We start from the raw sequence: 67,669 nt of genomic DNA on the forward strand, positions 1-67,669 counted from the left end.
AACAATATCCTAGGCACTGTGGGGAGACGCTGTCTGGTAGAGCAAGGAATGAGGGCCAGGGTGAAATGAGTGCTCAAGGAAGACTGGCAGCAATACCTGAGAGGTGGAGGCGGGGAGCCATTCCACCATCAAGGAGGGTGATCAGGAATTGGTTGCAGTAAATGCAAATGGTAGGTGAAGAGGGTCAGGGTTGAGACAGGAATGATGTCACAGAATACTAAGGGGGAAGAGAGAAATGATCAGAGGGCTAACGTCTGATTTTCAGAAATGTGAAGGAATGCTAGAGACCTCCAGGAGGCCCCAAATTCAAGTGTGAGGTAAAACAAAGGCTGAGACAAGAACACTGTCACAGCAGACATCAGCTCAGTGCTTGTGGTGGGACAGTAGGTGCCAGGTCTCATGAGGGCCTGGTTACTGATGAAGCTGAAATCATTTGCTAAGAGACAAGGAAAAAAGAGGTGTTGGGACTGGGACCCAAATGAGCCTGAAAAAGGATGTAAACCTGAGATGAGTCTAAAGGAGATTAAGAGTTGCCAGGTGGCAGGGCTCAGGAGGAATGCAGGCCCCACAAATTTCTGGTGGCAGTAGGCATGTCACCCACCATGGAGGACCTTAGAAATACAAATTATTGCCTCCTTGAGACACCAGCATAGTTACTAACACATTTTGGCAAATGCACCCAGGGAAGTCAGTGGCTTGTTGGCCCATTGGTGGTTGCTGAGGTCAAAGAAGACATTTGTGGCTTTGTATTGACTTGGCAGCTGGGGATGGGTCATTGGCTCCATGCCCATCTTGTTCACCATCCCTCCATCCATTCATTCATTTACCAACAGTCATCACTGAGTGTATGCTCATCACTAGGCTGTGAGCTGGGGGCTGAGGAGGCAAGCCCAAGGTCAACTTGACTTCCTTAAAGGAGAGCGCCACTTGCAGGGCATTCACCCAGCCAGCACTGCCACTGTGCCTCCCAGAAATACTGTGTGGCTCAGTTTTGGTCAGTGTCTGAAAACTTTTTATTTTGGTAAGTTTTGCTGTCCCTTTTATTTTGCAGTTTTGGTTCCCTTTTGTTTGTTCCCAGGTTTTGGGCTGCAATGATAGCCCACCATGGGGTCAAAAGAAATCAGAGACTGGGATCAGAGGTTAGGGCTAATTGGATCCTATCTGCTGAATGAACTTCCCCGGCCTAGGGCAGCTACCGGTCCTCAGGATGCTGTAGCCAGAGCGCAGGTGAGCAGGGCTGGAGCAGTGCATAGGAAGTGGTAGCAAAAGGAGAGAGGGGCTGGGGGTGGGGGCTGAAGGAAGGAGGTACAGGTCCTGGCAACTGGGCCCCTCCTTCCTACCCACTCTCCCCATATGCTTTTTATCACCAGCTCTGGCCACAGGCCCACTGTCTTGGGATCATGTGTGACCACAGCTGCATTTGGGCCCTCAGACTTTGCCCCACTGGGCCAGGAACTGCCCAGCACCAGTTGGAAAGTATTGACCAGGTGCTGATGGGTCAGCCCCGAGGTACAGACAATGAGGTCCTGGGAACTCCCTGAGTTTGAAGGAAGGAAAGTTGGGGGTGTAAAGTCCTTCAACTATGAAAGAAATGCTCCACAGAGGTGGGAGAATCTGCCAGGAAGAGGGCAGGGAACCTTCCCACCCTTCCCATAGTGACTCTGGTCCAGAGATTCCCTCCAGACTTCTGGTTGCCTCTGCTGCTATGGGCCTCAGGGGGGCAATGCTCCCACTGACAGTCTGGGTCTGGACACCAGGGTGGGCTGCAGGGCCCTCTTTTAGATTGGTCAGCACTGAAGTTCCTAAAGGGGCTGGATGTGGATATTGCTTTGCCAGTTACCCTGGGCTTCCAAAGAGCAGGCTGCTCCCTGCTCTTCCAGGTCTTTGGCTTGCATGTCTCAGACACAGCACGGCCCTCCCTGGGCCTTCCAGTGAATTGTCTAGGGAAGAGAGCAGAGCCTGTCCCTCCACCAGCTGGGTGGCCCCAGACAGTCTCTGCAGCTTCTCAGATCCACGATCTCCTCTCTGGCTAGTCCATCTGGCCCCTTGGTCTCCAGTCTCTTAAAGAGTCTCCCAACTGTGCTTTCAGTGTGACAAACCCCCCGGCTCTCTCCTCCTCTCCACCTCATTCCTGTTCAGCTCCCTTTGGTTCCCTTTCCTCCAGTCTCTCTCTCTCTGCCTGCAAGCCGGCCCTTGCGTCCCTAGTTACTCAGCTGTGTAAAGAGCCGCCAGAGCTGATGGATGGGTACTCCCTCCTTATTCTCCCGCTGGCCTCCCTCATCCAGCCCCTCCCCTCACCTCTCCCACTACCTCCTATTGTATGTTATTTTATCACCAGGGAATGGCATCCCTAGGAAAGGACTTATAGATAAGCAAAGTGGAGAAGGTGGGTTGGGAATGATGAGGAGGGGTGGAGCATCCCCCCCCCAGATAAGGATTCCTCCCAAGGGAGGGAGTGCCAGTGAATAAGGAGGCCAGTTTCCTGGTCCTCCTGTCCTTCCCTGTCCCTGACAGTGATGCCTGAAGGGCAGAGAGGCAGAATAGCAAGGAAAAAGGATTGGGGACTTTCAGCAGCCAGAACAAAGTTTGAATCTCAGGTTTGACCCTGTTTAGCTACATGATCATGGACAGTAAGCCTCAATTTCTCCATCTGTAAGGTGTAAATACTACCTACTCACAGCACCCTGCACAAAGTGTAAACTCAGTAAATGTTGGTTCTTGCCCCTGCAGTTAGCATGCTGGGTCACCCTATTCCCTTGAAATTTCCCCCCTCATCTTGGATTCCAACCCAAAGCTAACCTTTATACTGGGCACATTTCCAGCCACAGTATCAGGGAATCTTTATCTTACCATTACGAAAGGGGAAATGCAGAGAGGTTAACTGTGTCAAGAATCAGCAGAGGCAACGCCAGAACAAAAAAACTTGGTCCCAAAGCCCCAGGGGCTGGGCATGCCAGTGAAGAGGTGGCTGGGAAGCTGAAAATTCACCTGGGAATGAGCTTCAATAGCCTAGGGTGGCTCAGGAGCCCGGGATCTACTCCTGCCCACCACTGGCTGTGTGAGCCTAGGAAGTCCTTTCCTTCTCTGAGCCTCATCTTGCAGGGTATGCGGCAGCCCATGAATGGTATGCCTGGGTCTCTTTCTGCCCTGCATATTCTGTTTCCTCACCCCCTGCACTGGGCACTTAGGACAGCCCCAGAGTAAAGCTCTTCACAGGGTGATCATCTTGCCCTCTTCTTTCCCGCCCTCCTTTCCTCTTCTCCATTTCCTCACTCTTCCCCACCCCACCCCCATCCTGTCACTTGGGGCCCATAATCAATGAGACATAAAATGAGAAAGTGTCAGGAACTAGCAAAGCGTGGTGAGCAGCTGGGGCAACCTCCGATAGCCTGCCTGAGTGGGTGGACCCCAGCTTTTGCCCCAGCCCAGCCTCTACACCCTGCCCAGCCATTGGGCCAGCTGCCAGGGGCCCAGCCTGGGGCCTATTTTCAATGAGTCGAAAAGCTTCATTTAAAAAAACATCATGAAATCCGTGTGTATTGACATGGAAAGATGTGTCAGGATTTAGATGCTTCTCACCCCCATTTATGTTATCACATAAACACATCAGTATGCACAAAAATGTGGATGGACGGACCCCTGCTGACTAGCAGATACCTCTGGGAGTAAGATAAAACACTCACCTACTTCAGATACTGCCTTTGTTGGACCTTTAAAACAAGCATATATTACTTTTATAATAAAAGTATTTCCATTATGGGGTAAAATCTTCACAGAAATATGTATGGGCTAATGAAAATGCCCAGTCTAAAAGCACAGAGACTGGTTTTGTGTGTGTGGCGCTAGGATAGAATCCAGGGCTGCTCCAGTACTAAATCATATCCCCAGCCCTTTTTATTTTGAGACAAAAGTCTGGCTAAGTTGCCCAGCTGGCCTCAAACTTGGGGTCTTCCTACCTTAGTTTCCCAAGTAGTTAGGATTACAGGTACACCCTACTGAGTTGCTTTTTTTTTTTTTTTTTTTTTTTAAGAGATGATCAATATTTTCTTAATGTGGCTGGTCTGTAAGACTAAATCTTCAGAAATTTGTAATTTTTAAAAGTACTTTTTAGTTGTAGATGGACACAATATCTTTATTTATTTATTTTTATGTGGTGCTAAGGATCGAACCCAGTGCCTCACACATGCGAGGCAAGCGTTCTACCACTGATATAGTCCCAGGCCAGAAATTTGTAATTTTTAAGACAAAGGAGACTAAATACAAAAGAGGCCCTTGATGTGAAGGCTGGTTTATGACAACCAAGCCCACAGTAAACTGGAAAAGAATATTTCTTGGCAAAATTTACCAATATAGAAAAGCTTGTGCATAGGAAGAAAAGAGGAAGGAGAAAAGGTTGGAGGAAAGGGACAAGAGGGAGGGGACAATTTTTGTCCAATGAAGACCTAAATGTTCTTTTTCAGGCTCATGTGTTTCCCAGGTTGTTCTCAGAAAGAACAGGAACTCTTTGCTCTGTTATGGAAAGCTTACTGAAGACAGCAACCCCAGATACCCCATGTCTCTTCCATGGACAGGGAGATCTTAGTGCCTGAAACGTAGGAAGAATGTCCTCCTCCAAAGTCACTGATGATGTGGCTGTGTCAGAGGCAACAGGAGCTGTCACTTCTCCCCACCCGTGCATTCTGGCCATGGTTGCTCCTGTCACCCTCTTGCTGTCCCAGAGATGTGCATCCACACATAGCCCACACCTGGGCTCAGGATTGCCACCCTCCGCATAAGTACTTTACACAGCATAAGGACCAAGTCCACTGAACTCTGTGGTCCAACTCCCCTCCCGCAAAGAGGCTGGTGTATCTCTGCCTCTTTCTGAATGAGGGTGGAGGGCTAGGAAGGGACATGAGGGCCATGGGAGGTCACTCCAGCTGCGGAGTCTGTCAGTTGATTCCCACGCTGAGGAGTCACACGGGGCTGGAATATGCAGTCAGACACAAGTTTATTGGTGGAGCTGCAGCAAGAGTCCTCCCTCTCCCTGGGAGAGCCAGCCGGGGGCACAGCACCAACAGAGGGATGGACAGACAGACTCCCAGACAGACACATGGGTGGAGCAGACTCATAGAGACCATAGCACAGCCACACAGGCAGAGACACTGAGGCCACAGCACCAAGGAACACACACAGACAAAACCACAGGGCTAAGACATATGGAGAAAGTGCAGGCTTTGGGACCCCTGCATAGACAGAGCGAGGGCCACATGGGGAGGGGGCCCCTGCTGACCTCCCCAGGCATAGGCACACCAAGAGCACAGAGAGGCAGATGACCCAGCCACACAGCCAGACAGGCTGCCACACAGACACATGGATTGCACAGAAAGGACATGCGCGGCTCTCCAGGCTGTGGGGAGCAGGGACTGTGGGGGCTTCTTACATCCCCCTGCCTCTGACCTGTTTCCAGCTGTTCAGCCTGACTCCCACCCAACACTCCCCCCCACACACTTTGGTCTTGCTCACTGGGGCTGGAGCTGGGGCGTTTGGCAGGTGGAAGAGGAAGAGAGGAAAAGGTATGGGCCCAGCTCCATTCCTTCTCCGTGACCAGAGAGGCAGGTGCTGAGAGTCCAGGACTGAGCCTGGGCCTGGCAGTGGGGTGAGGGTGGGGCTGTGGCTCAGGCTTGGGGTGGCTCCTGGCAGCGTGGACACCGGGCCATCTCAGATCTGTACCGCTCGACCTGCAGGGTACAGCTGGAGATTCCAAACCGGGAGTAGAGCCGGGATGATGCTTCTTTCAGGACAGCCTCAGGGTCAGCTGTGGAGTCTGTGGGAGAGAGATAAGAGGCAGCCTCAGTCCCCAGGGAGTCAGGACCAGGCAGGCTGTGATAAGGACAGAGTGAAGGGGGCCTGAGGGCTGCACAGCCTTAAAGCTAGGCATGAATGGCGCACTTGCTTTTCTTTCTGTATTGTATGAATAGCATAAAATCATCAAAGAAAATATCAGAAAGACTCACCCTAATAGACCACGGTTAACACACTAAACTGTTCCTACTATTCTATTTTCTTCTACCTTTGAGTATTAACATACAGCTAGATGTTTCATCAACCACACCACCCGGCTTTCCAGGACAATTCAGATGTTAAACATTCTGTCTCATTGTCCTGCTAGAGTTACCATCAAGTATCCCACAAGTTATGATATTTTTGGCATCTAAATTGCATGCCTCTGATTGCTTCTTGCATCTGGAAGAAACTCAAAAATTCTTTGTCAGCTCATGAGTCACTGTATATATTTTTAATAGTTGAATCATAATGTAGATATAATTTTATATTCAGCTTTTTTCTCAGCATTATACCATAAACATTTTTCCAAGTTGCCATACAGACTTCATAATTGTCATTTTAATAGTGATGTGATATCCCACTGGGAGGCATAAGTTAACTGTGCCCCATCACTAGACCTATAGATACTAGTGGTTTTTTAAAGGATTGTTGGTTTCTTATACTACCTCAGAAAGGGTGAAACCTCCCCCAGAACACAGTATCAAGGCCTCCTTCTTTCTAGTGTGTGTGTGACAGAGAGAAAGAAAGATCAAGAATGAAACAATCCCCAGTAATTCAGCCTACTGTCACATGTTGAGGGCCAGAGGATGGTTCCAGGAAGGTAATGGTTGGGGCCAGTGTAGACTCACCAATGGCCAGGTGTGCAGAGGCAACATGGTAAGTAAGTGTCAAGGCCCACAGGTGCAGCTCATGGGTTGCTCGGACTCCTGGCACCGACAGCAGTGTATCTCTTACAGGTTCAAACCCCACACCGCTGGGGGCACCTGCAACCAGCACCATAATGTCTTACTGCTAGGGCTGCTCCTGCCCAAGGGCAGTCCCCCCAGACTCCACCTCCCTGATCCTATATCCACCGGCCCTGTGGACCTCCATGATCTGCCCTGTGTCCCAATCCTTCTTTCACTAATAGGTCTCATGACTCAGCCTTTGTACATTCCTTCAGAGAAAAGAGGGGAGGCCCAGTGCTGGGGTTTTGTCAGAGAGGCCTCTAGGGTGGGAAGCAGTAGCTTTGGATTCACCTTCCATGAGGATGTGAAGAACATCTCGGAGGGTGGGGGCGGTGGATCCAAGGGCACAGATGGAGAAGAAGAAAGTGCTGATGGGGTCAGCCGCCTTGTATTGAGGCTATGGAGAAAGAGATCCTTAAGCCCAGGAAACAGGGACCTCTAGAGGAAGGTCTTGGGGGAATCAGACCAATAAGAGGTGAGAGGGAAGCCCTGCAGAGGGGGAACAGGAATGTGACCCAGGGCAAGAAGAGGCTGGGAGCTGGGAGCCTGAAGGAGGCTGTCAGAGGCTGAGGGTTTCTGAAGGAGGGGCTGGGACTTGGAGTGAGAAGGAGGGCTGGGGTAGGCCTCTACAGGTGGTACCTTGAAGTAGATGAGGACAGAGGCAGCCAGTACCCCGAAGCTCTGCACGAGGTCCCCCAACACATGCACGAAGGCCGCCCGGACGCTAGTGTTCCCCATGGACAGGGGGTCACCAGGCCCTTCTTCCAGCGGTGCATACTCTGCCCCCCTAGACCTGTGGCTGTGGGAAGGCCCAGCCTGGTGCAGCACAAAGGCCATTCTGAGGGGAAAGCAGAGCAGCTCAGACAGGCAGCCTCTCTGACCTCCTCTGCCCCGCTTCCATGCCACCTCCTCCCACCGCCCCAGGAGCCCAATCTACCTGTGTTCCCAGCCCCAGGAAGAAACCAGCATTGCCTAAGAGAGATAAATAATGCAGCCTGGGGGAAAGAATACTGGACTTGGTGCCAGAGACATAGATTCAAATCCTGGCCTTACTAGTTAATTAGCTGTATGACCTGGACAAGTCACCTAGACCCCCCCACCAGGATCTTTTACACTCATGGAAAACAAGGAATAATACTACCAACTTCAAAGGGTGACTTGAGGTTTAATTGAGATTATACTGATGAAAGACCCCCAAAGGAGCCAGTACACAGCAGGCCCTTTACAAATGTCTGTTCACTCTGAATTATAGGTCTCTGCTCTGGCCCCTTTTCTAGCTGACCCAAAGCAGACAGTGGAGAACCGTGTGTGGAAGAGCCAGCTCTCTCATCCTGGAAGAAGAGCCCTCGCCCTGAGTCCCACATAGTGTCTGCTCCACACTGGAACGTACATCATATTGGCACAGACTGCAATGCTGGCGGTCAGCAGCATGGGCTCTGCCTCGATGTGGTAGTCACTGTGCAGCAGGCGGAGGAAGGCCAGGTACAGGAGGACACCAGTGACCATCCAGAGGGAGACCACAGAGGCCAAAGCCCCCAGAGTCTCTGCAGGGGGAGACAAGCTGTCAGAGACATGCTCAGGACCCTGAGAGGTGCTTTCTGCAACATTTAGGGGCATTGGGTCATGCAGGGCCTTACCTGAGCGGTGCCAGCCAAAGGTCATGGTGCGGGATGCTGGCCGGGCAGAGAGCCAAAGGGAGAAGAGGCTGCCCATCATGCTACCCACATCTGCCAGCAAGTGGACGGCATCAGTCATAATGGCCAGGCTGTGTGCCAAATACCCACCTGCAAGGGCAAAATTATGTGAAGTCTAGTTCCCTTTAGGAAGTATCACATAGTTTGTGCTCACAGACACAGAAAATAAATAGAGGAGAACACACAAAAGTGAAAACTGGGGGGCTGGGGTTGTGGCTTAGTCGTAGAGCACTCGTCTAGCACATCCAGGGCACTGGGTTGGATCCTCAGCACCACATAAAAATAAAATAAAGGCATTGTGTCCAACTACAACTAAAACAAAATAAAAGAAAACTGGGTTTTTTTGGGTGTGATTAAGGGCAGGTTTTTATTTATTCTTTTCATGCATCCATGTTTTCAGGTTTTTCTACAATGATATTCTATTTTAATAAAAAGACACAGCTTTTTTAAATACCAGCCAACACAGAGAGGTCAGCCCTGGCCTGCCAGCACTGCCGTCATTCACCCTGAACCCCCCTTGAAGTTTTGTCTTTAATACCACCCCTCTTCCTGCCTCCTGAGTCCTGGGCACACCCCTCCCACCCCTCCACTTCCGCCTCTCCACTCAGGAATCCCTGGACTGGCACAGGTTGGAGAGCTGCTCCCCACTTACCAACCACCTCCCCAGTCATGAAGACAACACACACAGCACAGGCGGCGTACAGCTGCTTCCGCGCCCGCGTTCTCTCAGGCGTGAGGCCCGGCGGTGGCATGGAGTCCCTGTGGCAGTGGTGGAAGGGCATCTCCACAGGCTTGGGCTCCTCAGGGAGGGGCTCTGAGGGCTCTGTGAAGAGACTAAGAAGGCAACACCATTCCACCTGGAGTCTGGCCCCTGTCAGGCTGACCTGCTCATTCCCAGGTCCTCATCCCCCATGCTGGTCTCAGCAAATGCTGACCATCTCCCGTGCTTTCCCTAGGCCGGGCCATGCCCTAAGCCTTGTGGACAGACGGAGGCCATTACATAGTTTAGACCCTGACCTCCCTTTTCCTTCCATATACATAGCCACAGAATTTCACAGCTGGAAGGCATCTTACAGATGAATGGTCCCATCTAACAATTTAATAAAGAAATGAGAGGCGTGAGGCTCAGAGCAGGAAAGGACTGATGGGGGCCCCACAGTTGGCTGGTGGTAGAGTTGACAATAGAACCCAACCAAATTAATTTGCTATGATAGGCACCACCAGGAAGACACAATGAGTGGGACATCCTTCCTGGTCTCTGGGAGGTCTTGATGAGCAAGATGAATGTGCACTTAGACACTATGATACAGCCCAGGGCAGCTATTGGCAGCACAGCACCTCCCAGGTGAGCTCTAGTGAGGAAGTCAGGGAAACAACTGACAGAGGCAACATGAAGAGGCTCTTGAAGAATGGGAAGGACTTTGATAGAGATGAGTGAATGTGCCAGGCAAAGGCAACATGAAGGGACACTGATGTGATAATGTGGAGCAGGACTCAGCACATGAACATGGCTCTCCCAGCCCTCTTCCTGGTGCTTCCACTCCCAGAGCCTGCCCTCCCTATCTAGATACTCAGCAAAAGTGCTGTCCTTTCAGAGAGGAGTAGAATATTGGGACCCAAAACATCTGAGATTCCCAGCTCAGAAAACTGATGGCTCCAGAGCTGAGGCTGTCATAGGAAGAAGAGCTGCAGCCTGCTACGGCTGGAGATGCTGGTATGGGAGCACTGGTTTGGAGTCTGCCACAGGTTAACTGGACTTCAGTCTGACCATAAGCACCTAGAGGCCCTCTTAGCTACATGGCACCATGGCCTATCTTGACAAGTGAATGGGGATGGAGGCCTCCCTGGAGGGTGCCAGAGGCTGAGCTTGGGCTATTTTAGGCCTATTCTGACCCAATTCTCACCCCATCACTATCCAAACTGAACCCCAGCAAGGACAGAACCATCCACAGAATAAAGAACCTAAACAAATGAACAAAACATCCATGACAATTTAAAATAGTTGTGGAGGTGTGATAAGAATACCCATCAGGGAAAATGATGGCTCCAAACAGAAACTCATCACAGAGGTGCAGTGGAAAGGGTGCCTGGGGCCTGCTGGCTGAAGAAAGCTCCACAAGTAGGTGAACCAAGGTTTGAGGGAAGCTGAGGGCATCTGGTGCTTGTGGGGAAAATCCAAATGCTGGTAGGAAAATTTATCTCCTGGATATCAAAAGCCCCTTCCAATACATAGAACCTGGGTATACATGTTTCTGGGTGTTTTCAGAGGGAGTGGAGAGATGAGAGTGGCTTTGAAGTCCATCCTTACTCTTTTTATGAGGTGTGCCAGGCAGTGCATACATATAGAAGTCCAGTCTGGTGGGAGAGACAGATATGTAACAAATAGCTTCTAGGCAGGGAGAGGCTATTGAGGTGAGGTTATGAACAAAGGGCTTTGGGGCACTGTTGGGAGTGACCACCTCTAATGGGGGTGAAGAGAACTTCACAGGGGAAGACATGAGCCCTAGGTGGAGAAGGGTTCTCCTGACCCGTAAAACAACCATGACAAGGTTTGCAGCTTGCAGTTTAAGAGTGAGCCGAAAGGGGAAAGGAAGTGATGGCTTCAAAGGAACATAAAGGGAGATGTGCTGATTTACTGAACAAATATCTTCCTGCAGAGATGACTTTGCAGATGGGATGGAGAGAGAAGAGGTGGAGGGGTTGAGCACAGACCAGGCCTGAGGCTCTGGGTGCAGTGTGAGAACATGGGCAGGTAGATAGGAAGAGCCTCTTTCTGAAAACCCTGCAGGATTTGGTGACTAATGGTCATATGAGAATGGAGATGGGCTGGGAGTCAGAGTCACAGAGACTGGGTGGCTTTAGGGGCAGTGGGCAGGGCGCCTTCCCTGGCCTCATAAGGCACAGCACAACCAATCATCAAGGTAGTTATCCATCAACAGGCTGCTCCCTTTTGTTCTGCATGAATTGGGAATGAAACAGACCTCCTAGTCGGGATGCCAGGGGTATGTATGGGCCCGGATAGCTACATTCTGTTGAGTGGGTAAAGGCTGTTCCCTCTCCTGGCCCTCAAAGCCCTCAACAAACAAATTAAATCTAGTGGGGAAGGCAGGGTGATGTGAGCAAGGGAGCAGGAGCTGATGCAAAGTCAAAAGGATACCTGAGAGATGCAAGGGTCACAGCTGGAGCCCCTACAGCGGCCCACCTCTCCAGTCCCCTGCAGGAAGTCTTCCCTCTCTTCTGCTCACCCATTCCCTCAGTCACCCAGGTTTAAGGTCCCCTCCCAAGGAAAGTGCTAGAAACACACAAAAGCACCTCATCAAAGACAAAGGGAGCGGGGCGGGAGAGAAACAGATAGATTAGGAGAGACAGAGAGAAAGATTAGGAAGAGAAAAACCTGGAGACCATGCCAAATTCTGGAGACAAACAGACGGTCAGCCACCAGACAAAATGGCCAGCAGAAGTGACCATGAAAGGCCTAGCGCTGCCGCCGAGGGGTAAGGCGGATGGAGCCGGCGGGCGCCCGGCGCGGGAGGCTGGCAGGGTGCGGAGGCGGTTCTCCAGCCGCCCCCGGCCCGCTGTCCCGGCCGCTCCGCGCGCCTCATTTCACACCTCGCCGCCCCCGGCCCCGTCTGTGCCGAGCCGGGAATACCCCCAGCCGCCCTTACCGCACCTGCTCCTTCCTAGCCGCCCCCTCTCTTCCCCGCCGGCCGCTAGCTCCCCAGGAGCCGGGAAGACCCGCCGCCGAGCCGGGCTCATCTTCGGGCCCGGGTGCCCACAACTGGCTGCGGCTGGAGGGGGCGCCCCTAGCCCGGGCGTGCAGAGAGATGGGCTGGGGCCTAGACATGGAGCTCCGAACCCTGGGTGGTGAGGTGTTCCCGCCGCCAGGCCCCGGGGCAATGCGGACATCGGGGCACCTGGCGCGGACTCTGGCCCGACGGAGCGACAGACGCTCCCAGGAAAGTCAGACGCGGCGGGGGCGGCAGGGGGGCCGGAGACGAGGAATGCCGACTGGGGACCCGCTTCGCGGGAGCGGGAGAAAATGGGATGGCCGGGAGGAGACACAGCGGGCTGCAGGCCGGAGGGGATCGGGCTGCTCGGGAGGGCTGGCTGGGGCCAGGGGCTCTGTGCGCCCGAAGGGAACGAAGCCCCGCGCCGCGAAGCCGAGGGAGCCGCTGTACGCTTGGGTGGCCGGCCGAGCCCGCACCGAAGGAGACAACGAAATGGACAGAATGGCAGGAGGATGGAGCCCCCGGGCCGAGGGCCAGACCTGGTTTATCCTACCTCTTCAAACGCAGGCCGCCGCCGGCGCCGCCACGGTCCCGGGTGCTCACGAGGCGAGTGGTCTCTGAGCCTCCAGTGGCAGAAGAAGGCTCCATGTCCAGCTGCTCCGACCGTCTAGGCCCCACCGAAGGAGGGAGAGGCGGGGCCGGCCTCGCGCTGTGTCCGAGCAGCCCGCGGACCCCCGGTCTCCCCGCAGGGCCGCGGGGCCACCAGAGTGGAGGGAACTGCGGAGACTATAGTGCGCGGAGTCCGAACTGCAGATCCCGCGGCAGCTGGAGCCCCGCCCCGCGTGGGGCTATCTCCTAAAGCCCCGCCTCTAGGCTCCCCGTCCCCTCTCCCACGCCTAAACCCCGCCCCCTAAGCCCCGCCCTCATACCCAAAGCCCTATTTTCCCGCGCCAGAGCCAGGTGGGGACACGGGGAGCGCCCTGCCACCCCAGTTCTAGAGAACGTTCTATCTGCACAGCCCCACCCCTTAAGTGGACCGGTTCGGCCCCTGCCCCAACTCCCACCCAGCCGTTCCAAGACAAGCTCCTCAGGCTTAGGGACCTCCCAAGGACCAACTTTAGCCCAAGGAAACCCACCCTTGCAGGCCTGCTTGGAGTGTCGCCCTGCCACCCAGTAACCTTGTGGCTCCAGTTTCCGTGCGTAGACAGAAACAAGGGCCAAATCTATCTCCAGAGAACCAAGAAGAATGTGGGGTGAGCAAAGACACATTCCAGAGAACCTCAAGAACACTGGCAAGAAAACCCACTGTGGAATCTCTGGGGTAGGAATTCACAGCAAAATCTCAGTTGAGCACTGTTCCGCTAATAGTTTACTTTTACACAGGACCTTGAGTGACAAAAAGCTTCCTGCTGTCCATTATTATCCCTACTTTTTAGATGAGTAAATTGGGTCCCCCAAAAATGTCCAAGACCATGCAGTACATAAATAAAGGTCCCTGAATGAAACCTCATCCTCTTTCTCTCCCAGATGGGGCTAGGGCGTCCCACTGGGACTGAAGAGTGTGAGTCACAGTGCTTTCACTGAGAGGCTGAGACAGCAGGAGTAGTACCACCTTTCTGGGGTCACAAGCCACTGGTTACGGAGGCAGGTTGCAGTCAGCTTGTGATTCCTTATCTCCATAAGTGGAGCACCTTCTGGGGCATTATCTCATTTGGGGAACATTAAAACCTAGTATTAGGAGTGACTTACGGCAAAGTCCGATGGCTAGAGTTGAAGCTTCAAATGCTCAATGCTTTCTGCCCCTCGCACTTGCCGCCCCTGTAGAATGAAAACGGGGTGGGAATTGGATTGTGCACTCTAAGCTGCGACAGTCTGTGAAGAGGAGGGTCCGTGGGAGGAGGGGAGAGAGTAAGCAGGGATGGGGAAGCATTGAGTGTGGAAATGGTTAGTGAAGGAGGGCGGGCAAGGAACTCATCAACCGCATCTTTCAGAACATACTGGGCGTCCTGAACTATGAGTCCTGAGAATAGACACCTACCCTCGACATTATTGTTAAAAAAAAAAAAAAAAATGAGACCGTGTGTACACTTACAAAAACAAAAACCCCTGGAGCCCGTGCCAGCTAGAGTGACTGGAAGTGATGGGGTTAACCCGGGAGAGCTTCGCGGAGGAGGTGAGGCTTAAAACGGATTAGGCAAACTGGGCGGCGAGCTGGCTGTTCCGGCGGGGGAGAGTGCCTCTCGGCTCTTGCCAAGGTTTGCGGGTGGAGGGTGCTAAGGGATCGCACTGAGCGGCGCAACCCAGCAGAAAAAGAGAACCGAGGGTCTGCGCTGGCCCTCCCCACCGCTCCTCCACCCACGCCGCGCTCCGCGCCGCTGCCAGCCTTTCCTTCTAGCCAGCACCCGCACCGGCGCCTCGTGTACGACCAAGGCTAGGCCAAGACCCGCGAGGGGCAAGGGAGCCCGGGAAGCGGCGGGGTCGGGTGGGCGGGGCTCTCCAATCTCCCTAGGGACTAGAGGTTGAAGGGGCCTCAGCTCTCTGCTCGGGTCACAGGAGGGCAAACTGGGGTAGTGAGGTGAAACCACCGACCAAGGTCACCTTGTTGGCCTGTGTCAGAGCCACAGTGCCGCTCATGCCCCTGCCCGGTTGTGCCAGGGCCCGGGCTCGTCCCCTGGCGCCGTCGGTTTTCTAAACTCGCCACCCAGCCTGGGGCTTCCCCAGTTCTGAAAACCCTGGAGCTGGGATGATCAGGAGCTCCGACGCACTCCAAGGAGTGGTGCACTCGCCTCGTCCCCAGCTGCCCGGGTAGCCTAGCTCTAAAATGAGGAGAAACCGCGGGGCCTACACGGGGACCCAGCTCCTTGGCCCGCCTCGCTGATGACGACAACAGGGGACGTGACAACAATGGCTTCCTCCGGGATTTCCCTTCCTGGATATCCACCGGCGCGCGGAAAGCAGTCCCGACTGCCCGGGAGAGGGTGCAGACATAGGCACGTACCCGCCCCGCCACCCGGTGGGATACAAGCTGGCGGGGAGGGGGGGGGCCTCGGAGCGAGTGGATGACAGGCTGACTGGATGTCTGGCTGCTGAACGTGACGCCTCCGCAAGCCTAGGGAGCCGGCGGTGGGAATACCAACAGTTGCCTTCGCTTGAGAATCTGTGTAAGAAAAGCTTGGCGGCAAGAGTGGTGCTTGCACCTGTTTACCCAAGAGTCATCAAGTGGCCCTATTTCCAAATTTTGCAAAGGTCCTCTTGAACGCCAAGCCTGAGGGAATCATGCTGCACCTGGATAGGAATTTGGGATTTTCTTCAGGAGTTGGAAGGTCAGCCTACGATGGAGCCCTGTATGGAACTGTTGGTTTTTTGTTTGGTTTGGTTAGGTTTGGTACAGGGGATTGAACAGTAGGGGTGCTTTACCAGGAACTACATCCCCTGTACTTTTTATTTTTTCATTTTGAGACAGGGTCTTGCTAAATGACCAAGGCTAGCCTTGAACTTGAATCAACCTGCCTCAACTGCTAGTGGCTAGGATTGCAGGTAGGCACCACTGCCTCTGAATGGAATTATGGTCTTTTAAGAACTATTCATTCAACATTTACTCAACACTTATTCCCTGCCACACATCCTACTAGCTTAGCTGGAGATGGGTGGTAAACAAAATAGAGTTCCTCCCCTCCTCATTCTAACTTTACTACAAAAGAGCTGTCCTCTGGAGTTCTTTGTATCCACATGCTTTTACTGCTCTGCTTTGGTAACAGTCATTAGGCAGAGCTTGGTCCCAAAGACATGATGGAAGCAGGAAGCCCTGGATGTTCCTAGAGTAGGTCCCCTCAAGGGGTCCTCTGGTGGAACAGGTCAGAAGATACTACATGGGGACCCATGCTAAAAGTCCATGCTAGATCATTCATATTGGAAGAGGAGAGTGAAGCCCAGTGCACCCCAGTGTTGAGGTTAAGATTTAAATTAGCCTAGGGACCTTAGGCAAAATTTGAAATCTAAGCGTGAGCAAAAACTAACACTTGCAAGAGCCAACCCAAGCTGGAGAGGACAGGCTAAGGCAACCTGGAGATCCAACTTCTACTCCATTCTCTATTCAGATGTCACTTCCAAAGAAGCCTTTCCTGACTTCCCCCAGGCTAGGGATGTACTTCTCTGGTTCTCTCAGCACGTGCTTATCTGACCATAGTAATCACATTGTCAAAAACATTTGCTTGACTGTCTTCTCACTAGAGAGAGGTTAAGCTCCCTGAAGGGAAGAGGGTGTCTTTCTCATGCTGGATCCCCAAAGCCCCAATAGTGGCAGTACACAGTCCTTAACTACGCCTCCCCCGAAGAGAAGGAGCTGGTCATCAGGGTGGAAGAAGGATGGAGGAAGCTGACTTTTAGTTGGCAACAGAGAAGGTAAGAAAAGGCTGCAGCTTAAGGATTCCTGGCCCCCAACTGGGTTAGTTCTCATGTACTTCTATTGCACACTACGTTTTCTTTCCTAGCATTTATCACCCTATACTTAAATTTCTACTTGAAAATGATGTGTTTCTTCCTTGGCTTCCAGGATACCATAGTCTGGTTTTCCTCCTACTTTGCTGACTGCTTATTTTCAGTCTCTTTTACTGGTTCCTCCTCATCTCAATCTTGCAATGTTGGATTGGCCCAGGAATTGGCCAGCCTTTTCTCTTATCTTTCTGCACTTATTTCTACCATCTATCACCCAATCTTAAGCCTTTAAGTACTATTCAGTAATAGCAGAAAGCAGGGGTTGTTGAAGTTGGATGTAAGGTATATGAGGAATCATGGTACTATTCTATTTTTGTATGTGAAATTATTTTTTAAAGATTAAAATATAAATGGCTCTATAGATGATAATTCCTAGGTATCTCACTTGGACTTCAAATTCTTATGCCCAAATGTCAGTTTGACATTCTCTCCTGAATGTCTTAACAGCAAGCATCTCCAGATTCATTAATCTAAAGCTGAGCTCTTGATCACCATTCCATCCCAAACCTCTTTTCTTTAGCCCTCACATGTCAGAACATGGCAACTCCATCCTCCATGTGTATAGGTTAGCAATTTTAGGGTTATCTTTGACTCTTCTATTTTATTATCCCACATTCAATTTGTCAGCAAATTCTGCTCCTACCCTTGTCCAAACCACTATCATCTGCCTTCCTGATTGTCATATTAGCCTCCTAGGTGGTCCCCCTGTTTCCTCCAGTCTTATTGCCCTATATCCTTTTCTCAATCTAGTAGCTAGGCAACATATGTCAGATTTTGTTAATCCCCATCTTGTTCAGAGAACCAGCCAAAGTCCTTCTAATGTCCTACAAAGGCTCTACACTGATCTCAGTTCATACTCATTACTATCACTCTCCAGGCACTCTGGCCTTTCTGTGAGTCCTATAACCCTGCAACAAGATAACCTCCTGCCCCAAGGCCTTTGCATTTGCTCATCTCTACCTCTACTGGATTCAGTCAGATGTATTTATAATCTGCCTCTTCACTGGCTTCAGGTTTTGTAGCAAATATCACCTTCTCGGATCCCCTCTGCCTGTCCTTTTAAAAACTGCAAACCCTCCCTCATCACAAACTTTCTCCATCTCCATTCCCTGCTTTATTTTTTCTCCATAGCCATTATTACCATCTTTTACCCTGTTTTTAAAATTTATTTTGTTTGCTATCTTCTCCTATCAGAATATAAGGTCCATAGTGGCAGAAATTTTTTTGTGTATCCCCAGCACCTAGAAGAGTATCTGGCACATATGGGCACCTACTAAATTTTTGTTGAAAGTTGTAATGAAGATGGGCACAGTGGCACATGACTATAATCCTAGTGGCTTGGGAGGCAGGAGCCAGCCTCCCAAAAGTGAGGTGCTGAGCAACTCAGTGAGACCCTGATTCTAAATAAAATACAAAAAAAAAAAAAAAAAGGGCTGGGGATGTAGCTCAGTGGTCACGTTCTCCTGAGTTTAACCATTGGTCTCCCCAACCCTCAAAAAAAAAAAAAAAAAAAAAAGGTCTAATGAATGTCTCAGGTAGGCTATAATCTATGAAGGCAGAAAAAGACTTTGAATGCTTATCAATATATCTAAGGTATATAGCTTTGCTTAATAAATATTTGTTGAAGAAGCTATATTATTAAGGAAGAGGACATTTTACAAGGGGACGTGGTATAAGAGCAATGGTACAGAGGTAAGGAAGAAATATTTGGGGTGGGAGGAGATGTCATCTGGATTATTGTAGAAAGTTCACTTTAGGATGATAGAAGACAGTGAGTTTGGAAACATAAGTCGCTATCAAGTTGTAGAGTTCATTGACAGATTTCAAAGGCTGCTTTGCATCCTGTAGGCTACAAGAAGAGTGGCTTTGAGGAAAGGACTACTTAAGATCACTAATCTGACCAGGCCATGGTGGCATGTACCTGTAATCCCAGCCACTAGGGCAGGCTGAGGCAGGAGGGTCATAAGTTCGAGAGCCAGACTCTATCTCAACATTAAAAAAAAAAAAAAAAAAAACAAGGGCTGGAAATGTAGCTCAATGGTAAAGCACCTCTGGGTTCAATCCCCAGTACAGAGGGAAAAAAAAAGAACAGGAGTCTGGCAGCAGGATTCCAGATGAGACTGGACTGGGGAAACAGGAGGGGAGGACCACATCTGTTATGATCTGGAACTCCCTTTAAGATTTCAAAAGGGAAATCTTAAAGCTGTGAGAGCTAACAAGAAGGGACAAATAAAAGAGCCGTTTTGGAAAAAAAAAAAAACAAAACTAATCAGACCTTTATAACCTGGATTTGGGGAAAACAAGTCCACAGTCCAGTGAAGCTTGGATTTTGAGTTACATTATCTTGGAAGTAGTGATAACGTTAACAGAAATAGAGAAACTAAAAGTAACAACCCATTTACATCATGATGATGAGTTGAGATTTTAGAGTGTGGTTGTGAGGCAAGTGGATGACATTGAGGCGTGGCTTGACAGCTGAAGCCAGGGTATAGACTGGACCTCTGAAGAAGAGAAGAGACAGCACACACACAGACCAAGCATGCAGAATCTCTGTAGTCAACTGTTAGAGAAGGAAGAGGTGCCAGGAAGCAACCAGGAAACTCATACGAGATGTAGGAGAGCCAGAATAACGCAGACCCACAAAATGAGAAGGCAGGAAAGTGATGGGGTTAAACAGGAAGGACAGAGTGATCTAAGGCCAAACTCTCCTCCCCAAACCTAGCCTAATGATTTTCACTTCGCTTAGCCATTCTACCCAAAACTCTAGTTATTCCTCTTGTGTTAGTAAGAATCAAGAGGGTGAGGTATGAGTTGCCTTTCTCGCTATAATCTAAATTCTAGTATTGATTCTGATTGCTTTCCACCTAACCTTTAGGGATGAGATCATCTATGCAGCAATGTTATTTATTAGAAGCACAGAAAGGAAAGGAAGTGAGAGAGTTAATTTTGGAGTTCTGGCTGCTTGGGGAGGACTATGCAGATCATTCTGGATAGCCAGAGGATAGCACTGGGTAGGGAAATAAGAAAATGAGGTTCTAGAGGGCTGGGAGAAGGATGCAGAAAGAATGTGGAAAAACATCAGTGAAAATTTGCAAATCATAGAGGAAGGGCTTACTTTTCCCCTTCTTCCTAAAGACAAAGTAAAAAGCAGCATCTCTATTTTGGGCAGAGTGGGTATTGGGAATGGAAGCTCTTTGCTACTGAGCCACCAGTTCTTTTTACTTTGCTAAACTGTCCAGTCTGGCCCTGAATTTGACAATCCTCCTGTCTCAGTCTCCCAAGCAACTTGGATTACAGGCATATGCCATTATGCACAGCAACTTCTCTCTATAAAATTGGGAGGATACCACACAGAAAGAATTATTCCAATAATAATAGTGATAATTATTATACTGCAGAATTCCTATACACCAGACTCTGTTCAAATTAAGAAGCTGGTAACAACCCTAAGAGGTAAGCACTGTGATCTCCATCTTACAGGTGAGACAGATGTGCTATTATCCTGGCCTCAGGTCTGCAGCTTCTAGGGTTGTACGTTGGAGAGGACAGAGAAATGAAGTAGCTTCTTTAGCTAGAAGCCTTCCACCTCTCACCCCAACATAACTGGCCTGGGAAGGACAAACAAAACTAAGTTGGGGGGTTTCTGTCATATGGAAAACACAAGCCTTCCTGTGGGGGTAGGGAAAGAGGGACATTCCCTGACATCACCCATGAGAGGAAATGAATATCATCTATGGCTTTGGTCTGTCTCTAGCCATAGATTTTAAACTGGAAGGGAGTTGGTGTGTATAAGGAAGAATCATGGTATAGACACTGAACTTGGAGTCAGGAAACTTAGGTCTGGACTTCACAGGTGACCTTGAGCATCTGTAAATTCCTTTGGGCTGCACTGGGCTCAATTATAAAAATGAAGGCATTGGGGTAGAGTTAAACCTCTGAGGTCCTTTCCATCTTAAAAACTGTATAATTTCCATCACCTGGTTGTTGGGTGTGACAAATTATGATCTCTCTCTCCCACTGCATATGTTCCAGAGTGTGGTGTTTTGGGTATAAATATGCCAATGTCTGCTGTCTGTTCCAGCTATATGACTACAACTTTTTGTTTGTGGGTAAACAAGGGATGCTTCGTGGTTCTCTTCAAGAAAGACCAAATGGCTCTGGGAGGCAGAAAACTCTACGATCAGTGAGTGATTCAAGTCATGGTGAGAAGGCAAATGATTCCAGAAAAGGTTTGAATCTGTAATCATTCATTGTCAGTTATTTTTGTTTTTCTATTCTTTTTTCAACCAAATACAATTAAATCTTGACATCAGTCCTATAAGATGGCACAGGTTTTTATAGAAGAAGCAAATGAAACTCAGGGATTAAGGAACTTGTTCAAGATTACACAGCTCATTAGAGCCAGAGCCAGAACTGAGATCTCATGCTGCTGAAGCCTGGCTTGTGTGTTCTTCTCAATACTATGTGGGGTGTGAGAAGACAGCCTATGCACAGGACACAGTTGGAGGGGCCGTGGTTTTTAGAAGGCAGAGTGGAGGATGCTCCAGCCAGTAAGCTGCAAAGTGGATGCCAGGCTGACTTGCCTGCTATGTTCCCACTCTGCACTTACTGACTGTAGCATCCTTTCATTCAGAGCAGAGCTTCACATGACTTAAAGATAAAGGCCATTTTTAGGAGCCATGAACTGGATTAATTAGAATGGCAGAGGACAAGGATGAGAAGCATTAACTTTCTAGAGTTGACTACCTTTCTCCCAGGGCTCATGTCTATAAAATAGGGATGTGATCATACCCTCAAACAGAGTTGTGAGGATCAAAGGCAATGATTGGGTTGAAGTTCCTCTGAAAAGTCACATATACATTTGCTCTTTCATTCAACCAATCAACATTGATTGAGCACCTACAATATCCCAGGGATTGTTAGGAACTGGCGGAATATATATATATATATATATATATATATATATATATATATATATATAAATAATATACATATAAGCAGCTCAGAATCACATTACATATTATCTCTCTTCTCATCCTCTTTTTGTCCCTTCTTGTCTAGGACCAGATAATGGGAGATGGGCCCCATTGTCCTATCCAATCCCCCAGCTTCTGTCCAAAAGAATTGTAGCTATGGCTAAGCCTCCAGATTTAAATTCCATTGGCAGAGAAACCCCTCAGCTGTAGCTCATTCAACAAATCATCCCTTCACTTCCTGTGAGTCAGGCATGGTTATAGGTGCTGGGGATACATGGTAAATGAACAAAGTCCTGTCCCTTGTAGAGCTGTCAACTGGAAAGTTGGGCCTTAAATCAACACCCAAATAAATATATACTCACAAATCATAGTGAAGGGGGCATAAGGTGGGGAGGGAGGAACAGAATCCAGTTTAAAGGCCTCTCTTTGGAGGCATGAGAATAGTCTGTGGAGGAGCCCTCTGGGCAGAGGAAACAGCTCTCTAGGTCAGAGGCCCCTGAAGTAGGAAGGAACACAGTGTCTTCAAAGATGTGACAGGAAAGAAGTGGGGCAGAGCCCACAGCAAGCAAGACGGTGGTTCTCCATGAGATTGGAGTGAGAGGTAGGGGCAGGCCACGCTGGGTCTTGGGGACAGAGGTACGGAATCCACTGTAAGTGTACTCTGCTTTGAATGCCTTCTGCTCTCTCTTCCCAGTGCAGTGAAGGAATGAGTTGGCTTGTTCAGTTTGATTTTACTGGCCTTTGCTTCTGATGAACAGTTAGAGATTACTTGGAGAAATCTGGCATAGCACTAACCACCAAAAATAGTCAACATTAGATCCTCCTCATTTGCCAAGTCACCTTGAAACTCATCTGATCCAGAGCCAATGGAACTGGATGGGTGTAAAGGATTTCACCCCCACTCCTTGTATTGATCACAGATCTATAGCAATAAATTCACTAATTCACTGTCATTGTGCCTGCTGCATAGGGACTCAGTTTGCTTAGATGACTGATGTCAATGGGGGTAGTGTATTGACTTACCCCTTAAAACCTAGAAGAGGAGGTAAATAGTGCAAATAACTGTAATAAATAGAAGAATGTAATAAAAGCCACAAGAGTAGTAAGGGGCAGGTAGTATGGAAATAATAAGACTCTTTCAGTTACATGTTATACGAGCCACTGTGCTCTCCTCTGCAAAGGAAACCAACACCACAAACACTGCCTCCCTTAGGGGATCACAGGATATGAAGCCAGAGAGAGACAGGGGCTCACTGCCCTGCAAGTGGTGATGCAAAATGGTACTTTTGGTGCTTGTCTGGGAAGAAAGTTAGCAATATGGAATAAGAGCTTGGAAAAATATTCTATTTGACCCAAAAATTTCATTTCCAGGAATCTATCCTTAGACAAAAATCAGATTTGTTCAAAGATTTATGCTTAATTACATTATGGTACATCATCATGATGGAGTAGTATCTGAATAAAGTTTCAGAAGCAGAGTGGTGACTTTTGGCAAGGCTCAAGATATCATTTTAAAGAGATGTGCCAACGAATCGTTACAATGTAATAGGATAAATGTTTTGACAGATGACGATGAAATGGGAACAACTGGAGGTGAGAAGAAAGAAGTGTCTCAGGAACTGACTTTCGAGGTGACTCTCAAATGCTGTGGAGGGGGTTCCAGGTGGAAGGGAAAGGACCAAGTGGCCACCCCCACATTCGGAGGAATGGGAATGTAATACACTTCTTGAGAAGGCTTGCAGCAGCCATACCTCTCATCCGCCCCCTCGCCAAGCCCGTTGTCTTCCTGTAAGTGAGTTGGAGCACCAGGGTGGCCATCAGGATGGGTGACGCCCTCCCACTGGAGGAGGGATGCGGCAGCAGGCTGGGTCGCCGGGAGCTGGAAGCAACGCTCAGCCCAGGGCCTGCGGGTCAGGCCTCCCGCGAGCGAAATAAGTCTCACGGCCAACCTGGACTCTCGGTGTAGCTCTTCCTGCCGCGCCAAAAACCACCCGCAGTCTACTACCCAGCGCGCAAGCGCAGTGGGCCGACGAACCGGCGGTGTGAAGTTTCACACCTAGAAAGATGGAGGGTGAATGAGGCCTACCTGGTTTAAGAGCCCTACTGGGAGGTAAAAGGCCAAACCCAGCAGGGAGAGGGCAGAGAACTGGAGCTCCCCTTCTGCTTGGTTCTCCCTGCCGCAGGCCTCCCAGGCCTCCGCCCTGCTCTCTTTGGTCCTGTCCCTGGCTCCCCCAGTCGGCTTCCCCCGCAGCAACCCCTTTCGGATCCCCTCTCTAGCCCGTGAGGCATCCTTCTGCTCTGTCCCCTACCTGGTTTCCAAGGGGCAGGGATGGGGTGGTTTGAGGGCCAGTGGCTGCGGGTGGGGGCGGGGGGAGGACAGAAGTCCCTGGCCTACCTGCAAGCCCCGCCCTCTGACCCTGCATTGGGACACCTGCCCGCCTTAAACAGTGGAGGATCTTGTCTGAATTGTTTCTTCCTTGGCTGTTGTGGATCCTCCTGATTCTGGACCCAATCTTTAAAGGGGCTGGGGCCACCCTGGTCTTTCAAACCTAGTCATCATGAACTTGGACATGAGTGGGGCTGTTTACTTAAGGTAATAGGAGCTCTAGACAAAATCAGGTCCTTCCATGCCTTCCTCTACTTGCTTATGCCTCTCTAGTCTGTGGGGTCGCTGGAGGTCTGGGTAGATGGGAGATCCTGAGAAATGTAAGGGGACGATGTCTTCTCTTTAAAATTCCTTTCTGGTCACTTGCACTCTCCTGGTAGTCATAGTATCAGCTCACTAGTGTCTTATTCTTGTCCCTTTGGCCCAGAGTATGGCTCATGTGGATGAAGCAGCCCGCAGGTTGTCCAAAACTGGGACAAGTCTCTATGCAGTGCTGGAGCTTAAGAAGGGTGCCTCACCTGAAGAGATCAAAAAGGCCTACAGGTTCAGACCCCAGCTCTTTATTGAACCTTGATATTTCCCCCACTTAATCCCTGTTCTTTCCACCTTGATTTCTGACCCATTTGTAAACCCCCCCCCCAAGAAGTCTTTTTTAAAAAATATTTTTATTAGTTGTTGATGAAATTTTTTATTTTATTTAATTATTTGTATATGGTGCTGAGAATCGAACCCAGTGCCTCACGCATGCTAGACAAGCACTCTACCACCGAGCCACAATCCCAGCCTCCCCAAGAAATCTTTATTTGAGGGACAAAGGAGGCTATCAGCCTCTTTAACATGACATGAGAAAACTTTTAGACCTTGACTACTTACCTCCATCCTTCATACCACATCTCATGCATTCCTCTGCACTAGCTAGAGACCTATCCCTGCCATTCATCCTAACCTTCCCTTCCCAGCCATTCCCCATCTCCTCCCTACCCTCCTTTTGGGTATTGCCTGGGTAGGAGACTGGCCTTGCAGTATCATCCAGACAAGAATCCAGGGAACCCTCAAGCAGCAGAAGTCTTCAAAGAGATCAACACAGCCCATGCTATACTGAGCGACCCTAAGAAGCGGAAAATCTATGACAAGCATGGCTCTTTGGGAATATACCTGTATGATCACTATGGGGAAGAAGGAGTCACATACTATTTTACACTGAATAGTTGTTGGTTCAAGGTACACAATTTCTTCCTAGTCTCTGACCCTCTTCTCAGACAAAAGTTTCTATTGTCTCATTTTCTGGGTGTGAGGAGGAAGGAAGGAGGGGAGCTTGAGTGAAATACAGAAGAACTGCTGGATTGAGGGCCACCTTCTACCTTTTAGACACTTGTCCTCCTCTGTGCGCTGCTCACTTGTTGTTGTTGCTGCTGCTGCTGCTGTTTTTGCTGTGGAGCCCTACAACCACCTTCTGAGGAGACCAGTAAGAGGAAATATCAACAGAATGTCCGTACTCAGCCTAGGAGAGCAGGTGAGGACCACAGGCTGGGACTGAGGTCAGATCTGGATCAGGAATGAAAGAAATGGTTGGGGGTAAGAAAGACCTGTGAAAATGGCAGGTCAGCCTCTAAATATGGCAGTTTCAAGTCTGGAATTGGGGCAAAGTGAAGAAAGGGAAGGCATTTGATATTTTTCTGTGGACCTCATGCCACAAACTGACAGCTTGAATATAATGTTGGCCTCTCCTGACTGTTAAGCTAAGGAATGAGGTGGGAGAACAATAGCTGAGGACAGGTTCGAGGTTGCAGTTTATTGTATCTGCTCAAAAGAAAGATGAGCTGAGGTTGTAACTCTTGTGCAAAATGAAGAATGATATGTCTGAGATGATTCCTACCCCAAATTGTTGAACTTTAAAATGGTGGATTGGCTGAGGTTTACACCAGTGCCACCTTGTGATGCTAATGAGTAACTGCAAGGTAATGCTTTTCTCATCTGTATATTAAAAAATCGTTAATAGGAGGACACAGTGGCGCACCCTCTATAATCCCAGCAGCTCAGGAAGCTGAGGCAGGAAGATTGCAGGTTCAAAGCCAGCCTCAGCAAAAGATAGGTGCTAAGCAACTCAGTGAGATCCTGTCTCTAAATAAAATATAAAATAAGGCTGGGGTTGTGGCTCAGTGGTCAAGGGCCCCTGAGTTCAATCCCCTGTACCAAAAAAAAAAAAAAAAAAAAAACACCCAAAAAACAAAAACAAAAAAACCGAAAAATGTTACTAAATGTTTACATATATAAATATGTGTATAATTCCATCATAGGAGCAAGAAATAGCTCTTCGGATGATGATGATAGTGATGATTAATAAAATATGAAGAAGATTGAGGTATGTACACTGAAAAGCAGCAATAATTAAAGAAGAGAAGCGTATAAGCTAATTGAGATGAATCCTTGGTGGAAAGTTTATATCTTTATAGCATGGGCTCCAGGTGTTTATATCCTTACATAGAGGGTTTGCTTTAAATTCTGCATAATTTTTCTTTGTGATTAATAAGGTGCCAACTTCTTCTGCCATTAGGTGCTGGCCCAATTGAGGGTGCCCTCTGCTACCCAGTCCACTGGACATTGAAGAGAGGAGCAAGTAGCCCTGTCCTGATGTTGACCCCAATTTGACTCCTCTTATAAGAACCTCTACATTAAAAGCATTGATAATGTCCATCCCAGTAAGAATACCATTGCTGCCCTCTATGGTACCACTAACTCTGGCCATATGGGGTCTCTCAGCTACTCTTCATTTTAGCCCCAGTCCTACTTTTAATTTGTGAGAGAGCAGCCCTCCCTTCCCTACCTGTCTCAAGCAGTGATGGCAGACTTTTCCTGAGGATTCTTTTCCCGATGACTGCCTTGGCATTTAAGCCAATGTCAGGCAGGACCCTGAACCACTTGCAGCATCTCCACCAAGATTCTGATAGTAGAGCATGGTGGGTCCTATTCCTGGAGCTGCTGCACCAGTTAATCCTCCTTTGCTGCAACTCGTAGCATCAATCAGCCTCATTTCTAAGCCAATACATTTCTCTGAGGCTGGTGCCCATACCATGGGTGTTGCAGCCTCATCTATGCCACCAAAAGTCAACTTGGGAAACACATGGGTGCATTTGAGACTTATGGGTAGCCATCCCATCATGGATTCTCCCTGACATCACTTACCAGCACAGCAGCCATTGTTAGCCCTGGTTCATGGGGTTGACTGCAGTCCCCAAGACAGTGCCTGCTTGCCTCTGTCCTTCACCAAATCTTGTGCATCTTATACATTTTGTTCTTAAATCAGGGCCTGAAACATGATGGGAAAAGCTTGTGCTTTACAATTGTTCCTTCCCCACTCTTGCCTCTTTGGCATCCTCTCCACACCACTTATTTCTCATCCATGCAGGGTCAGGGGCGAGGCACTTCTCTTCTCTCCCTTACTGGGGAATATCAGTAAGGGAATATTAGTAAATAAAAGAACTTTTGTGCAATCCCAGTGCATGTGTTGGGCCCGAAAAAAGACAAGTTGTGCCTGTAATAGAGAAAACGGCCAATTGCTGAAAAAGACAAGACTGGTGATTGCATCTGGGATGAGCCCGGCATGGGAAGTAGAGTCCAGGACAGCAGTGGAGTTGGGGCCAAAGTTTCCCAGAACCTAGTGACTCTGACTTCGTCAGAGCTCTAAGATTTCCCCGGAGACTGATTCCCTGGTGCCCAATAGGTCCCTGGCATTCGGATCTCCCAGCTTCTCTCAGTTTCCAAGCAAATTTAAAGTCTTTGGAGGGGCCTTAGTGACGTGTTTATGGACCAGAATCACACTTCTCCAGGGGCATGCTCATATGACTTGGTGCAGCAGCCACCTCTAGCCTCTGTAGCTGCTTTCCTAGGGTGACATAAAAAAAGGGCTGGGCAAGAACAATCACAGGCCTGAAATTTGGGACAAGAGGCTATCTCCCTAGTCTCTGGTGCCTCTCTTCTGAATCACACAGTCTTGCGGAGGAGTGCCAGGGTCACTGGCTAAGCCTGAGGAGAAGACTGTAGATCCAGCCAGGTCTTTCCTCCCACCCTGAGCCATGTGTGGTGCTTCTCCTACAACCTGATTTAGAGATTGCCACTGACTGTATGAAGGGGCCATGCCAGAGCATAGGGGTCCAGGGCTCACAGGAGCCTTCACAGTGAGAGCCAGAGCCAGTGAGGAACCCACACCTTTGCTGGTCACTACTATCAGTAGTGACACTTGCCCCGGTTGTTGCTCCAGGGAGTCACCCATTCCTGAGTGAGTCAGGGTCACTTACTCGGCTGACAGCTGTGGCTCGCCTTACATGAGCTAAATTGGGAGTTGGAATGTCACACAGATGCCCCTTGTCTCCCCACCCCCACGATAATATTAATCTCCTCTCTGGGGAGCAAGGGACAAACAGTGCTGCCCAGAGTGAACGAGAGTGGTTTGGGGAACAAAAGGAGAATCGCCCAGGGAGGGAAGGATAAAGCTACATGTGCCTGGCAAGGACACCAAGCAAAGAGCAGACGTGTCTGGAGACAGCCAGGGCAGGACGAGTTTCCGAGGAAGGGACAGAAGATAGAGCAGCACTATTTTAAGAGGGAGCACCAGAAGGGAGCCTAAGAACCCACAGACAGCCTGAGGTGAACAAGGGAGGGTCCAGAGGCAGTAGAGAAGGCCAGGACCAGGGCCGCAGCCAGGGCCAGCAGAGCACTGAGGGGATGAACTTCACCGTGGGCTTCAAGCCGCTGCTCGGGGATGCGCACAACATGGACAGCCTGGAGAAGCAGCTCATCTGCCCCATCTGCCTGGAGATGTTCTCCAAGCCCGTGGTGATCCTGCCCTGCCAGCACAACCTGTGCCGCAAGTGCGCCAATGATGTCTTCCAGGTGGGCTCAGGGCAGGGGTGGTGAGGAACCCCAGAGGGTGCTGGGCAGAGTGCTCTGGGAGGTGGGTGGGGCCATGGTGGCTGAGGAGCAGAAGAGCTGGGGTCCTAGAATCCCAAAGTAAGCATGAGTCAGCATTTGCCCTGCAGGCTGGCAAGCATAGCCTGTGCCATAGTGGCTAGAAGGCTGGCATCCACAGGGGACAGCGTGCCCAGCACAAACTGGGTGGAGGTGGTCTCACACTGGCCACTGTGGGAGCCACACTAAACTCTGCATTCAGTTTGGGGTTTCAGATTTCGAGATCCTTGTGGAAACTCCAGAGAAGAAATCAATGAAATGCTGAAACATTCAGAATGAAATAATAAATCCTGTGACGAAGCCCCAAATGACACCAGAATTACAGTAAAGCCCAAGGCATCAGTTTTGGGGAACAAAGTTTGACCTAATGACAGGATACTGGGATTTATCCCCAACTTCAGCTCACACCTGTGACCCTTCTAGACTGTTCAGTAAAGAGGCCTAGAGGCTAACAGCTATTGTGGTCAAGACATACCACACAGACAGAAGGCAGAGAAGAAATTCCCCAAAGTGCAGCCAGTTTTGGTTCATCTTTGGTCAGAGAGCATAGTTGAGCAAAGTCACAGATATCATTTTGGTACTGATTTCAAAAATAAAAGCAGCATATACCAGAATGGTTTATAAATGGAGGTTCAAGTACAGATCAGAGGTTGGGGAGAGTGATGGGCAGTTTGTGTGTGTGTTTGTGTGTGTGTGTGTGTGTGTGTGTGTGTGTGTGTATAGATGTATGTGTACACCCAAAACCTTGAAAATGAAATGAAAACTCTTGTCTAGATAAGAGCCATTTGGCTTAGTATGCATTTCAGTGATAAAAGCATCATAAATAAGTATTCTTCAATATTGTTAGTATGAGGAAATGTGCCAAGCACACAAGTAATTTATTTCTTTTTCTTTTTTCTTTTTTTTTCTTTTTTTTTTTTTTTGTGTGTGTGTATATTGTGAGTTGAATTCAGGGCCTCAAGTATGCTCTATCATTGAGCTACACTCTAACCCCAACACAAATGATTTTTTTTTTTTTTTGTATCAGAGATTGAACTCAGGGGCACTTAACCACTGAGCCACATACACACAGTCCTTTTTATTTATTCATTTATTTTTATTTATTTTTTTGAGACAGGTTCTCATTAAGTTGCATAGGGCCTCCCTAAGTTGCTGAGGCTGCTCTCAAACTTGCAATCCTCTTTTCTCAGCCTCCCAAGTTGTTGAGATCACAGGTGTGTGGAGTGATTTTTTTTTTTGGGTAATTTATTTTTTTAATTTTAGATGGACACAATATATTTTTTCTTTTTATATGGTAGCTGAGGATCGAACCCAGTGCCCCATGCATGCTAGGCGAGTGCTCTACCTCTGAGACACAACCCCAGCCCAATCCAAGTGATTTTTAACTTAACTAAGAAAATACTTATCTTTTAGGTTCCTTGGGGCAGATGTTTGGGGAAAAAATAGAATAACTAAACCAGGCCATCACACATTGTTGCCATCTCCACTGGGTGTCCACCAACCTGAAGTTTCTCCTGCTATCTTCCTGTTGAGACCCCTTCCCATCTCCTTTTATTCTGAGTGTTCAAATGTGGCTCCAGAGCCATGCCTTTCCCTCTCTGGGGGCCTAGACTGAATGCTATGCCCCCTCACCCCAGGCTTCAAGTCTTGTCCACCACCTTGGTATTTCCTTTGGTCTAACTAACTCTGTGAACATTCTTCAGGAGGAGATGCCTGGGAAGGAATTGCAGAAAGACTTTGCCACCCTTTCTTAGGAATTTATAGTGAAACATCCTCTCTTCTAATGAACCTGAAATATATGAATCAAAGAGAAATTTGCAAAGTTAACATGTCCTCTAAAAAACTGGCCAGCATGTTAAAATACAAATCATACAGTGTTATCTGACAGTAGGACCCATGAAAAGAATCTATATACAGAGGCAAGAAGAAGTTGAAGTGTCCCCCATTATTGGAGGCAATCCTCTGTATACAGGAGCACTGTTTGGGTTCCAAGAAGCTCTAGAATACTGATATGGGCCCAGAGAGACTCGGAGATGGTCTGGGTCAAACCCTATGCAATATCAGGACACATTGGTTTGCTTCTGTAGTCCCAGCTACTTGGGAGGCTGAGGTGGGAGAATTGCTTGAGCCTAAGAATACGAGGCCAGCTTGGAAAACACAGCAAGACAGTGGCTCAAAACCAAACAACCAAACAACCAACAAGCAAGCAAACAAAACTTGTGCTGACTCTTTGGGAAGTAACATGATTCCCAGGACTCAGGAATGGTTCTATGGATCTGGAGTGGTATACAGCATTGGAAGTGCAGAGCACCCCTGAACCCTCCACAGAGAGCAGAGAACATCTGCCTTCCTTGCTGCTTTATTTGGGAGGGCTTGGGGGAGGCTGACCCAGTTACCCAGCTACAACTATGTATATGCCTCCTGGCAGAACTCAGCAGATCTCTGTCTGAAAGATGAGCATATTTAGTTTTTTCACACATTGCCTCCACATTTTGACAACTCCAGGCATAATCAGATTGTTTTCTAAGTATGGCGACAAGAATAAGACTTTGAGTTCCTCTATCTTCAAACCACTTAGGAAGAAAACCTTTAGAACATTGCCTAGAAAGTTAACAGTTATGAAAGTGACACCAGTACACCATATTTAAACTTTCATATGTGCATTTCTTCCAAGCACCATAGGAGTTTATATCATGAAAAATGAATCTGCTACTTACCTCAGCCCCTCAGTTCTCTTCACCAGATAGAAGCAACCATTACCAACTTTCTTTTTTTTTTTTTTTTTTTTTTAAAGAGAGAGTGAGAGAGGGAGGGAGAGAGAGAGAGAATTTTTTTAATGTTTATTTTTTAGTTATCGGCCGACACAACATCTTTGTTTGTATGTGGTGCTGAGGATCGAACCCGGGCTGCACGCATGCCAGGCGAGCGCGCTACCACTTGAGCCACATCCCCAGCCCCCCATTACCAACTTTCTTGGGAATCCTTCCAAGAAATGTTCACACTTGGGTCCATGTTTGTACATATAAACATACTTACACTGGACTAATGGCCTTGTTCACTTTGCCATGCTTGTTCCATAACCACACATTCAGCTCTCTGCTTTCCTCTTGTTTTAAAATATTTTTTTTAGTTGCAGATGGATACAATACCTTTATTTATTTGTTTATTCATTTTTTTATGTGGTGCCAGGGATCAAAGCCAGTGCCTCACGCAGGCTAGGCAAGTGCTCCACCACTGAGCCCCAGCCCCAGCCCTCTGCTTTCCTCTTGAATAGCTGTCTAATGTTCCATTTCAATGACTGGACCATAGTCTATCTAATCCATCCTCTAGAGCCTATAGATGGTTTTCAGTTTTTGCTGGGCTAAAAACTTCTATGATGGACAACAAATGGGAATTGGGGGGAAATGTGACCTTATAAAATCAGGTTTGCTAGACAGCCAGGAAGAAAACTTTGAATAAAACATTTAGTTGAAAATGTTGAACAGGATTAAGGATTTGGGAGAAAATCAGCCATAATCCCCCTTTAACCAGTCTAATTTTCTTCTCCTTCTCCTTCCATATTACTTTCAAGTCCTTATCCCCACACATATTTTCACATAGTTGCCATTATAATGTGACTACTTCTCTTTAGAGCTGTAACACATCACTCTTTCTCTCTGAACTGAAACAGAAAACAGTAAAATATGACATTAACGCTCTCTAATTTCTCCCTCCCTCTTTCTCTGCACTTGCACCCACTCAGCTACCGAGAATTTTGACTACAGCAAAGCTGTTGGTGTGGGAATTTGACACAAACATCTTCCCATGTGTTTCTGTATTTGTAAACTCTATTTCCTCTGAACTACTTTAAAGCAAGCCTTCAGTTTATTTTTGTATCTGCCCCCACTTTACTGTGGGCACTTACTTGTTTGAGCTGCAACCTGTGGTAGCTCAGCAGAAGGTCTTGTAAGAAGGTTGCAGCTTTTATGGAGGAGGTTCTGTTACAGAGGGACTTGCAGAGAGGAACAGCAACAAAGAGACCTCTTTCTCCAGAAAAGGGTGGTCCGACATAGAGGAGACCTCAGTTTCACTCCAGTCCTATTCCAGCTATCAGTTAATTGTCTGGACCTGGTGTCACCAGTTAGAAGCCTCCGGTGAAAATCCCAGCAGCCTGTCTCCTGGATCCCATGTACCTGCTGCCCAGGTCACTGGGACTTATTAGCTCTGCCTTGGGCAGGTCTCTTGTATGAGAAACTGGTTCACCAAAATTTTGTAGTTGTGTTAACCCACTAGCAGTGCTCTCGGTCTAACTTCTGTAGGGAAGAAGCTTGGTTTCATGGGAACAAAAACCTAGACTGAGGTTTAGCACTCCTGGCACCACTGTCATTGGCAATTTGACACATGACACAAAGCAGGAGGCTAACTGGGCACAGTGGCATACACCTGCAATCCCTGCTACACAGGAAACTGAGGCAGGAGGATTCTAAGTTCAAGGTCAGCCTAGGCAATGTAGTGAGACCCTGTCTCAAAATAAAAAGGGCTTGGGCTGGGGTTGGGTCTCAGTGGTAGAGCACTTGCCTAGCATGTATGAGGCACTGGGTTCGATTCTCAGTACTGCATATAAATAAATGAGTAAAATAAAGGTTCATCAACATCTAATTTTTTTTTTAAATAAAATAAAAAGGGCTCAGTGGTAGAGTGCCCCTGGGTTCGATGTCCAGTACAAAATACAAACAAAGAATAGCCTGTTTACACATCTTTAGATTAAAAGGGTATTTTAAAATGATTTTAACAACCCTTGTAATTCTATCAATCTGCTTTCACAAATTCAAGAAACATGATTTTTTAAAGGATTTTCCATTTTGTACCCAGCATTCTCACTTGGCCTCCTCTTCTGCTTGTCTGTGGTCCGTTTGGTAGCAGGGCTCAGTTTGTCACCCCGTGAAGGGGTAGGGGCTCTTCCCTAGACTCTGTCAGTCATGGCTAGCCCTCTTCTCAAAATCCCTGTTAAAGCTGCTGCTCAGCTTTTACTGAAACCTGGATTCTTCCAAGGCTTTGCAACTTTTCTCCAAATGTCTGGACTTCTGCCCACCACATTCCTGTAGTTTCTCCAGTGTGTTCTGAGGTCTGACTCACAGAACCTGCCTGGTCCATCATTCCTCACTGGCAGATCATCAGGTTGGCCTTGCATCCTGGGCCTGTGTCCCACATTAGCCTCTCCCTGGTCAGGTAGAGAAGAGGGAAAACATTCTGAAATAAGTATGGATTTCCCAAAGTAGTAGCAGTTACAGAGATCTTCCTGGATGGAACATTTCTACCAGAGGTTATAGAACCTACAATAGAAGGCACCATGCAGCCTACAAGAGACAGCTAATGGCATGGATGCCAGCTAAAGCCTGAACAGAGCCAGAATTAAATCCATTGGTGGTGGTGTTAGGGATTAAACCCAAGGTATCATGCATGGTAAGCATATCTATGCTGCTGAGTTGCACCCCCATCCCTGTTCCATTCCATTTTATCCTTCACAGTGAAGAACAAACAGTTATTTCATGCCCTGTGGTTCTGTGTGATCTTTATTATTAAGGTCTAGATTAGGATTGTTACTATTTCCTTTGTGTTTACACAGTGATTTATAATTTATAGAGTACCTTTGCAGACAGAATTCCATTTGAATTACATAGAATGGATCAGAGAGAGAACACAGGAAGCAGATTACGGTCACACAAACAAAGAGATAGGGTAGGGACATAAATCTAAGTGTTGAGTTCTGTTTTCTAGAGTGATAGAATTTCCTCTAAACATCACATTGTTGGCACATAAAAATTTTACTTCCTGGGGCTGACTCTCTTGTCTAAAGGTAATATTTAAGGAAAGAATATACATACAATAAAGCTTATCAGTTATATTTTGTCTTGAAATAGGAAAATAAACAGAAGCAGAATGTAAGATTTTGCTAACTGGAAATTAGTTGGCAGACTGTCGACTATGAAGATATAGTAAGGAGATTATCATCACTACTCTAGAGCCCAAGATTCCTATTTGTGATGAGAAAACAGAAAGACTTATAGTCAGAACAGAGAGTAATTTCTTTTTCTTGCCATGGAACTATTCGTCAGTCTACGAAATCTATGGATCCATTCCAAGACCGATGTTTTTAAATGCATATATATAATATGGTGTTTATATGGGAAACCAGTTGCATTAGAATGCAGAAGCACCCTCAACAAGGGTGATATTGCTGCCAAAGAGGCAAAACAATCTTATGCTTGTTATGTATAAAGCACACACACACAAAAAAAACATGCAGTATATAAGCAGTGGAAATGTGGTGTAGACATTTAATGGGGCAAGAGGAGCTATTAGGAGAAAAATGCCTAGCTGGGTATGATGGGACACCCCCGTCATCCCAGCAACTCGGGAGGTTGAGGCAGGAGAATCACAAGTTTGAGACCAGCCTCAGCAACTTAGCAAGGTCCCAAGCAACTTAGTGAGAACCTGTCTCAAAAAAATAAACAGAAAGAACTGGGGATGTGGCTCAATGGTTAAGCACCCTGAATTCAATCTCTGGTATTTTAAAAAATGTCTAAACAGAATCTTAGAGAGGGCAATAAAGAAGGAGGTTTGGAAGCAGGTGCAGTGGCAGATACCTATAACCCCAGTAACTCAGGAGGCTCAGATAGGAGGATCACCAAGTTCAAGGCCAGCCTCTGCAAATTAGTGAGGCCATAAGCAACTTAGCAAGACCCTATCTCAAAATAAAAAATAAAAAAGGCTGGAATGTGGCTCACTGGTAATGTGTCCCTGGGTTTAATCCCAATACAAAAAAAAAAAAAAAAAGGAGGAGGAGGAGGAAGAAGAGGCTTGGGAATTACCAAATTGTTTATGTGCTTCTTTTTTTTAAATTTAATTGTTGATGGACCTTTTTATTTTTATTTATTTGTATGTGGTGCTGAGAATCGAACCCAGTGTCTCATGCATGCTAGGCAAGCGTGCTACCGCTGAGACACAACCCCAGCCCCTGACATATGTGCTTCTTGATGAACCCATTAAATAATGAGATTTAGCAGTGGCCTAATAACTACTGTAACTTAGAAGTAGTGTAAGTGTAAACTGTTTTTTGAGATTTCAGCAACAATTGTAACTTGATATGAAAACAACTGTGATTTCTGTTGGTGACAAAGTCACAGGTGCTGCTAAAACTCCTGTTTTGCACCTGCATTCATCACTGAGGGAAATGCTCCATTTCTGCTAAAGATTAATGAAAATAAAGATGTAATTCTTCTCCCACCCAAGTTCATAAACTCCCTGAACTCCATGGATCTTTTGGTGTCTGTGGCGCCCAAGTTAAGTACACCTGTGTTGGGGACAACAGTGTCTTCCCAAGTACCCTGGCTTGCAATTCCCGCCTCTCCCCAACATCTCAAATCTAAGTGACTGACCATTCCCACTGATCCCATCTCTGGCCTCCCTCATCCCTCTAGTGCTGCCATCCCTCTAGTCAGCCGTGTGGCTGACCTTGACCATGGCACTTGCTACCTAGCTGATCCTTGCCTTTAGCCTCTCTCTGTCTCATCTATCCACATTACTTCTGTTTGATTAATATTTACCACCTTTTCACTCCCAACTTAGAAACCCAGCCTACAAAATCAAGTTCACATCCTCACCCTGTTCAAACTTTTCCACTATAAACCCATCTTTCCAGCTTCCCCCATGCTCCTCTGTTTGTAACATGAACTTACAGTCCCTCTGCTCCTGAAACTCTTTCCAACCTACCATCTCCTGCTGTCTACCCTGATTTCAAGTCCGTTACAAGTGGCATCTTCTCTTCACACTAATATCCTTGCTAGTTGTGTCCCCTGACGTGTTTTTGTCCTGTTGGCACCGTTAATATGGCATTCTAGTGTCCCCTTTTATTTGTGTCATGTCTGAGCATTGCATTTTTTGTTAAAGGAAGGATTTTTTTTAAATACCTTTATTCTATTTATTCATTTGTATGTGGTGCTGAGGATTGAACCGAGGGCCTCACATGTGCTAGGTAAGCGCTCTACAGTTGAGCTATTGCCCCAGCCCCGAGCTTTGCATTTTTTAAATTAAGGGAGACCCCACCCCAAATCCTCATAGAAAATTTTGAAATCATAAAAAAGAAAAAAGGGAGAAGGATGAGACCCACAACACTACTACTCAATAACAATTACTTCAAAACTATTTAATTTTTGTTTTATGTACTTAGTCATTTGTAGCATATACAGAGAAACTTGGGAAATGCCAATAAATACCAAGAAGAAAAAACTGAATCACATGTAAATTTATTCTGTATATATAGATTTGTATCTTTATTTTAATTTTTTTTAATTTAATTTTTTTTTAATTTTTGGGTACTTGAACCCAGGGGCATTTAACCACATCTCAGTATTTGCCTATTCTATGTACATCATATAAGATAAATTCCACGACAGTTGTCCTTTTGTATCTGGTTTATTCGCTTAGCAGAATATCTTCAGGGCTGGTCCATGTTGTAGGCTGGATCCTGATTACTTTTCTCTCTTAATTTCTGCTATAATCAATATGGCTTTTAATGGCATCATCCATTTTACTGTGCCAGATGTGGGAGGATTCTCTGTTAAAAATGTCGTTTGATTCCTCTCCTTAATTCTGTTAGCTCTGTTTAACTCTCCAGCAGCCATCACTTAGATCTCTTCTTCAATTAAACAGACTAAGTTTTCTTCATTTCTTTACAAACATTAGGTTGAAGTTGTATTGATCCTTGAGAATTTCTTCTTCTGGAGGAGTCCTTTGTCCTTTGGGCTCCTCTTTGAATAGGGGGTTGTTTTATCTGACCCCCCGCACCCTGTGAATTATTTTTCTTTTTTTTAAGTGAGAGTGAGATTGGGCTGGGGATGTGGCTCAAGCGGTAGCGCGCTCGCCTGGCATGCCTGCGGCCCCGGGTTCAATCCTCAGCACCACGTACAAACAAAGATGTTGTGTCCGCCGAAAACTAAAAAAAAAAAAAAAAAAAAAAATTAAAAAAAATTTAAAAATTCTGTCTCTCACTTTATTTTTTTAAGAGAGAATGAGAGAATTTTTTAATATTTATTTTTTTTAGTTTTCGGCAGACACAACATCTTTGTTTGTATGTGGTGCTGAGGATCGAACCCAGGCCCACAGATGCCAGGCGAGCGAGCTACCTCTTGAGCCACATCCCCAGCCCAACCCTGTGAATTCTTGACTCACTCTGAGTGTTTACCTTGTTTCTTTTGCTGTTTCAAATGCAAACTGTCTGGCTGGCCGGATGTTGTCATCAGTTTGCAATCTCTTTTTAGTCATTTGGCTTCTCTGGTGAATAGAGGATATGACCTGAATTAATAGGTAGCTGAGGTCCCATTTTGGCTATGTTGTCTCAGAATGTTTTTCACAGGGAATCCAGTGAACCATCTCCCATGGAGGCATGCACAGATCCCTGGGAAGTGGTCTCCCCCATGAGAACTTTCCTTTTCTTCTCACAGACAAGCAGGTCATTCTGGTTGAAATCTCTGCCCTTACATGCAACACGGTACCCAAGGTTTTGATTTGATGGGTCATCTTCTGTTTATATAACTTAAATAAGTATGCTTAAATAACTTCAATCCACAGTTGCATAGATGATTTTCATCTTGTAAATTTCTTTTCTCTGTGAAGGACAGCTATTTAATTCTTCAGAGTTCCAGAGTGCCTGAGTTCAAATGTCATCTCTGCCACCTTTAGCTGATATCCACATGCAGTTTATCTAACTTCTCTGGGCCACAGTTTTCCCATCTTTGAATTGGGGCTAGTAGTAATACCTGCTTCAGAAAGTTGATATGAGAGCAAATCTGACATAAAGTAAGTCCTCAATAGTTGTCAGTCATTGTCATTACATTTCTTGTAGGGGTAAATGGGTGAATGTTCATCTTTTTACTATCTTGTTTTTTAATATTTGTTTTTCAGTTTTTGGTGGACACAACATCTTCATTTTATTTTTTATGTGGTGCTGAGGATCGAACCCAGCGCCCCGCGCATGCCAAGAGAGCGCGTTACTGCTTGAGCCACATCCCCAGCCCCATCTTTTCACTATCTTTATAAGAAGCTCCACAGGATGAAATTCAATGAAATTCAATAATGTCGGGAAAGTCCAGGGCACGGTGCTTGACACATACAAATCCTCAAAACAATGCTAGAATGTTAAGTAATGAGTCTCCTGCACCTGTGTCCCAGGGAGAGGACAGGTACAGGGAGGAATGGAGGTGGAGAAGAGAAGACATCCCCGAGTTTTGTCTTTGCTCTAGGCTAGATAGAGGTCTCTTTTCCTCTCTTCCAACACTTAGTGAGCACCCCTATATCCCACCATGTGCAAATCAATTGTGAGTAAGATCTTTCCAGGAGCTTGTGGCCTTATTGTTCTTTCAATACCTCTTTACCCACTTGGATTCTAAATATTGATAGGTGATTTTATTAGGCAGACAAAAGTCTGTGATTCTACTCTTTAACACATTCCCCAAACCCAACAATAGTCATATAATCCTAGTTACTGAGAAGGACACATGCACAATTCCAGCCTTGGATAATCTCAAATTCCAGGCTTATGATGGCTAAAGTGTTAATTTCTTATGACTCTCAAGAAATTCTAAGAAAAATGTTGAATGCATAGCACGTGTCAGTTACTCTCCCCAAGCTAAGCTACCCACTTCACATGTTGGAGCCATGTTTCCTGCCTAGGACCCTTGCCACCGAAGGAGCAAACAAGTCTCCTGACTTGGGTACACCTTGTGTGTGATGGGGTGCTGCTGTGCACACCAAAGAGGTCCTTCCAAACTGGTCTTCCAGTGGTGTGTTAGGATTTAGAGAGTTTCAAGGGACACATTTGTAGGAAATACATCTAAATATGCAAAGTCAAAGGTGATTATTTTCTCCATTTCTCTCTAGGAATGAATGGCCTTCCAGCAGGGTCAGGTTGAAGTGTAGCTCAGTGGCAGAGCATTTGCCTGGCAAGCACAAGGCTCTGGATTCAATCCCCAGAACCAAAACAAAACAAATAAAGTCAGGCATGCTGGTACGTGACTGCAATCCCAGTTATTCAGGAGGCTGAGGCAGGAGGATTGCAAGTTGGAGGGCAGCCTGGGCAACTTAGCAAGACCCTGTCTGAAAATACAAAAAATAAATAAAAAAGACTGGGTGTGTGGTTCAGTGGTAGAGATCCCTGGGTTTAATTCTGAGTACCAGGGGAAGAAAAAAAGAGAAGAAATAACAGTGGCTTGAAGAAGGAAAAATATGGATGGGCAGTCGTCAGAGACCTGCTTCTTGATTTTGATTTTTTTTAATATTTATTTTTTAGTTATAGGTGGACACAATATCCTTATTTCATTTTTATGTGGTGCTAAGGATTGAACCCAGGGCCTCACATGTGCTAGGCAAGCGTTCTACCATTGAGCAACCCCAGCCCTGCTTCTTGATTTTGTTGTCATTCTCAACCTGTGTCTACTACCTCATGGCTCAAGATAGCTGCTTCAACTTGACCCATCTCATCTTCATTCCAGGCAGTAGGGAAGAAGAGGGAAAGTAGGACATGCACCTCCCATTAAAGATACTTCCTAAAAATTGCACCAAACATTTCTACTTACCTCCTAGAACACAGTCACTGGCCACACCAGCTGGAAGGGAGGCTTGGATATGCAGACTTTATATCACTTATCTTGCTAAAACTCAGGGGTTCTATTGAAGAAGAGGTGAATATGGGGGAACAATGTGCAATCTCTGCCAGTCTTTCATCTCTACTTCTCTCCACAGATTGATTCTTTTCTCCTTCCTGTAGACTGGCCTACTCTATTCATAGTTTCTGACCATCACACTTTCTGGGATGGCCACAGTGTACACTCTTAGCTCCACCCACAAGCCTTCTTGGTTCCAAAGTAGCACATGATGTAGCTAGCTTGGTCCCCAGGTCTTAATTCCAAGTTTCTGGGAGAACATTTGATTGGTCCTCAGCTCTGAGCCAGTCACCTCTTGTGGGCATGGCAGGGCACTCTCTTTTAGAACGGGATGGAGCAATTCTCTGGTAAGCCTACTTTCCCTATGGTCATGCCCCTTGCACTAGGTGCAAGTTGTCTGCTTGTCCTCAGGGCAAGGGTGCATTGTTGTTATTGTTATTGTTGTTATTATTATTATTATTATTCTTTTGGTTCTGGGGATTAAACCCATGGGCACTTTACCACTGAGCTATATCCCTAGTCCCTTCTATTTTTTTATTTTGAGATAGGATCTCATTAAATTGCTGAGGTTCTTGCTAAATTGCCCCAACTTGCCACACTCTCACCTCAGCCTCCTGAGTCACTGGGATTACAGGTGTGCTCCACCTCACCTGGCTAAGGGTGCATTTTCTTCACATACTTAACCCAGAACATAGCAACTACTTGGCATACTCCATATCTAATGTAAAATGAATAATCCAATTTAGTTTTTAACTACACAGGTTGAATGCTTGACACATTTACAGAGTAAAAAAATAAAAAAGTGCTAGGGGCAGCCCAAGAACCAGGATTCCTGACTCCCAATGCCTGAAGTGACCTTCCAGAATGACCTGATTAATTATAGTTTCTCTGCCTCATTGTTCAGCACTTGCATTGTGTGCACCCCTGCCTAAGACTGCAGAGACTCTCCCCAGACATGGCCCAGAGGGTCCCAGTCTAGGGAACACTGGCTGCATGGCTCAGCCTTCCCACCAAAGCTTTAAGCTGAGCCCCTCTGCAGAGATCTCATCCTCACTCGGCCTTAGCCAAAGCTGCAGGGATGTTCAAGGAGCTGGGCTGAGTAATGAGATAAAGGCCAGAAACCAGCTTCTGGGCCACCTTTCCCTGAGCTGCTTCCAGGGGAAGCCCAGCCACAGTAAAAAAGAGCTAATGCCTCCCCAACCACCACTGTCCTACTCCCCAGCCCCCAAGACCCTTCTTTCTTCCTCCTCCAAGTTCCTGCACCCTCACTGTCCTGTTCTCTTGTGCTACCTATCTTCACAGGCCTCGAACCCTCTATGGCAATCCCGGGGCTCCACTGCTGTGTCTTCAGGAGGCCGTTTCCGGTGCCCATCTTGCAGGCATGAGGTGGTCCTGGATCGACACGGTGTGTATGGCCTGCAGCGAAACCTGCTAGTGGAGAACATTATAGACATTTATAAGCAGGAGTCTTCCCGGTAAGCTGTTAGGGACTCTTGCCTCTCACCTCTCACAAGATCAGGGCCAGGGACTCTGCCAAGGAACCCATCAGGGCCAGAAGGGAGGGAAGGGAACAATCAACTGCCTCTTCAGTTTAGAGAGGAGAGACCTGGATCCACAGAGGGGAGGGACTTGGCCCAGATCATGCTGGGATGGCAGACTCTGATTCCCTGGTAGTACTTCTCCTTCACCCTCTCCTCTTGGGGTGGGGCTGGGAGTCTACCAGCAAGACCCTTGACCTTGCCAACCCTCCATGACCTCCTGTCCTATCGGACAGTCTTTCCCCCTGGAATAGAGACTTGTCTTGGATCCAGATCGCCTCTACCTCTTAGCCACATCCCCTCCCCAAATTGACATGGAAACCACTCACCCACATGCTGCAGGGAGGTAATGGCAGTGGAGACTCAACACTCTGGGCTCACCTCCCTGGCCCCTGACCCTCACTGCCACCCTGCTCGCTCCCCTCAAGGCCACTGCACTCCAAGGCTGAGCAGCACCTCATGTGTGAGGAACACGAGGAGGAGAAGATCAATATCTACTGCTTGAGCTGTGAAGTGCCTACCTGCTCTCTCTGCAAGGTCTTTGGTGCCCACAAGGACTGTGAGGTGGCTCCACTGCCCACCATTTACAAACGCCAGAAGGTATCAAGCAGGGAGGGGAGTTCGAGTGGGAGCTTAGGACAGGGTCAGCCTTTTTGCTCCACTTGCTTGTGCAGTCTAGCAGATCAGGCTAATGGCGCAGTTCTAGGCCTGACCCTGCTTGACCTGGAGTAAGTTACTTGACCTCTCTGGACCTCATTTTCCTCAATTATAAAACAGAAAGTGGAAATACCTACTTTTGAGAGCTGTTATAAGCATAATATTAGATAATAGATGAAAACAGATTTCAGTGTGGTGGACTAGATATGCTCAAGGTCCCCTCCCTATCACACAACTAATTTCTGCATAAAGCATAACTTTAAAATTAGGTTGGTTGGCACATAGGAAGTGAAAGGAACCTCCAAGTGGAGTGGAGCAAGGTGAGGAGGAGAGAGCCAGATGGAAACAGAGCCCTTGGCAGCCAGCAAAGAAAAGACACCATTTCCCAGAGGGTCGATGCTGGCAGTGTCACTGAGCTTGACAGAAGAGGCGATGCCTTCAAATCTCTAAAAGGTGGGGGAGCTGCCTCTAAGACTCCCAAGACCTCAGGTTAAACTGAAACCCTGGAGCTAACATCATCAGCTGCGCCACCTGGCCTTTGACAGGAGCAAATGCAAATTCTGCCTGGAGGAAAATATCCTCAATTTAGCACTTAGGTTTTGTTGATTAAGATCAACAAAATATTAGTTTAAAATTGAAGATACACAGAAGAATGTACTCCATGAGTGAAGTCAGCAGAAACAAAAATTATAATTCAGACACTTGAGGAATTCAGATATTGGAATTATTTTTATAAAATATTTCTTAGTTGTTAATGGACCTTTATCTTATATGTGGTACTGAGAATCAAACCCAGTGCCTCACACATGCTAGGCAAGCGCTCTGGCACTGAACTACAACCCCAGGCCGAGATGTTGGAATTATTAAAGAATAGAAAGTCACTATGAATAAATGCTTTTTAAAAGATGGGATATTTTTAAAAAGCAAAATTATAGAACATTAAAAGTGACCAAGCGTATCTGACCAAGTGTATCTCACCAAATAGAGCTTTTATAAATTAAGTTACAATTATTTAAATAAAACATTCAATGGATGAATTGAATGAAATTTCTCTGAAGAGAGAATTAGTGAATATGATAAAAGGACTGAAAAAAAACGACTATAATGTAGCACTGGGAGGTGAGAAGGTTGAGGATGAGAAGGCTTAGCATAAATCTTATCAGATTCTCAGGATGAGATAATAAAGAGACTAGAGAAGAGGCAATATTATCTGAATGGATATCACAGAATTTTTTTCAGAACTAATGGAAGACATAAATCTACAGATTAAGCACCAAGTCAGTGCCTGGTACATGGCAATATTAGGAGAATGTTTATTCCTTTTTCATTTGGTGGTGGGACTCTCCTCTCTACCTTCTTCCAGATTTCATAGAATGTGTCTCCATACTTCTTAAATAGTTTCAAGCCTCCTAGATCTTTGATGTAGAGAGTTCAGTCTTCTAGGCAGCACTGACTGGGGGTGACAGGGATATGACTGCAGGACAGGTTCTCCAGCTCTAAGAGCTGACCCTTGTGTGTGGTAGAGTGAGCTCAGCGATGGCATTGCAATGCTGGTGGCAGGAAACGACCGTGTGCAAGCAGTGATCACACAGATGGAGGAGGTGTGCCAGACCATTGAGGTGAGCCTGGGCTAGGGAGGGAGGAGAGGACGGAAAGTGGCTGGCCTGGAGACCCCAAGCTCCAAAGATAGTTTTTCCTCTCTGATAGCTAGTCAAATTGGCAAGACAGATTCTGGGCTCCTGGAAGTGGTGGAGTGTGCTTAGGCTGCTGGATTGAATCCCAGATCTGCTGCTCACTAGCTCTGTGACTTTGGCCCAGTTATTTAACTTATCTGTGCTTTGGTTTTGTTTTTAATTGCATAAAATAGTGATGATGATAATGATATACTGGCTGTTTCACTGGGTCTTTTTTTTTTTTTTTTTTTTTTTTTAAGTGGTGCTGGGGATTGAACCCAGGGACTTGTGCATGCAAAGCAAGCACTCTACCAATTGAGCTATATCCCCAGTCCCTTACTGGCTCTTTTGTGAATTAAATGGAATAACGCCAATCAAAACCAAAGTCAGGGATATAGATAGCACCCAGGGAAGCTACTTTGAGATGTCATGTTATCTAAAAGATCTGGGTTGGATACTGGCCATGCCCCTAACTCAGGTATAGCCATGGTCAGGTCACTTTAATTTTTGGCTCTCTCTGAGTTCCGTTAAGTGGGGAGCAGACGAATATCCAGCTCTCCCAGCTCTAGGTCTCAGCCACACCTTCCCTCATGCTCCGGGTCTTTCAGGACAACAGCCGCAGGCAGAAGCAGTTGCTAAACCAGAGGTTCGAGACCCTGTGCGCGGTGCTGGAGGAGCGTAAGGGCGAGCTCCTGCAAGCGCTGGCTCGGGAGCAGGAAGAGAAGCTGCAGCGCGTCCGCGGCCTCATCCGTCAGTATGGAGATCACCTGGAGGCTTCCTCTAAACTGGTGGAGTCAGCCATCCAGTCCATGGAGGAGCCGCAGATGGCACTATACCTGCAGGTTGGCCCCGGGGGAGGGCGGCAGCCCTGCACAGTGGCTGAAGTCAGGGGGGCATTGGCACCTGGAAACCCAAATTCAGGTCTTATCTCTTGTACCTATTTGCCCCCACGAGCCTGGCCAGGTCACTCCCTCTGCGGTCGCTTTCTCCTAACGACTTGTGACATGCACTAAACGACTTGTGATATGCATTCCCACCTACCCTACAGGACTGTGGTAAGAATCAGAAACTGGGCTTTGCCGGGGCTGGCCCAGCACTTACTCTCACCCTCTTTTTTCTTCCCTGCAGCAGGCCAAGGAGCTGATCAATAAGTAAGTAGGCTCCGCGGGAAGGGAAAGGAAGTGGCCGAGCGGATTCCTCTGGCACTGGGAGGGGCTGAGGGTACCTGGGCGTTGCCCGCTGAGCAGCTGTGGCCACCGCAGGGTCGGGACAATGTCGAAAGTGGAGCTAGCGGGACGGCCAGAGCCAGGCTACGAAAGCATGGAGCAATTTTCTGTGAGCGTGGAGCACGTGGCCGAAATGCTGAGGACCATCGACTTCCAGCCGGGTGAGGGAGCCAGGGAGGGAAGGAGGGACTGCACTTCCAGAACCTCAGTATGGGGGTGAAGTAATATGATCTCCAGAACAGCAAGGACTCCACCTCAATGGCTTTCTTTCCTCCCAGGCGCCGCTGGGGAAGAAGAGGATGAGGAGGTGGCGCTGGACGGGGACGAGGGCAGTGCAGGACCAGAGGAAGAGCGACTGGACGGGTCAGAAGGTGAGAGTGGCGCAGAGGGGCTTGGTGAGTGGTCTGGCTGGCACTCTCATGTTCCGTCCTCGGGTGATTGCCTTCCCAGCCACATCAGGGCTCACCGACAGCCCCCAATAAAGTGCCATCTAATCCCAGAGCTACGAAAGAGCGCCCCCTAGCGTGCAGAAAATAACGCTCTTTCCCCCCTTTCATTCTGGGGCTCTACGCGATCGGGTTGAGTTTGCAAGAAACCCGGTGACTGGCGAAAGGCAGTGAGCCGAGCTTCGGGGCTACCATTGTTCTTTGAGACACCCGCCCATCGAGCTTTCTTTGCCTGGCACAGGGCTGCACTGACCCGATCCCTGGTCGAGAGCCCACGCGCACGGAACCTGGCGCCAGCGTCCTGGAGTATCTGCACAGAGACCACCGCCGCCACCCACTTGGGCGCCAGGCGCCAGGGGAAGGCCCCAATAAAGGAATTTTGCGTCCCAGATGCGTATCTCGTTTCGCTGCCTACTCCCCCATTCAGGGCTCCCGAGGCGACCTCGCCACCAACGCGCCCTTCCCCGCCTGAGATCACTTGTGGGGCAAAAATGAAATGAACCTCTATATGAGCACCTCCCTGATGCCCGACGCGGACTCGAGAGCCCAATGACCTGGGGAGAGGGTCGAGGGTAGCGTGGCGGTTTCGGGACTTCTGAATTTAGAAATTTGGGAGAGGGGGAAGTAATGGGATCCCTAGAGACTTGACTGAAAACAGTTCTCCCTGACCTTCTCCCCATCAAGATTGGGGCCTCTCCTGCCTCTCCCACGGATTCCCTGCTGTGCTTGCCCGAGCCCCAACGACAGGAGTCAAAGGCTCTTAAGCACTTTTATTAAAAAATAGACAAGCAGAGGTGCTCAGAGCGTCTCTGGGCCACTCTGCATCGCCGGACTAGGTTAGTTCCGGTCGCGCTCCTTTCAGCCTCGGGGTGGGGGAAGGGGCCAAGGTTTTCGCAGTCCGGGACTGGGCAGCTCACTTGCCCACAGAGTCGAATATGATGCGGTTTTGCTCCGCACGCTCACGTTGACTCTGCGTCCGGGCCAGCTCCAGCAGGGTCCGCAGCAGGTGGAATGTGAGGTCGATGGACAGTGGAGGGTCGTCGCGTCGCGGCCGCTCGCCTGCAGTCCCGGATCCCCATCGGGTGAGCCCAGTGCGGCGCGGGAAGCGCTCTGCCAGTAGCAAGAGAAGAGCGCGAGCCCCACCACCCTGGTTCCGCACCCCGGCGCTCCATCGAAGACTAGGGTCCTGGACTTCGGTCCCAGCTGCAGCCGCCGGGCTCCATTGGCTGCCCCCGGGACGCAGCTGGGCCAGAAGCAGCAGCGCCACCAGCAGTGCCGCGCGTCCCGCTTGCTTCATGGTGCCACCGGCCCTAGACACAGGGGTTGCGCAGGGTGAGGTGCGCCTGGGACAGCCGCAGGTGGTGTGACCCTTATCAGCGCATGCCCAGCATCCCCGCCAGGACCCTCCAGCTTCTGCCCAGTGCCCCAAGTCTGCCTCCCAGCCCCAGCCGCTGCGCCAATCCAGTTCCACCCCCCTTTCCCTTCTTCCCCGCCTCCCGGAGGGCCGCGGTTGGTGGGCTGAGCACTGAGTCTTGGTGCTCAGGGAATCTAGACGGTCGCTCCCTTCACTCACAGGTTATCGGAGAGTGTCTGCCTGATGCAAGACGGAGCTCCAGTCTCTGTCCCTCGGGCTGGACTGAGGGCTCCTTGGGGAGCACAGGGTCTGTCCCGGGACTGCCGCCAGCTTTATATAGCGCTAGGACAGCTCTGACTGACGTCAGCCAAGAACATGAACTGATTGTAGAAGCAATGACAGCAACTTTGAGTCCAGAGGTTTCGAGCCCCCAGAGCGGTGCATTTCTTGACATTTGACTTAGTGTCCCTAGGGCTAGCACTGGAAGCAGCATTAGAATTGGAAGAGTGAGAAGCCGGCTCCTTAAGTCTGGACCATGAAGATTGCTCTACGACCCGAGTCCTTCTCCCTGTCTAGAACAGACAGCAGAGACTAGAGCTGGTCGCCACATCAGACTAACCTGGGTTCCTGGCCTCTGGCACACAGAAGGGAGGTGGGGCCGTGGTGCTGTCTATGGTGCTGACCCTGTCTTTAGACGCGAAGAAACTGGCAAGAAGCCTGGGGCAGAACTCTGGGATGCTCAGATCCAGTCCCTAGCCCATTATCAGGTTGTAGACTGGGGGAATCCAGAACCCGTGCTGGCACTCAGCCAACACTATAGGCGGCCTGCCACAACTTAAGTATCCCCGGACTCTTGACCTTATTACAGCCCTGGAATCTAAATTCTACAGCTGTCTGAGCACCAAATATGAGGATTTCTGGCTGGGCCATTTGTTTCTGAGTTTCTTCAAAGTGGAAGTTTAAAAATGCCAGTTTTTCTCCCAGAAATCATAACAGCAGTATTATGCCTTTGCCCCTGTAGTTAAGATCAGTAGGCAGGAAATAAGAAAACTGGGTTCAAGTTTTTATTCTGCCATTCTTAGATAGGTTACCTCACTTCCACAGACCTTAGCATTTGCATTTGTAAAAGAAGACTTGGAGGATGTATGTTTCTTTCCATCAATAGCTATTTTTATAGTTTTCTCCTGGGTCTTACTCCTGACCTCTGCACATTCCAGATTATGTATTTAAAACATTTACTGAAGCACAATAAAGAGTTTGAAGCACAATAAAGAGCACTAGGGTTGGGAAGGGCTATAGTAACAGACATGTCAATGAAAAGTTGGCATGAGTGGGAATAAGACTATGTCATGTGCCATAAACAATGTTTCAGTCAATGATAGACCACATACATAATGGTGACCCTATAAAATTGTAATGGAGTTGGAAACTCCTATCCTACCACCTAGTGACATGGTAACTGTTGTAACATCACAGCACAATGCATTAATCGTATGTTTGTAGTGATGCTGGTGGGAACAAACCTACTGCATCACCAGTTGCTTTAAAGTATAGCATGTATGACTTATGTGCAGCACATAAAACTTGATAATAATAATAAAGACAATATTACTGGTGTATGTATTTACTCTACTTTATCATTATTTTATGACTCAAAGTTTTTCTTGTTGTTGTCTTTTTGGTACCAGGGATTAAACCCAGGGGTGCTTAACCACTGAATCACATTCCCAGCCCTTTTTATTTTTTGACACGATTGCTTGTTGAAGTTGGCTTTGAACTCCTGCCTCAGCCTCCTGAGTTGTTGGGATTACAGGAATGCACCACAGAACCTGGCTTTTCATTATTTTAGAGTCTTCTCTATTTTAGGAAAAAAACCTTTATGTGGTGTTAGACGGGTAGCAATCCTCATACACCTCATATTTACCATGTCTCTTCTCTGTATCAAGAGGCCACATCAAGTGACTGATCTATACCACCTAGGTTTGTGTAAGTACACTCAATAATGTTTGCATGACAATGAAATTGTCTAATGATAGTTCTCAGAACGTACTGTTGATAAGCATTGCATGAATGTATTATAAAGGGCTAGTGATTTTCAGAAGCAGTTTACAGTTTAAAATGAAATGTCCCATTTCAGAATTGCTCATCTCATCAAGTTCTGACCAGCACTTCCACCCCCATGGACATTGATATGCCCATTTTGAGGAGACTGTCTGACAATCCCGGGATCATGGTGAATCACTGCAGGTGGCAATGATGAAGCAAGGTAGGCTAGAACTGATGTGCTTTCCACGACAGGTAGGAGTTCCAAATGACAGCAACACACTGGACAACAGCCAACCTAGGAACAGGAATGCATTGTGAGGAGGGAGACTAGGAAGCATGGAAGGGGGAGCAATGGAATAGGACAGGGAGAGTGCAAAGGAAAAGGAGGCAGCATTCTGAGAATTTCCAGATTTGAGTCTTCTTCCTCCAGCCCCTATGGAAGGACTACGTGGCTCAGACCAGAACTAGCTCAGATTCTCATTCTCTCCCAGGGCCCTGAATTCCAGATGAAGGTCTCAACAGTTAAGAACCCAGCAGTTCTTGTCAGGCACAAGTCAGTTATTCATAACCTGTCCAGGCCCCTTCTAAATACATTTATCTGTCCATCTTGTACCAACTGAGGAGATTCCACCTTCCAAAAAATTTGCTTCCTGTGTATAAAATAGAACCTTTTCTTGTTTGCTTTTTGTAGTGTCAGGGATCAAACCCTTATGCACACTAGCCAAATGCTCTACTACTAAGCTACATCACCAGCCTTTTAATTTTTTTTTTTATTTTGAGACAGGGTCTTATTAAGTTGCCCAGGCTGGCCTCAAGCTTGCAACCCTCCTGCCTCAGCCTTCCCAGTCACTAGGACCTTCTTTATTTTAACTTGACTTTGCTCTAGTTTCAAAGACTGCTGCAAAGGACATTTATATTTAGGAATTGGTTTGTAAGTAGATATTCCTTTAGCTATGCTATTCATGGAAAATTTGACCATGTCTTCTCAGAAGAGTTTCAGAGTTTTTCTGTTTCCAAGATACCTCACCTGCAAGCATTTTTAACAGCTCATTTTGAGTTCCACACTATTTTTTATTGTCTCTCAGCAATGACCTTTATTATTAAAGCAAAATAATGCTTTGCAGTAAACTAACCTGACAAAGCCTTTAGGTCTACCTTTCTGTCTAACCTAGGATGCAGCACCCCAGTGAGGCACTGTCTCTGCAGATATGCCATCAAAGGTGGAGAGCTCAGGTGGGATGGAGACAAGAGTTGTAGAAGCAGGATCCTCCATAGCGAGATGATAGAAGGTCAGTGGGGGACACTCTGGAACAGTTTCTGTAAAGGGCCAAAGGTTATGAATAAAATGCTTGGAAGTCTGAAGAGTTATGACCAGAGCAAAGTATACTGGTGGAGGTCTAAAGGAGGTGAAAGTTGAAATGAGAATCATTTTTTTTTCCAATTGTTGGTAATATGGATCTTCCCTGAAGGGTAGGGTGGGAGTCTGTCATACCTGTAATGCAGGGGGACTAGGTAGAAGTTGGCTAACTGCACAGCAGGCCAGAGCTACAAAAAGAGAAGGCAAAGGTTGAATGGCTCCCTGACGGGACTTCCAGACTCACTGCCTCACCTGGCCCTGCCCTGACTGCTGCACACAAGAAAAGACTGGAAGTTAGTGTTTCTCTGAGCATGGGGCCCGCAGGGGGAATGAGTAATCCCAAGGGAGGCATTCCTATGCCAGGAGAACCCCAATCCCAGGGCATTTCTGGACTTAAGGGAGTAGGAAGACAGAAGGGGTCAGTTCTTACATAGTAGTTGGTGAGGAGGGCATCAGGATAATCCTGAGGAGACAAAGAGGGAACAAATTCACACTTGCACCTCTAAGTGGCTGCCACGCCCCCCCAACATGAATATCATACACAAACTTCTGTCCCAAGAGCACACCTCCAGCCCCACACTCCCCTCTCTCCTGCTCTCCCTGCCTCCACGTTTTCCTGGGGTTGCCAGCCTACTAGCCATAGACTCACTTACCCTCCGTAATTTGGCCCAATTATCCTGGGCTGACAGTCCATTGAGTGTCCCCATCAATGGGAGGAAGCAGCCTAAAAAACACGGGGCAAACCCCCCCTAGGGAAGAGAAATTAAAGCTCTGTGAGTACCCCATGTCCTAACCCAGCTCAGCCTTCCAAACACCCTTTTCCTTCACTCACCTGATCCAACAACATCTTCTTTAGCGCATCCACCTTGGTGGTGCCAGGGATGAGCCGGTCCAACACCTTGTACCAGCCTCCTAGTACAGGGGCCTGGAAGTCAACCCCAGATGGGGCCACAGGATGCAGTGAGGGGGCACTTGATTTTTATGCCACAATGTTCTTCCCCCAAGTATCAGAAACCAAATCTCAGGGGAAGCATACACTGAGACACTATGAGGGCTGCAGGCTGACCTAGGTGTGACAGGCCAAGGGAAACTACAGGATGGCAAAGAACTAGACCTCTAGTGAGTTCAGTGCAGCCTTGCTGTGGGCAGAACTTACCACAAAGCCACAGCCCAGGGACACCATGGTTAGGGTTCGGCCTGTCTGGTGTTCTTGCAGACCCCGCCTCTCCACCAGCTGCTGTGAGATAATGTCACCTAGACCCATCAGGGACCCTGTGCAGGGTACACAGATGTTGTCAGGATAGCTCCAAAAATTTAAGTCTGCTGACAGAATGAGGCTCTGGCACTCTGAGTCCCAGGACTTCATTCTGGGCAAATGACTAGCCCCACCTGCTACCACAAAACCACCTGTTCTTCAAGGATGGTGACACCTCATGTATATCCTGAGTAGGCCAGAACCCAAGAACTCTGTACTGAGAGGTAAAGGGAGATCAAGTCAGGAAATAGCAGATAGAAGAAAGAGAATTTAAGGTCCTAGGACTGAAAATCATAGACAGAATTAAAAGGGCCTACTAGATCATTTCTTTTCCTTTCTTTCTCTTTTGGTACCAGGGATTGAACTCAAGTGCACTTAATCACTGAGCCATATCCCTAGTCCTTTTTTTAAAAAATATTTTTTAGTTGTAGATGGACACAATACCTTTATTTTGTTCATTTATTTTTATGTGGTGCTGAGGATCAAACCCAGTGCCTCGCATATGCGAGGCAAGCGCTCTACCACTGAGCCACAACCTCAGCTCCGTATCCCTAGTCCTTTTTATTGAGACAGGATCTCACTGGGTTGCTTACAGACTCATTAAGTTGCTGAGGCTGGCTTTGAACCTGTGATCCTCCTGCCTCAGTTTCCTGAGTCACTGGGATTACAGGAATGCACTACCACATCCAGTCTAAAAGATCATTTAATCCAGACTCCTTATTTTATTTAATACTTATCATTTGCTAAGTTTAAACTGAGTTAAAATAACATTACTTTATTATGTAAAGTTATTTTCATATATATATTTTTTTATTTTAAAGTAAGTATTAGCAAAATACAACATGGGAATATAAAATAAAAGCCACCCACCTCACAATCACCTAATAAAACCCACCTGATCCCAAATCCATTATTTTAGAGGTAAAGAATCAAAGGTCTATGATCTCAAATAACCTGCAACTGAAGAGGCAAGCCAGAACAAGGAGGCTTAACTCCTAGATATATGTTCTTTCTAGGACACTGTACTACAAATAGATCATGTATAGAATAATAAAGAACCCTGTTTCTTTCTCCCTCTGCCCAATGCAAGACTTAGCCCACAGCCTTCACCTTGGTCTTGGGATCTCTATTTGCAGAACACAGCAAGGATAACTCTTTCTAAGACATTAGTGCTCAAATGATCCTGGGTGGGAAAATGATTGAACTGAAAGAGTTCCCAACAAGAAAGAGTCCTGGCCACCTTAGCACTGTCAAACCCAGACTTCCCCATTTGTACCTTCAGACTGAGTTGGCAATGGGTATTAGAGCCATTTCTCCCCAGGCCTCTGCTTCTGCTTCCCCCTTAATTATACAGACACTCAGGTTCATGCAGCCTCAGTGAGACATCCACACTCAAAAACTAAGACAGAATCATCATTGTTTACAGAGCTCCCATCAGTTATGATGGCGTGATGGTTTCTAGCAAACACACACCTTATAGGGGCTGCTTGGGATTGACCATTTGATCTCCAGCTTGCCCATCTCTCTCACTGAGTAATGAAAGTCCCCTCCAGCCACAAAGCCACCACTGTCTCTATGCCCTCAATTAGCACTGGGCAAACACATCCTGCAACCCTGTTCCTTGGCCTGGAACTGGCTCTGACGTCCATGCTGGCTGCGTGCTCAGGGCTCTGCTCTTCTCTACCGCCCTCTGCACAGCCCTGCCCTATCAGCCTGGTCAGAGGCAACAGGGGAAAGCTGGGAGCTAGGGCTGGGGACAGGCATCCCTAGATGATCTGGGCTGCTGACCACTGAATAGCTCTGGTCCCCAAGGTACAAACTATTTCAGATCAAGGCACCCTTGAAACTTTCAGTCATTCTTCCCAGACTACTGGTAGATATAACCTCCTCAAGGGCAAGCACAAAATCCTAGACACTTTTGTTTTCTTATTCCTCACCATACTTAACAGAATCCCTGGCAATTGTACAGAAATAAATAAAGGAAAAACGTCAAAAGCATGATCCCAAACAACAGGACTGCTCTGGGAAAGGGCATGAAGATCCACGTGTTGGAATCAAGATGTAAAATCCACAGGGAAGTGGAGGGCTTGCTCCCTGCTCTCAAGTAGTTAGCATTTAATTCACTCTGCCTTCTCCCAATGTGGGGGCACTGACTGTGCTCCCAGGAAGGACAGGGAGCTTCTGCAGCCATGCATAAAGGGAGAAGTGACCCTGGGAAGACCAAAGGCACTTCTTCAATGAAGGCACTAACAATCTGACAGTGTACTTTGGCCAGAAGGTTACAGATAACAATGAATGCTTACATAAATCTCACAAAAGGTCTGGAGGTAGAGGTCACACATCCAACTAAGGTGTGTGACTCAGTAAGGAGCAGAATTGGGACAAATCCAGGCCAGGAGAGCAAGGAGGCCAGCATTCCAAGTAGAAGCTGAGACAGGCTTGGAGGTCAATGGGCAGCCATGGGCTCCTGTGGCTGCTCCTCTGCAGTGGTTCCTGTCCAAGCAAGGTCCCAAAGAGTTTACATATAAGAAATGCTTCCTAAACGAATGCATTTCCTATTCTTACTCTCCAATATTCAACACCTTTGTTCCCTGTCACCTTGTGGGGAGGGCAGGCAGCAATGCTCCTGGGGGGAAAAATAGTTAAAGAGAGGTATATATTTCTACTCTTCATGACTTGCTGACAGTCATCTGACAAGCTAAAGGCAGAGTTGGAATGAAAGTCCAAGTTCCTGAGCCCATAATCATGGAAGCCCACAGCCATTGAGAAATATGGATTCTAGGCCCCAAACTGTGCACATCAAGCCTGAGGGACTACCAAGCGACATGGCAACAACAGGAATGAGTAGGCACTATGGCTGTACAGCCCCTGCCAGGTCTTTCAAATAGAACAGCACCCAGAAATTCATCCTCTGCCCACAGATGATCAGGGACCTGGACCTACCTACAGCAACTCCAGGATGGTCTAAGGCTTTGGTCCAAACAAAGAGAAAGACCTACATTTATGGCTCAAGTGACCCTTTGAGCAGGAAGGAGTCAGATATTCAGATTCCTCATTTCATCCTTCCCAACCCAAAGCCCAAACAGACCCCAAAACCCCAGGCTCTGGGAGACCCAAGACATATTTTGCTAGTTTTGAGCTTCTATGATCTGGCTCCCTGTTCCTTGGTCTTAGGATTTGGGATTAGAGGGCTGCAGGCACATAATGCCCAGAGCCCTGATGGGGCAGGGAAAGGGGCTGCTGGCCCGTGATGCCCAAATGCCAGAGCTGGGCACAGAGCCCAGCTAACAGATGCTGGTGCAGGTGTGACATCATGCCCTTGGGTAAGTGCCAGTTCTCATGCCGTCACTCCCTGCTAGAACCAGGAGAAGGAGGTAGGAGAGCCTATCTCTGGGCATAGATCTACTTGGGGCCATCCCCTGCCCATTAGTAAAAAAGTCCCAACTTCCACACCTTCTTCCAAGGTATATTTTGTTCCTCTACTGGCTTTTGTGTGGAATCTTATGTACAAGAAAATAAAGCACTAGTGGAAGATGAGAAGACAGAGGGACAGGAAGTAGCTTCTTGGAGTGAGAGAAAGTGTGCCCTTGAGCACAGGAGGCTGGGTTGGCAGATAGACACTACTGGCAGGGGGCCAGCAGTACTGCCTACTCAAAAGCTTCCTTAACTACCTCCCTGGCTGGGGTAGGGACTTGACCCTGGGTAGGACAGAGTACATCCTCTGGGATGGGTCTGAGGGCTCTCCTCACACCTGGCCTTAGCCCATCCTTCTGCTGGAAAACAAGACAAAGTGGATGGTTCTGATGCTTGCCAGATGTCTAAGCTCAGACCAGCTGGGACAGCACTCAGCATCCTAAGGACCCCATAGTCTCAAGTGCAGGGCAGTGCAGTAGGTAGTACTCTAGGTTCTAATGACAGCCCTACAGTGACCATATAAGACCTCAGCACATGTCACTCCTTATTCTTGCCTTAATTTCCTCTTCTGTAATATTGTGGGTAGGAATGGTCTTTAAGGCCTGTTGAGCTCTCACATCCTGGCTTAAGTCAGACTTCAGGGAAACCAGGGTCTACAGGAGCTCAGTTGCTCTCATAGTAGTACTAGGGTGGCCTAAGATGAACAGAACTGGGCCCCGGGCCCACTGGAGACTGGAAGGGCCCTCAAGAAAGGAAGGGATAAGGCTGACTCAGACTCTACAGAACATGCAGCCAATCTTTCCCTAGGCTGCCCTGTTCCTGACTCTGGCTTGGCCAAAACTGGTGTATTAGACACTTCCGTTGAACTATTTCAGATCTTGGCTCACCTATCTCTTGGTCCAGCCATCACTGTAGTTCAACCTAACAGACCCTTGCTTTGGGCCCATGCCATACCTGGGGACTCACTGTTTATGTCTTCAGTGACTATGCTTGTGTAACCTGGTAGTGGAAGGGGAGCTAACACTTCCTAAGGTGACACTTTGGCCAATGTGAGATAGGAGCTAGGGAATAAAGTTCTCTTATTTTCTCCAAAAATGACTATTCATCTAGACAGTCCTAAGAAGCATTTCAAAGAGGTTCTTAGTTCCAAGAGATTGAGCCACAGTGAACAGAATAGTGGACAATTTAACAATATATCCTTATTCTGGTTCTCCCTCTTTTCCTCTGTGGCATTACTTCCTACTCCCTAACAAAGTACCTGCACATAAATTTTCTGCTCTGCTTTTTGGAAAATCAAGGCTAACATACTATTCATGAACAGATTTATGGCAACTGGGACAAATTCAACCCATTATAAAAAGAATGGCTTGTTGTGCTTGGGTTGACTCATAGAAAGGGTCAAACCCCTTGAGCCTTGAAGTCTGTTGTGGATTTTTAAAAGAATTTCCACATTGATAATCCTTACACTGACCCTGTGAAGTCCTAAATCCCTTAAGAAAAAGAAAAAAAAATAACTCTGTGTTAAGGGCTAACTTTAAATAGATCAACTCAAGTTCTAAAAGAGGAAACTGAGGCTCAGTGAAGTTTATTGGCTTGTGCTGATTAAGGCAGTTATAAAGTACTATGGTTCTGATTTTCATATCTTGGTCTTTTTAACTCCAATTCTGAAATCTGTTTTCCAGTGTGATTAGCTAGTCCATGGGACCTTAGGAACTAATTGTGCTGGGGTCCAAAAATGGCTCAGTGAGCTAAACCATCTTCATTTATAATTTGGTCCCAATATACCTAGCAGCAGGGATAGACTGAAAGTTTGGGGAAATTTAAGAAAAGTGCTAGGAAGTTTCAGATTGATTCAGGAATGAGTTGTCAGCATAGATTCAGGAAGATTGAGGGTGTGAAGCCAAAGGACTCTAATACCAAAAGACCAGACCCTTGTTCCACCACATTTTTGCATTTGGGAACTTTTTCAGCTTTAGCTCCTGTCCTTGTCAGCTGCAAATTCACTGGGTATGGAAACACAAAGGCTATCATTCCCTCCCTCTCTATTCTTGATGACCACAAGGGGGAATCTTCTATCTGGCAGTTATGGGCCCTGAGGGAATTTGAGGCTGGGCAAAGGGCCCAGCGTGTCAGTTCCCATCACAGCCACACAGTCCAGCATGAGTCATGCAGGCTGATGGACACTCTGAGGACAGGACAAGAGGTCTCTGGGCACAGGAGGCTGAAGAGAGGCCAAGGAGGGGCAAAAGAGTCCATCCATCTCTTGGTCAGTCACACAGAGAAGTTGCAAATTTTTATTTGAGTAATAGGATACCAGTTCCATCTTAGCTTTCAGTAGTGCCCTATCCCTTCTAAAACTCTTTCTTCTTAGAATCCCACAGTCCTCACATAAGCAAAGCCTCATCTAACCCTGATCACTCTTTGCACTGCCTGATATTTTCCCTTCTAAAGCTTACCTCTGTGTTACCTCCTTGCATTAGCTAATCTGCAGAAAGAAGATAGTAACAAATGTAGGGATATCCTTGGGTTACCTTCATGAAGTTGCTATCCAATCACTGGATTAGAGTAAAAAATCCTTGGTTAGAACTGTGTTTGGGGATATACACATAGGTAATAAACAGTAAGAAAAGCAAAAGAAAGATATAAACAAAACTCAGAGTTCTCATGGAATATATGAATTAGGGAGAGTGCCACAGGAGATGCCAAAGCTGAGTACTGATACAGGAGTGATCAGTTTTAGTACAATGTAAACTTCAAATGTATATATTTATTCTAGCGCATATTTCACAATAAAAATGCTAAGAAAAATAAACTGGAGTCTTGATATCAGCACTTACTGGGTATGTAATCTAATCTGGAGTCAAGTAATTCTAACTCTGAGCTTTGTGGAGCCCCAGTGGTACCATGCATATGAAAGTGCTTTGCATTCTATAAAATGTTAAAGGAGGGGCTGGGATTGTGGCTCAGCTGTAGAGAGCTTGCCTAGCACGTGGGAGGCCTTGGGTTCAATCCTCAGCACCACACAAAAATAAATAAATAAAATAAAGATATTGTGTCCAGTTACAACCAAAAAATAAATATTAAAAAATTTTTTAAAAAAATGTTAAAGGAGTGTTTTAGTTTTCCAAGCGGGTTTTCCTGTAGCAATGCTTTTATCCTTGAGATCAACTGCTCAGCTTTTTGAGAACTTTCGTATCCTACTTTACAGGTAAGCCAATTATATATAACCCGTTAGAATAGCTTTGGGGACTCTACCGACAGAACAGATTGAGATGAGAGTCAACACTTCCGGAAGGCTGAACAGAAGCAGGAAATAAGGGCAGTACCTTGGAACGCACCCTTCTCCCTAATCAGCCTGCTCTGTTCCCACTTTGGTTCCCAGACACTCACCAGCCGTCAAGACCTGGACTTTCCACGGGTGAGCAGCCAGGGCCCTTTGGTACGCCCGCCAGAGTGCCATGCTTTCTGTCAAGTCAAGAGGAAAGGGTCACTCCCACTGCTCTACCCACGATGAGAAAGACACCTGACATTTCCCTCGCGCCCACTCCCTCTTTCCACTTCTGATACATTGGGAAGGGGCAGAGGCTTCCGGAGGGACGATCCCTAACAGTGTCGCCTTAGACAAGTGGAGAAGAGGCAGACTGTGCAGCTATGGACACCTAGTGGCAGCCAGCCCTAGTTCTGCAACAGGGCTGGGTGGGTGTCTCCAGCCCCGGCCGAAACACTCAGAACAGGCTTTTTCCAGCTTTCACTTTGAGCCAGGGTCCTCCGAAAAGGAGACCCGACAGACTCCAGATTCAGACTTAATTGAATTAGCCCGCATTCCTCCCGAGTGCAATTCCAACTGGAAACAGGGCCCGTCGTTGCCTGGGCCTGGAATGGTCACGTGCCCTATGGGGCACTGCAGGTGCGCGACGCTGGGAACCAGCTACTGTAGATCACCAGCCACTCACCTGAACCCTAGCTCTGCGCGCCGCAGGGCCTCCCGCGTGACCTGAGACGGCAACTTCCGCCGCAAGCACCGCCCCTTCCGCTCGGCGTCCTGTGAGCCCTTGCAGCAGGCGCAGGACTGGAATGCCACCGGGCCACGGAATCCCATGGAGAGCATCTCTGCTGGGTCACCCACTCTGTGAGCAACCCCCTCCGGGGGACAGCGCCGAGCGTTAGCATGGGGTTCGCCAGCCATTCTGCCCACGAGGTTCGACCTCTGCCTCGTCTCTCAAGCCCCGGCTTCTATGGGGTCTAGAGGGACCCCACTTTACCGCCCACAGGGCTTCCGCAGAGCTGGCCAAGGTCCTGACGTCCTTCTTAAATCTCAGGAGTGGTATTTTGGAAACAAGTATAGTTCAGTGCGAACGTGCGTTATTTTTTGTCTCTAGGTTCTTCATTAGCCTAGCTCCTAAGTGGGGAGAACTAGAACTTGTTCAGATTTGTCGTCTTCATAACTAGTTGAGTGTTTTGATCACAAAGTCCCTTTTGGAAATGCTGCGTAAGGATGACTTCCATGGAAAGCACGGGGAATTACAGAACTTCTGGAATGAGTTTAGGTACTAACACGCCTTGATCTTTACTAGACTTGCACTTCAGTTTCATCATCTGTAAGAATGATGGGGTTACACTGTTTTTCAAACTGGGATCCTCAGTTCTAGGGGATGTTGTGGGGTGGGGGATGGGAGGAAGATTATCACTAGATTCTTCTACCTAAAATGTTTTGTTCTTCAAAATATATACTTCTAGAAAGTTATTTTTAACAAAGGGATTCATGGCTATTTGGAAACCAATAGGGAAGGTGATCTTTTAATCCCCTTCCAGCTCTAAATTCTAAGATTTTGTGAAAGTAGTGTAGAATTCTTCCTAGGGTGGTGGGAATTTCTACAATATGCTTGGCAGGGAATTCAGCAGGCTGTGCCGTTGCTTATCTCCAGGTAGCTCACATTTCAGGAGGCAGACTTGCAAACTCTCTACCTGCCTACCTCCAGGCCCGGTTTACTCAATTCCTATGATTAAAGCAGGGGAATCCTCTTTCAAACACTGGAGAAACAGAGTAAGGATGCAAGAAAACTCAATGTTACAAACATTTGACTAAAAGTTTTCTATATACAAAACACCATGGTAAAGTGAGCTTACACTAGCAAATTTAATAGGAGACTAAATATGGTAGTTTGGGAAGTTATATTCTCAAGTCAGACTGTCTGAGTCAAAATCTCAGCACAAGTACTTTGTAGTTACATGTCTTGTTCAGATTGTTTAACCTCAGAAACTAATTTTTAAGTAAAACAGCAATACCAGACTAGGGTTGTAGCTCAGTAGTAGAGCACTTAGCTAGCATGTGTGAAGCACTGGATTTGACACTCAGCACCACGTAATAAAGCCATTAAAAACAAAAACAACAACAAAAAACAAACAACAACAACAAAAAACAAACAACAACAACAAAACAGCAATACCTACCTTACAGGACAGAAATATGCCAAGTACCCAAAATATGAGTGCTTAACAGTTATCTTTTTTCCTCCTTTCTTGGAAACACATGGGAAGAATTATTTTATTATTATTTTTTTTAACGGAAACTCCTTAGTGAGGGTGAAATTTCAACTTTTTTTTTTTTTTCCAAGCCGTACTGGGGATTGAACCCAGGGCCTTGCACATTGCTTAACTCTTGCTCCACCCCCAGAGCTACACCCCTGAGCCAGGATCTTGAAGGATGAAGAGATTAAGTTGGAGACAGAAATGACAGTACTAGAGAAGGCAATAATGTGAACAAAAACACGAAGATAGAAAGGTGCAGGAATGGAGTATAAACTATATATATTGAAAGGATAGGTTAGAAATTAAGTGGCCTGGAGACAGTGTTTATGGGAAAGAAAAAGATCAAGACCTGAAAGCATCATTCTTATTTTCTTTTGGAGGTTGAGATTAGGGCTGACACTCAACAGCAGGAGCAACTGTGGCTGGCACCAACCTACAACCTAACTGTATGTATCACCAGGTTCACACATTTTCTATTACTGGAAATAGAAAAGGGGCTGCTGAATAGCATCAAGAGGTTGCTCTGTAGAGCAAAGCTTCTCTTAGTGCAAGGCACTTTCCTGTCAGCTCAAAAAGCAAAACTGGTACAACTTGAGTTGGGTTACAATAGGATGGTGCACACGTGGTGCCTCTGCACTGATGTGAGTTATGATTCCTTGGCTGCTAAGGAACCTGGGTTTTCTGTTTTCCTTTTGTTTAGGACAGGGACTGAATTACTCACTTGATTGCCTTCTTAAAGGTTTTCTGATATATGATAAATTGACTAAATTAAACAGGAAGAAATTTGTTCCCAGATATATGACCAGTTTGGAGCATCAGAGGTCTTTGTTTCAGGCAGACACTAAGCTCTACTCCCTCCAACAGGCTTCCCCCTCCCCATTCCTTTAGGTCATCTAACTACTTCCCTCCATCTACTTCCCTCCAAACCACAGCCATTATTCCTATGCATCTTAAGTCTATGGTTTTCCTATTCTACCTTGCAGGGATCAATTTGTGCTTAGGAGGCAATATCATAGTCACTACAAGTCTACAGTATCCCACAAGAGGACTCAATATCAAGATAATACATTACTGTACTTATTATGTTCTAAACACTTCCTATACGTAAAGTTTAAACAAACGTTTTTAATAAGTCAACAATGTGACCATATCATGAAGGATCAAGAATCATGACGTGTAAAAGAATGGTTGAAATAACTGAAGATATTTAATCTAGAGGAAAAATACTTGGGAAACACATGATAGCTATTGTTAAATACTTAAAAGGGCAATCACAGGGAATAATGTCTAGATTTCCTAATACCCATAAGTAAAATTAATAAGAGGTATACTCTGACTTGATATAAAGGAAGATTTTTAAAACACGACTGTCTAGGAGTGTTCAAGTAGGGTCAAGTGACCAATGATCAGGAATATTTCATAAGCAGGAGCAAGTAAGAGCTAAGCCACTGTTCTACTGGTAGGGTGTTTGTGGTGTTCTCCAGTTAAAGAGGTACTATGAGCAGCTTCAGTCCAATAAATTACTGTCACTCCTCTTGGGCTTGTGTGTTGGTTACTCTAAAGAGGAAGTTTGGGAAGGCAGTAACATTGGATCCTCGAAGACAGACAGAAGCCTTCATGCAGATAAGTCTTTGTGATTCTCCAAACACCCACTCACAAGTGGTCTCAAAAACACCCAGTACCTTTACTTAGCTTTACCCACTTCACAATATGCTCAATATGAGCAATTGGACTCCCAAGCCTATGTTAGGCCTGAGTGTTACTTGTGAGCCATAGTTTTAGGCTTAAAAACCTTTGTGGGGGGAGAGCCCCCCTGCCTGCAGGGGACTGTGACCATAGAAGTCAGTAGAAGGAGAGGGATCTAAGGAGTCCTGGGGAAGCAGGCCCAAAGGTCCAGTCCTAGTGCCATCACTGTCCAGGAAGGCCCCAGTTCCTATGGCTCTGCGCATGGAGGCCATTTGTTCTTGGCAGATTTCATTCCAAGGGTCCTGTGTGGACTAAGACTAAGGATTGGACAGAAGGCGATGACTGGCTGGAGGGAAGCTGGGCCCTTTAGTTGGGGAGGATGATTGGAACATTGCACTGAAGTGTGCTCGGCTTTCAAGCTGCATACGGTGGCCCAGTGGGGAGGTCAGTCCACGGACAAAATGGATCCGAACCAGCCCTGACTGCCCCCCAGATACCAGCCATCCATAGGAGTCCAGGTTTGGGCTGAAACGTACCTATATGAATAGAAAACAAGAGAGAGGCTCACAGGTGATGTTTTAGGGCAACTCTTAGATCTGTAAGCAAAAAAAAAAAAAAAAAGTCACAATCTGAGAAGGCAGGCCTATAATGGGGTGAGAGAGGTAGGAATAAGAAGCCAATGAATGAGGTATGTCTACTATATTCCAGAGGAGGTTGCCAAAGCTATTTCTCCTCATTAACCATCTATATTGCCTTTTTATTTCCCATTTCATTGATCATAGACCCAAAGTTGTGGAAGAATGAGTGGAGGGTGGGGAAGATGAGACAAGGTTCTTACCTTATGAATAGCCTCGAGCTGCAACCTATCCAGGCACAGCTGAGAATGCCCTTCTCCTTCCTGCATGCGCAGCATCGGTTCTCTATGGAGCAAATTGTGGAAGGAACCCTGGGGATGGAAGTGGAACAGGAGAGAGAAAGCAAGCAGCTCCTTAATTTTGCATGTTTGTGATGGAACTCCTTAGGATTTCCTATTATACAAGGACTAAAGTTTTCTACCTTTTCTAATACTACACCCTATTTTCCTGGACTTGACTTACCAAATCTGTGTCTTGAAAGAGCAAGTAGTGATGGTTGACAGTTTCAGCATAAGTTCGAGCTGTGGGGGGATTGGGGACCCCAGATAAAGCAGAAGAGTGGTCTTGACCTTCAGGACTGTCCTGATATGGCATCAGATCAGCTTTATATATAGGCTAAAAAGGAGACCATAAGATTAAGTTCTATAATGCTGAAGACAGAGCTGGCAGCAGTGGCACATGCCCATAATCCCAGCTACTCAGGAGGCTGAGGCAGGAGGACTACCAAATTTGAGGCTAGCCTGATCAACTTGAAGAGACCCTGTCTCAAAATCTTAAAAATTTTAAAAAGGGTTGTGAAGTAGTTCAGTGGTAGAGTGCTTATTTAGCATGTGTGAGGGCCTGGGCTCAATTTCCTGTACCAAAAAAACAAAACCCCCAAAAATCTGAAGACAGAACAAAAGTAGAGGAAATTGGTTTGAGGCAGGAAAGTCTTAATAATGGAAAAAAGTAGTATGTTTAAATATATGCTCAGCTGCAATAGAATAAAAAAGATTGGGGCTGGGGTTGTGGCTCAGCGGTAGAGCGTTCGCCTAGCACGTACGAGGCCCTGGGTTCGATCCTCAGCACCACATAAAAATAAATAAGCAAAATAAAGATATTGTGTCCAACTACAATTAAATAATAAATATTAAAAAAAAAAAAAAAAGATTGTATGTAATTCTGTGCCAAGACTTTCAGGGACAATGTCAGGGCTTGGAAACTAAGTACTAATTTGTATCCTACAAGGAATTGGGAGGGCAAGTGGTTAAGATCCAACAGCTGGTGTTGCTGTTAGATGTTCATATACGTACAAATCTTCGCTCTGCAGGTCGCTTGACATTTATTGGGTTCGATGCCATATCAGGCAATATAGCTGCAATGAGCTCCCCAGATATATCTCCTGCAGCTATTGTCCCAAGCCAGTCAGATCCTGAAAGACTCTAATAAGAAGAGACAAATTTCATTAACTTACTCATTTCTATGAACTGATAATAAGTCTACAGTCAGAGGACAGAGAGAATGCAGAAACAAAACTGAGTTTACCATAACCCATGTCCCTGATGATACAGTTGCCATATATCTGAATTCTCCTTCTCCCCAAAACCACTGTCACTTCCTGATTACCACTAAGGAATAATAATAATGACTATCCTTCTGTGTAATGAAGACTGCAGAAGACAGACTCACCCAAACAGTGCCTTTTCGAGGAGCTGTGAAGTAGGCCTTGAAGCCAAGATAACCAGCATCAATATAATGAATTCCACAAAGTCCATAACTGTATGAGAAAGAGAAATAAAATAAAACCTTCCTTTTCTTAGATTAATATCTTCTCAATTCCTTCCCAAAATCAAACTGCCTCAGCAAACCAGCTCAATGTATCTCTCCCCACAACAATCTGCATGCCATGCAGCCCAACCCTTAGGGTCTGGCCCCAGAGTTCTTCCTATCTCCATCTTGCCGTACGAGGCATAGCAGTTGTCCTGAGCCACAGTGACACCATTGTAGGGGACCAGCCAGGCTAGTTCTGTACTCAAGAAGCGCTTGATAGAATTTATTGGTTCATAAGGTCGTCGAAGGTCCCAGAATTTGATTTTCCGATCACTTCCCGCGGAGACCAGGAAATGACTATAAAGATGGGAGAAAATCAAAGCTAAACAAACCTGGAAGAGTTAGCCTGCTACAGTTTTCATCTATCCCCTCCACAGATCTTCTATTCTATACCTGTTAGCTTTGCACCACTGAAGTGTACGTACAGCTTGGTCATGGGCTAGGAAACACTGGAAGGGGTAGAGCTTTAAGGAGCCATCAGAGAGCCGTATCCGCTGAAGCGGCGAGTTAGTGGGAAGGTTCCAGAAAACCACCATGCCTGAAGTAGGAATAGAATGTGTAGGCATTAAAGGCACTTTCTCACTGCTTTGTTCTAATTTCTTTCTCTGGGGTCCTAGGACCCTGGTCCTCTAACCTCAGATGCAAACTGTAATGGAAGAATGTAAGGATCATGATAAGCTATTCAATACTCCCTCTATGGTTTAAAGACTCAGTATGACATTTTTGTTGCAATTCTCATCAACAAAAAGTAATAGCATAGCCTGGAATCTGCAGTTGAAAGATAGGCTGAATGTTCTTAATAACCTCTACTGCCTATTAAATCAAAGAAAAGAGTTTTTTTTTTTTTTTTTTGGTTGTAACTAGACACAATATCTTTATTTTATTTATTTGTTTATTTTTATGTGGTGCTGAGGATCGAACCCAGGGCCGCCCACGTGCTAGGCAAGCACTCTACTGCTGAGCCACAATCCCAGCCCCAAGAGATTTTTCTTTAAAAGAAGCATAAATACTCTAGGAAAGGGTTGGTATATTAGAGCTCAGGGGTCAAATACAGCCGGCTGCCTGCCTGTTTTTCCTAACAGTTTTTTTTTTTTTAATATTTTTATTTTTTAGTTGTAGTAGTTGCACACAATATTTTTATTTATTTATTTTTATGTGGTACTGAGGATTGAACCCAGGGCCTTATATGTGGTAAGCGAGCGCTCTACCGCTGAGTCACAATCCTAGCCCCTTCCCTAACAGTTTTACTAGAACAGTCACACCCATTAATATACCCAATGTCTATGGCTGATTCCATGTTATAATTTGCAGAGTTGAGTTTCTAACAATGGTCAGCCTTTTACAAAGCCTAAAATTATTACTACCTGAATCCTTACAGAAAATATCTGCCAGCCAGGCATGGTGGTGCATGCCTGTAATCCCAGCAACTTGGGAGGCTGATGCAGGAGGACAGCAAGTTCAAGGCCAGCCTTAGCAACTTAGCAACCAAGAGCCTATCTCAAAATAAAAGATAAAGAGCTGGGAATGTAGCTCAGTGGCAGAGTGCCCTGGGTTCAATCCCCAGGAGATATGTATATGTGTGTATATATATATATATATATATATATATATATATATATATATATATATATATACACACACACACACACACACACAAAACATATATACGTATATATACACATATATGTATATATGAAAATTATCTGCCAACTCTGGTCTAAAACAAGAATAGACAAGGAGACAAAAGCAACAAAATGTGGAGGAAAAGGAAACAAACAGACAAACAGAAACTAATTTGGCAGACCCCAAATAAGCTGAACCTTGACAATGCTGGCAAAGAAGAAGGTACTCAAAAGTATAACTCTGATAAAAATAAAAGACAAAGAAATAAAAATCATGAAAATAAAAACTGGGAAAAATATTGGTAATTAAAATCCATTTTATATGTAAACTCAAGGAATGTAGCACCTATGAATCTTTCTCAAGAAAAAATTGACAGTGATTTATAGGTAAGTAATAAAAATAATTCAGTAATGACAGGGAGACAATCATTAAATTACTTAGGAATTAAGAGACAGAATAGCATGAAGCAAGTTCATTAACAACTTAAGAATACTTTCACAGAAGAAAAACAGAAGGTGGAAAGAGGGATAGTAAAGGAAGTTCAGTGCTAATTTTCTTATCTTCCTAGAAGAAAGTATACTGAGGATGTCCGAATAGGAAATTGTTATTTAGAAACAGCTAATAATTCCAATTTAATGTTATTCATCATCTTTTTTCTTCTTTTTTATTTTTTTTTTTTTTGGTACCCCAGGGTGCTTAACCACTG

At 46.7% G+C, this 67,669-nt stretch overlaps 6 protein-coding genes across 15 annotated transcripts in view; 2 read left to right on the forward strand and 4 right to left on the reverse strand.

Annotated features, from left to right (window-relative positions):
- Window positions 1-4,973: 4,973 nt before the first annotated feature.
- On the reverse strand, window positions 4,974-13,998 carry Slc30a3 (solute carrier family 30 member 3). 2 transcript variants are annotated; one of them, XM_076832713.1, is made up of 9 exons: window positions 13,945-13,998; window positions 12,749-12,981; window positions 9,120-9,301; window positions 8,411-8,557; window positions 8,164-8,317; window positions 7,413-7,611; window positions 7,065-7,170; window positions 6,675-6,809; window positions 4,974-5,806 (listed from the first exon to the last, which is right to left on the reverse strand). In XM_076832713.1, exons 2-9 carry the CDS (start codon window positions 12,841-12,843, stop codon window positions 5,658-5,660), a joined length of 1,167 nt encoding a protein of 388 aa, XP_076688828.1. In that variant the 5' UTR covers window positions 12,844-12,981; window positions 13,945-13,998; the 3' UTR covers window positions 4,974-5,657. The 2 variants fall into 2 exon arrangements, with proteins under 2 accessions (XP_076688828.1, XP_076688827.1); XM_076832712.1 differs by lacking the exon at window positions 13,945-13,998 and having other exon boundaries at window positions 12,749-13,003.
- Window positions 13,999-24,230: 10,232 nt separating this feature from the next.
- Window positions 24,231-27,453, forward strand: Dnajc5g (DnaJ heat shock protein family (Hsp40) member C5 gamma). Of its 3 annotated transcripts, XM_076832716.2 has the most exons (5): window positions 24,231-24,594; window positions 25,059-25,272; window positions 25,420-25,564; window positions 26,349-26,413; window positions 26,606-27,453. In XM_076832716.2, the coding sequence occupies exons 1-4, from the start codon at window positions 24,482-24,484 to the stop codon at window positions 26,390-26,392; spliced, it is 516 nt and encodes a 171-aa protein (XP_076688831.1). In that variant the 5' UTR covers window positions 24,231-24,481; the 3' UTR covers window positions 26,393-26,413; window positions 26,606-27,453. The 3 variants fall into 3 exon arrangements, with proteins under 3 accessions (XP_076688831.1, XP_076688832.1, XP_076688829.1); XM_076832717.1 differs by lacking the exons at window positions 26,349-26,413; window positions 26,606-27,453 and having other exon boundaries at window positions 25,011-25,272; window positions 25,420-25,921; XM_076832714.1 differs by lacking the exons at window positions 26,349-26,413; window positions 26,606-27,453 and having other exon boundaries at window positions 25,420-25,921.
- Window positions 27,454-28,463: 1,010 nt separating this feature from the next.
- Window positions 28,464-49,232, forward strand: Trim54 (tripartite motif containing 54). Of its 2 annotated transcripts, XM_076833693.2 has the most exons (9): window positions 28,464-28,941; window positions 42,018-42,190; window positions 42,682-42,853; window positions 44,434-44,529; window positions 45,192-45,425; window positions 45,712-45,734; window positions 45,846-45,970; window positions 46,088-46,180; window positions 46,497-49,232. In XM_076833693.2, exons 1-9 carry the CDS (start codon window positions 28,774-28,776, stop codon window positions 46,505-46,507), a joined length of 1,095 nt encoding a protein of 364 aa, XP_076689808.1. In that variant the 5' UTR covers window positions 28,464-28,773; the 3' UTR covers window positions 46,508-49,232. The 2 variants fall into 2 exon arrangements, 1 of the variants encoding a protein (XP_076689808.1); XR_013088661.2 differs by lacking the exons at window positions 46,088-46,180; window positions 46,497-49,232 and having other exon boundaries at window positions 45,538-45,734; window positions 45,846-45,922.
- Window positions 47,074-47,929, reverse strand: Ucn (urocortin). The gene is made up of 2 exons (XM_076833696.1): window positions 47,829-47,929; window positions 47,074-47,565 (listed from the first exon to the last, which is right to left on the reverse strand). Exon 2 carries the CDS (start codon window positions 47,550-47,552, stop codon window positions 47,169-47,171), a length of 384 nt encoding a protein of 127 aa, XP_076689811.1. The 5' UTR covers window positions 47,553-47,565; window positions 47,829-47,929; the 3' UTR covers window positions 47,074-47,168.
- Mpv17 (mitochondrial inner membrane protein MPV17) lies at window positions 49,229-59,732 on the reverse strand. 5 transcript variants are annotated; one of them, XR_013088662.1, is made up of 9 exons: window positions 59,635-59,732; window positions 59,072-59,146; window positions 52,169-52,284; window positions 51,845-51,937; window positions 51,666-51,761; window positions 51,443-51,475; window positions 51,148-51,200; window positions 50,789-50,972; window positions 49,879-49,950 (listed from the first exon to the last, which is right to left on the reverse strand). XR_013088662.1 is itself a non-coding variant. In XM_076833695.2 (8 exons), the coding sequence occupies exons 2-8, from the start codon at window positions 59,139-59,141 to the stop codon at window positions 49,881-49,883; spliced, it is 531 nt and encodes a 176-aa protein (XP_076689810.1). In that variant the 5' UTR covers window positions 59,142-59,146; window positions 59,635-59,731; the 3' UTR covers window positions 49,229-49,880. The 5 variants fall into 5 exon arrangements, 2 of the variants coding, with proteins under 2 accessions (XP_076689810.1, XP_076689809.2); XR_013088664.1 differs by having other exon boundaries at window positions 49,884-49,950; window positions 50,824-50,972; XR_013088663.1 differs by having other exon boundaries at window positions 49,910-49,950; window positions 50,811-50,972.
- A 2,666-nt stretch (window positions 59,733-62,398) lies between these two features.
- Window positions 62,399-67,669, reverse strand: part of Gtf3c2 (general transcription factor IIIC subunit 2) — a 23,013-nt gene continuing 17,742 nt past the window's right edge. For both annotated transcript variants that reach the window (XM_076833681.2, XM_076833682.2), the window contains 7 exons: window positions 65,734-65,878; window positions 65,476-65,637; window positions 65,200-65,287; window positions 64,824-64,952; window positions 63,994-64,146; window positions 63,735-63,842; window positions 62,399-63,432 (listed from right to left, as the gene is read on the reverse strand). In XM_076833681.2, the coding sequence (XP_076689796.1) occupies window positions 63,214-63,432; window positions 63,735-63,842; window positions 63,994-64,146; window positions 64,824-64,952; window positions 65,200-65,287; window positions 65,476-65,637; window positions 65,734-65,878 (1,004 nt within the window). In that variant the 3' untranslated portion in view covers window positions 62,399-63,213. The remainder of the gene's footprint in view (window positions 63,433-63,734; window positions 63,843-63,993; window positions 64,147-64,823; window positions 64,953-65,199; window positions 65,288-65,475; window positions 65,638-65,733; window positions 65,879-67,669) is intronic.

Source organism: Callospermophilus lateralis, chromosome 14 (genome assembly GCF_048772815.1).
Source record: "Callospermophilus lateralis isolate mCalLat2 chromosome 14, mCalLat2.hap1, whole genome shotgun sequence".
NCBI classification, from domain to species: Eukaryota; Metazoa; Chordata; class Mammalia; order Rodentia; family Sciuridae; genus Callospermophilus; species Callospermophilus lateralis.

Excerpts from the sequence above, each read along its gene's own strand:
- Slc30a3 (XM_076832713.1), bottom strand. The coding sequence starts at position 12,843 with ATGGAGCCTTCTTCTGCCACTGGAGGCTCAGAGACCACTCGCCTCGTG. Across the intron at positions 7,612-8,163 it reads GCAGTCTGTGCCAATATGAT|AATGGCCTTTGTGCTGCACC; the intron begins GTACGTTCCAGT and ends CTTTCCCCTCAG. Across the intron at positions 5,807-6,674 it reads CTCTGCACACCTGGCCATTG|ACTCCACAGCTGACCCTGAG; the intron begins GTGAGTCTACAC and ends TCTCTCCCACAG.
- Ucn (XM_076833696.1), bottom strand. The coding sequence starts at position 47,552 with ATGAAGCAAGCGGGACGCGCGGCACTGCTGGTGGCGCTGCTGCTTCTG.
- Mpv17 (XM_076833694.2), bottom strand. The coding sequence starts at position 59,141 with ATGGCACTCTGGCGGGCGTACCAAAGGGCCCTGGCTGCTCACCCGTGG. Across the intron at positions 52,285-59,071 it reads AGTCCAGGTCTTGACGGCTG|GGTCCCTGATGGGTCTAGGT; the intron begins GTGAGTGTCTGG and ends TACCCTGCACAG. Across the intron at positions 51,762-51,844 it reads AGAAGATGTTGTTGGATCAG|GGGGGGTTTGCCCCGTGTTT; the intron begins GTGAGTGAAGGA and ends TCTCTTCCCTAG.
- Dnajc5g (XM_076832717.1), top strand. The coding sequence starts at position 24,482 with ATGGCTCATGTGGATGAAGCAGCCCGCAGGTTGTCCAAAACTGGGACA. Across the intron at positions 24,595-25,010 it reads GAGATCAAAAAGGCCTACAG|CCATTCCCCATCTCCTCCCT; the intron begins GTTCAGACCCCA and ends TTCCCTTCCCAG. Across the intron at positions 25,273-25,419 it reads TGAATAGTTGTTGGTTCAAG|ACACTTGTCCTCCTCTGTGC; the intron begins GTACACAATTTC and ends TCTACCTTTTAG.
- Trim54 (XM_076833693.2), top strand. The coding sequence starts at position 28,774 with ATGAACTTCACCGTGGGCTTCAAGCCGCTGCTCGGGGATGCGCACAAC. Across the intron at positions 42,854-44,433 it reads CCATTTACAAACGCCAGAAG|AGTGAGCTCAGCGATGGCAT; the intron begins GTATCAAGCAGG and ends TGTGTGTGGTAG. Across the intron at positions 45,971-46,087 it reads GACCATCGACTTCCAGCCGG|GCGCCGCTGGGGAAGAAGAG; the intron begins GTGAGGGAGCCA and ends CTTTCCTCCCAG.